Raw genomic sequence first — 72,089 nt, 5'->3', positions numbered from 1 at the left:
TTTTCTGAACATTTTTTTTGAAAAATATTATTTGCTGTAGCTTGGCGCTCATTGAGTGCTTGTACGTGGTGTCTTTTGTCTGCTGATTTATCTTTTATTATATTTTTTCGTCTAGAAGAAATTAATTTTTCACAATGTTTACGAAACCTTTCTTTTTCTTTTTATTTTATTTTCTTTTCTTATATTATCTTATCTGAGCTTTCATCTCTTTCACTGAACCAATGCGCTTCAAAATCTAACCGCTAGATAAGCCGCCATTGTCTGCGTGTCTATGACGTCATCTTCTTGTCGGCTACGAGTAAATGCGATGTGAATCCAGATCAACTCCTTTGACTCATTTTGAACTCACCACTAGGGCTAGGACAACAGCATATTCTTTTCATGTTTTTGACTCTCGAGTGTGTATCCGTTGATATATTATATACTTTTATATAGAGTGATGTGGTTCTCGGTTTATTAACTGTGTCGGATATATACTCGAGAGTCAAAACAATGAAAAGAATATGCTGTTGTCATAGCCCTACTCATCACTTAGGTCTCTTGTTTTTTGTTTGTTTGTTTTTTTTTGTCTTGTTTTTGTTTTTTGTTTTTGTTTTTTTGTTGCTTTTTTTGTTTTTTTCTTTTTTGCTAAGCAACGTCTTGTTCCTATTTGGGGGGTGCGCATATAAATATCAAAATCAGTCGATAATATTTCATTTAAAGGGATAACTTACGAGTAAATCTTTTCGATAAGATTTTTGAAATGTTGTGCTTAGTATTATCTAGCATCTGACTATACGGTGATGTGAACCAAATAATGTTTCACTTTCTTCTATTTTTATGTCTATTTTAATTTTTTTATTTCTACTACTATTTCTATTTTTTTCTATTATTATTATTACTACTACTGTCTATGGAAATTCCACAGCGGACTCTTTCATATATAATATATTGATGCTGGCATTCTGTTGATGGTCAGCATAAATGGAGACGCCCTATTATTATTGTAGCTTTTTGTTAAAACTGCAAAAGTATTTATCAAAGCTAGCAAGGACGCCCGGTGTAACCCGGTTGTAAAGTACGCTTAAATATGATATTTTATTTCGTATATATTATTATAGAGTTAATGTTCTATCGATTTTTTTAGTTCCTTCGGGTATAATATAAACCGAAACCAAAACTTATGAAGAATGCTTGGTAAAATTATTTATAAAAATAAATGACTTGAGTGACATCAGCTATAATCAAAACCGAAACCAAAACTTATGAAGAATGCTTGATAAAATTATTTATAAAAAAATAGATTACTTGGGTGTCATCAGCTATAATCGAAACCGAAACCAAAACTTAAGAAGAATGCTTGTTAAAATTATTTATTAGAAGAAATGGAAGTCGATAATAATTAAACGACAATCACTCAGATGTAAATAAATAACAAACACGCTATCCTATTAATATATAGACCATCATCATCATCATCATCATCATCATCATTATTGTTTTTGTTGTTGGCATTTTTTTGTTTATATTTCATTTATATATTATTATGCCCACTCTTTTTATGAATATGTTTTAAATATTATTTTAATTTCTAAATATTTTTGATTACTAGACCAAAACACGTAAATTTTATGTAAACGCACATCAAAATTGGCCTAAGTGGCCAGCGGAACGAATTACTTTTTTATTAGAAAGTTATTATGGTCAATAAAATAAGGGAAAATTGACGTTATGTCATTAGATGCATAAAAGGATGGTTATTTTAGAAAATGTCACATTTCCCCTTTAAAAAAATTTATTTTGGTGTAGATGGGTGCTCTTTGGGTGCTTTTTTCGTGATTTTTTTTCTGTTGTTTTAACTTTTTTTTTTTAGAATTGATAAATTTTTCGTAATGACTAGAAAACACTTCTTTTTTATTCTTTCCTTGTGGGGTTTTTATCTGTTTTTTATTCTTTCATTTTTCGTCTAGGAATCATATATTTTTTATGTCTACAAAACAGATCCTTTTTATTTTCTTGTCTCGTATTATTTTTATTCTCTTAACCAATATCCGATTTTTTCCGTTTTTATTGTGGTTTAGATATGAGTGCTTTTTCTTTGAGTTTTTCATCTGTTTTTTATCTCTTTTCTTTTCTTTATTTTTTAACCTAAAACCAATGTATTTTTTCACAATGTCTACAGAATCCTTCTTTTTCTTCTTTTTTTTTTCTTATATTATTTTATCTAAGCCTTCATCTCTTTCACTGAACCAATGCTCTTCGAAACCTAACCGCTAGATAAGACGCCATGGTCTACGTGTTTCTGTCATCATCTTCTAATCGGCTACGAGTGAAAACGATGTGAATCCAGATCAGCATCTTTGACTCATTTCAAACTCATCATCTAGGAGCCTTGTTTGTTGCTATGCAACATCTTTTTCTTATCTTTTGGGCATGCTGCACAACATAAAGATCTAAATCTTTTAAATGAGTTTAATAAACATGCTTTATCCACCAAGAATCTGCGACAACTCTAGCGTAGGCACGGAAGTAAACATTTAGGACGAGTTCTAAATAATAGCATCGTCTTTACCGTTAGAAATTCGTTAATAATTATTGTTTAATAGTACTCGTGCACAATCACGTTGACATACCAGTTCACCGAAGTTGAGCAACGATGAGCCTGGCCGGTACCAAATGGGTGACCATTTGGGAAGATTAGACGTTGTATGTACCACGCCAAGTTATAAGAAATTTCCAGGTTGGTATCTGGAGGCGCATTTAATTCACTGGGAAATATGCACCCCTAGTTTTAGTTAAGACATGCATTTAGGAAAAGGTAATTCTGATGACGTCGGCAGCAGGACATTGGATGACCATGGAGGAGGAGAATGAATCTCTAGCAGATCAACGGTTCAATGGTATTAAGAGTTACGTTATTCGACTGCAGCTATGCAGACAATCTAAGGACAACGGATAGGTGTGAACAGGCGAGTCAGATGCCACTGCACTCTAGAAGGTAATGACAACTTACCCCATGTATTCTGCCAAATTCAAATCATGTGATGCAAGGAATCGGACCAACAATGGACCGAAGCCCATGGAGAAGACTATGATTTCATCTACGGCATGAACACTGCCACGACACAAAAAGAATAGTTCTGGCAGATCACCCGGCGTTGTCAGGTAATAAAATATGCTTTAGTATGATATTTTAATTCATGCAGATGTCGTATTTATTATTATGACAGTCAACTCTCTATTGCTTATTATATTGTACCAAATATATAATAGCGGCCCCCGGCGTGACCCGGTCATAAAATACGCTTAAGTGATATCCATGCAAATTTCGTATTTATTATTATAGAACTAATACTATATTTATTATCATATTGTACCCAATATATCGTAGTACTTTCAAAAGTTTAAAAAATATATTATTGGAGTGCCATCAGCTTGAATCGAAACCAAAACACATACTTCTCCAGCTTTATTCGTTACCGTCTAACTAAAATCCATGCTCATACAAAAGCTGAAAAAAATGCTGTTACAGGTATGAATGTATATTTGTGCATGCATACTAATTATTTTACAATTTTATTTTACAATTTTGACCCCTTAGAAGCTATTTCCACCGACTAAAAACCAAATCGAATTTGTTTCACAGGTCCAAATCCCCTATATATCAAGTTTTAAGTCTGCAGACCACCATATGGATACAGGAGTTTGGGAGAGATCTTTCGTCAGATAGCCAGAGAGGCAGGCAGACAGGGTCATTTTTATATAGATCGGTAGATTAATTAGCCAAATACGATCTAAGATGGAGTAATGTTGACATATCTGGGTAGAAATAATATATATATAATTGATTATATATATATATATATATATATATATATATATATATATATATATATATATATATATATATATATAGTAATCAACATACATTACTGTTTCGCTGTATCACTGCTCATCAGTGTTGCTAGACTAGCAGGAACCTCAAACCAGGCTTGAAACTCGATCGCCTAGTCAGCGCTCCAAACCATTACGCTATTCGGCTGCTGCTAAGATGGGTATGTGAATTAACAATGTTCAAACACTGCCCAAACGCCTAAGCTCCATTTGTTTACACAAATATCACCGTTTAATATGCGAGTGGCAACATCGGGGAACGAAGAAGAATTAGAAGAATTCCTTAAATGGCGACTTATCGGGATAATAAAAAAAACTCAACAATTGAGGTGGAGTTTAGATACAAAAGAAAAAAGAAAAAAACAACAATATGTATATATATATATATATACTAATACATATAATTAGAAATACTTAGGTATAAAGAGCATCTATATTACTTATGCCTAATGATGTAACTTTTTTATTGAATGTACGATTAAATTTATATGCATTAGTATGCACTGTCGTTTTTTTTTCGTTTTACCTTCTGTGTGTGTGTATATATATATACACAGAGAAGGTATATATATATATATATATATATATATATATATATATATATATATATATATACAGAGAAGATATATATATATATATATATATATATATATATATATATATATATATATATATATATATATATATATATATATACAGAGAAGATATATATATATATATATATATATATATATATATATACACACACATATGTGTGGGGGTCTAGGTGTGTATATATATATATATATATATATATAGACGTGTGTGTGTATGCACACACACACACACACACACACACACACACACACGTATATATACATATACACACACCCACACACACGCGCACAGGTATATCTATAATATAAAGCTGAACGTCTGTGTGTGTGTCTGGTCACGAATAGGCTCCTATATGCTTGACTATTATAGAAAACTGAACACATATAATGATAGATGTATCGGGACACAGTTATGGATATGTTTGATCTGGCATAATGATGATTCATTAAAATTGTGGGGTCTGCGTACGCGCCTGGTCCACAAAGTATGGAAATAAAAAAATTAAAAATTAAAAAAAAGTGTTTTTGATATAGATGTACATAATAATAATTTGATAAGTATGTTTTAACTTAAAAATGACTGGTATAATAAAATTGTGGGACTGCGTTCACGCCTGGCCTCTAGAGAATGGAAATAGGCACAAACTTTAATAAAGACTTTTCATATCTATCTACGTAAGTATACTTTGATAATTATGTTTCAGTTTGAAGAAATATGGTATAATAAAATTATGGGGGTTTTTGTTCGCGCCGTACCTCCATAGAATGGAAATATGTCACAAAGTTCAACAAGGTTTTTTTAATATAGATCCACATAATATTGTGATAAGTGTTTCAGTGTGAACAGATATGGTATAATAGATTATGGGGGTTATCTATTTTATTTTTACTTTCATCATATTTTGCTTTGGTTTTTATAGCCCCAAATTCGAAGCTATCTCTTTACAACCGTTCCTTTTCATAACTTATAATACTTTCATAAATCAGAGTCCATTTTCTGTAGGCTGTTTTTGAACCCAGTCAACGACGGGTACTTTTGCTAGTATTTATATATATATATATATATATATATATATATATATATATATATATATATATATATATATATATATATATATATATACTTCCTTTCTCCTTTTCCCCGTGTATACTCATCTTCGGGACAAGATCAAAGTGTAGTATCTGTTCTTCAGATGCTGCACTTCTATTTTCTTGTTCTCTTTCGGTGGAGGAGAAATCCTTCACGGCTGAGACAATTTTTATTTTTGTACCTTTTCTCCACGTTAAAAAACGACCCTGGTGTCTAACTCTGTCCCGTGGGGAGGAATAGTAAATAGGTACTCATCACTTTCACTACACTTTTTTTATACATTTTCATATATATATATATATATATATATATATATATATATATATATATATATATATATATAGAGAGAGAGAGAGAGAGAGAGAGAGAGAGAGAGAGAGAGAGATGTTATTTTTGTGTATTTAATATTTTAGTTTTTTTTATATTTCAAGCGATCCTCCGCTCTTGGTAACAAAAATATACCGAAATGAGAATGAAAGACGTTGAAAAACTACACTAGAAAATTGTATTTTGGTCGGCGTTCATTCCTTGCAACAATGTTCGAAAGAGTTCATGTCAATTATTTTTGCCATTTGCGGAAGAAGAATGTTGTTTTTTAATTTTTGCAACGTATTAGCGTTTATGTCAAACGGCAAAAAAGAGATGCAATTTATATATATATATATACTTCCCAAGGAATATACATGGATACACTATATATATATATATATATTGTGTTGAGTGAATATATCTCGTGTTGAACAAATTCAACAGTTTTGTAATACATACCTGCGTATGTGGCTTGGAGTTCCTTCTTGTTTTTTAAAAATAGATATATATTAATTCTGGAAACCTACAGCACCCATTATCTTCACTGGTAAAAGAGTTTAAAATTAGGAAAATGATATTCTATATGCTGATGAGGGACTACGCCGATGAAATAATTAAAAAGGCATATCCAGGAATAAAATCAGGAACAAACTGGTCTGTCGTTAAAACCGCATAGAAGGCGAATGTAGCCTACAAAAATAGGCCATAATAGGCATCACTCAACCCAATAAGGTCAGCACAAGCAGCAAGATATTCTACAAAGAGGGTCCAAAAGGGAAAAAAGACATGCTGATCAAAGAGGTCAAGATGTTTGAGGAAGAGCAAAGAACAGCCATTGCTATCACTCAGGCCAAACAATGTGCATGATGAACAAATTGGAATGACATCGAACCAATTAAATTATTATGGAAATTCTTAATTGCAATGGAACCATTGCCAATACCATTTCTTCTTCGTTCTACATATGATATTCTATCATATGCGATATCCTGAGTCAGACCTGTGTTTTTTTCCGTAAACATGATCGCGGTACCTTCCACCATGTACTATGTAAATCACTTCAGATGTACACGTGCCGCAATGTGAAAGTTGCCTCTGATCGTTTACAGAACACAGCTACATTATGTTTCAAGCTGGATTTGGTCGACAGTGAAAAAATTTCAGCATGAACAGACATTATAATTCCTCCTTGTTGATCGGGGGGGTTAATACCCTGCCTGGTGGCAAAAGCTGCTTGGTAACATCAGGAGTGGCAGTATCGCCTTGAGTTACCGAAACTATCTTATCACCCTGATTGGCGGCTGATGAGGGCAGGGTATCGCACATGCTTTTACATATTGTATGATAAATATATATGTGTGTGTGTGTGTGTATATATATATATATATATATACTAGAAGAGTATATCTGATCTAGGTGAGGTAAAATTGATTCTTTGAACAAAGCAGCTTTGCACCACTTTTATATCCTCTTAAAATCAACATATAATAATAAATAAGCAAATAAATAAATACTAGCGATTCATATTGGAACGTATTGCACAGTCGATTTTTCGTCAGCCAGAACGCAAACTTATACATTTGTTTTTTTTTTTATAAAAATACAAAACTTTTATTTGCTGTTCATCATTACTGCATCATAAATGCGTCGTAGATGTGTCATGCGTCATAGATGCATGCGCCTAACCAGAGATAGAAAGAGAGAAATTGCGAGGTTGGTGGATTAGAGCCACACTTGTGCGGTGTTGATTTCTTGACTGATTGTCGCTTTTGTCTCTTTTTTCGGTTTTCTCTGGGTTATATATGTGGCCTGCTTTGTTTGTAAGCCTCACCTCCAACAGGTGTGTGCGTCAAGTAGTTGACCTTTCGTCCTGTCGATCTCGATCTGATAATTTGACCTCACTCTTCGGTGCGTGTCATATGCTTGCATGTATGCACCTCAACCGCTACAATAATGCTAACCCTTATGTTTAGAATGCTTATTCCGATTTTGACCAAAATCCAATTACATGATTTTTCACTTTAAAAAAAAAAGTCTAAAATTTAAGTTTTAAGTTGAAGGGGTTTTGATAAGAAAGATTAGTAAAAGATAAACATTCAGAGCGGTTAATTCCAAGTCCCTAAAATGGGGTGATAATGCACAAATAAGGGAAGAAATTATTCTATGTACTGGGTGGCAAACTCTCCAAAACTTAGAGGAGCTAATTAATACTAATAATATAGTTATTGCTGAAATAAATAACGAAAAAAACATTACATATGTGTGTGTGTAAAAGAAATAGATTAAAAAAGGGTAGAAAGTGTGTGAGAGAGGGGAAGGAGAGAGTGAAAATAGATACATGCAAACGTAGGTAAATAGAGAAATGGGTATATCTGTTAGCCTGACCTTCGGATTCTGTCACTGGGTGACTCATGAGGGGCGGGGTCAAAAGTGATGGATTTAACAGACAAGACACGAAAAGACTAAATGTTAAGAATGTGTGAAACTCTTGGAGGTTGTCATGTATCATAAAGGGAAAAACATATCAAGGTTACTCGTCCCTACGTTGTTGTTTTTTTGTTTTTGTTTCTTGTTTTTGTTTTTTGGGGGTGTTTTTTTTTTTTTGTTTTTTTTTTTTTGTTTTTTTACTTTTTTTAGAAAGCGTGTGAGTGCAGGGCTCAAGAGGCATGGGCTAATCAAAAATCTTTGCAGTATTAAAAAACAAACCAAATGTGCTTATAATCACTAAAACAAACAATTATCTATCTATACTCTACTATACTATATATATATATTATGCTATATATATATATATATATATATATATATATATATATATATATATATATATATATATATATATATATATAATACTAGCTAGACGCTCGGCGTTGCCCGGTCGTAAAATACGCTTTAACATAATATTTTAATTTATGCAGATTGCATATGAATTATTATAGAATCAATCCTCTATTGATTATATATGTATTACGATGAATGATTTGGCCAGTGAACTAATTCTAAAAAAAAAAAATAATAATAAAATAATAATAATTATAATGCAGTTGTTTATATCACGTCAGCTGATATTTGGGATTGATTAATTATGCCTTGGGAAAGTTACTTCTGATTAATGTTTAGTTTTAAAATATGCAAACGAAGAAATGATTTGCAGCGATTTTAAATGGTACCCCTTATTTTATCATAAATTGAACTAAAAAAAATAAAAGAAAAAATAAAAGAAACGAAAACATTCAAATAAAATTATATAAAAGAAAAAAATAAAATAAAATGGTGAGGTATACCCTGGCATGAACAGGGGGCCATTCGATCTGTAGTTAAATGCTCTACACCTGGACTATATCTCCAGATGACAATATCTCGGGAGAAGGGTGTAAGAAGAAATGATTTGCTGAGATTTTATTATTTTCCTTGACCAGTGTAACGTAAAATATTTCCCTGTAAAAATCCTTCTTTTTTATCTATAAAAGAGAAAAAAAACTATTTTTAAAATCAGATTTTTTTCGATTTTCGATACTTATCAGATTAATTTCTGTACAAAACATATCTAAGGACACTGCCAGACATATAAATTAACTTTGTGTGAAATTTGCAAAAGGTAGGCTCAGCCGTTTCGGGACCTATGAGGAAGGAACTTGCACACACAAAGTGACTTTTTATATGAGTGGAGATTTTTTCCACTCATTTTAACCTCAAACAAATTGTATTGCTACTTGGAAATAAGTGTAATGTCTCGGGGGGGGGGGGTCATATTTTGTATGCAATCCAGATCGAAGCCTTTCATATACTTCTTGAAGTTGATGGCGGCTAAATAGTTAACAACACGGATTAACAACCACGGTACGCCAAGATTGAATCCAGTTGGTGAATTTGCAACAGAAAATAGTTTACCAGTTTTATGTTTAAAACATTAAATTCAAATAAGATAATAGTATGAATTCAGAAGATGATATTGCCGAGACAGTTATTTTCAAACCGTTAAAATTAAACATAAAATATATTTGAAAATTGTATCCATTTTGTGCTTCCATACCTCAATTGAGAGACGAAAAAAAATTAATTGATAAAAAAAGAGCTTACGTATTTTTATATATTTTTATTATAAGGGGGTGAAAAAAAAATAAACATGAAATATATTTGAAAATTGTATCCATTTCGTGCTTCCATATATCAATTGAGAGACGCGGGTGCAAGCTTCCGGTGTGTTTTAAAGTTAGGATCTCACTTTATGCACAATTACCAAATTATTTATAAAAAGTTATCTCCCCTTCCGTTGTTTATTACGACGATAAATTAGCTTCCTTGATATCTCAAATATTACAATCTGATTGGCCATGGCAATTTTCCTTAACTAATAAAAAGGCGAGCTGGATGCAAACATTTTTTATCCGTCCCCGCTTTTTTTTTCTTTTTCTTTTCTTTTCTTTTTTCTTTTCTTTTTTCTTTTTTTTTTTTTTTTTTGTAAGCTATGGAAGACGTCGAGAAACGACGTTTCTTCCTATTGAATGCAAGGGCTTTCACTTCATTTGTATCTAACGTATTCAACAAAGCCCTTTATATGCAACTTTAAAAGATATAGTTTCATAGTTGGACTTTTCAAGCCATAAAATGCAATCGGCTTTGCAATACATGTTTTGTATTCATTCAATACATATTTTATCTGTTTATCCAAGTCTTTTGTGCCTTTTTCCATATGTTTTGTTTCAGTGTAATACCAACTTCAACAAGTGACAAGTTAATGGTTCCCTTAGGGACATACCCATTAACATATAAGTGTTAATTAATTATCGTTGGAGAATTACTGATACAAAATTATATTTTAAAATAAAAGGATTTTTTTTTTTAACAAGAAAAAGCAAAATCATAATCTGGTTTAAAAAAATGAAACCAATATCAGATTCGGTTCGGGAACAAAGTCTGCATTGCGAGTTTCAATCCTAGCTTGAGGTAGTTGCTAGTCTAGTCGCACTGATGAGCAGTGATACAGCGAAACAGTACTGTATGTGGATGACTATAAATGATCCTTATCTTGGGTTGAGCATATTGGAGAGCAAAATAACCAACTGCCACAAGCGTAAAAAGGCAATGTTCTTTGTAGTAAACAAATAAACTTTAGGTGTTTGGACAATCTTTAATGATTTTAATTGTGTATACGCATCTTAGCAGCATCCAAATAGCATAACAGTGAAAAGCGCTGACTGTTGCTTCAGAGGTCAAGTTTCAATCCTGGCCTAAGATATTAGTTGTTAGTCTAGCCGCACTGATGAGCTGTGATACATCGAAACAGTAATTCATGTGAATGACTATAAATGCTCCCTATCTTGGGTTGAGCAGATTGGGAAGCAAAATAACAAACAGCTGCTAGCCAATTTCGCATAACATTAGTTGCTAGTCTAGCCGCACTGATGAGCTGTGATACAGCGAAACAGTACTGTGTGTGTGTGTGTGTGTGTGTGTGTGTGTGTGTGTGTGTGTGTGTGTGTGTGTGTGTGTGTGTGTGTGTGTGTGTGTGTGTGTGTGTGTGTGTGTGTGTGTGTGTGTGTGTGTGTGTGTGTGTGTGTGTGTGTGTGTGTGTGTGTGTGTGTGTGTGTGTGTGTGTGTGTGTGTGTGTGTGTGTGTGTGTGTGTGTGTGTGTGTGTGTGTGTGTGTGTGTGTGTGTGTGTGTGTGTGTGTGTGTGTGTGTGTGTGTGTGTGTGTGTGTGTGTGTGTGTGTGTGTGTGTGTGTGTGTGTGTGTGTGTGTGTGTGTGTGTGTGTGTGTGTGTGTGTGTGTGTGTGTGTGTGTGTGTGTGTGTGTGTGTGTGTGTGTGTGTGTGTGTGTGTGTGTGTGTGTGTGTGTGTGTGTGTGTGTGTGTGTGTGTGTGTGTGTGTGTGTGTGTGTGTGTGTGTGTGTGTGTGTGTGTGTGTGTGTGTGTGTGTGTGTGTGTGTGTGTGTGTGTGTGTGTGTGTGTGTGTGTGTGTGTGTGTGTGTGTGTGTGTGTGTGTGTGTGTGTGTGTGTGTGTGTGTGTGTGTGTGTGTGTGTGTGTGTGTGTGTGTGTGTGTGTGTGAAACGCTCCTATTCTTTATCTCTCCAATTTTTTTTCTCTAACAGGACATCACCATCTCATCCAAAATCTCTTAAAACTCCTGATCTTCTTACATGGTAAGGTTTCATTGTTTTGTTTCACGGCATATCAACCCTTTTCAGATTATTCAATGCCGAATCCAGTTATTTTGTAGAAAGTTCTTATTTCTTCAAGCTTTTTGTATCTTCGATCGCTAGTTTGGTCGTGTTTGGTTTGGTTGTTTTATAGTGGATTTTATTGGGTTTTTTTTCCTTGCGCTGCAGAACATGAATGAGTTTTGCAATGGGAGAGGGAAAAGGGTTGCAATATTAATGCTTGGTACATTTTAAGTTAGGAAACCAGTCAGGAAGAGGGGGGGGATAGAAAGAGAAAGGGGAAATGGGAAGAAGGAAAAGGGGGAAAAGGTGGGTTGTTGTTTTTGTTTTTGATTTTGGTTTTGCAAAACATAATTAAGTTTTCCAAAAAAGAAACAGAAAAACAAAAAGCATCAATGTTAGTTGCATTTAATCTCAGGAAGCCAATATCTACATACAGCCTGATCTGGTAGCACTAGTTACATGTTAAGACCATATTATCTTTATCAATATGTCTGCCACAAATAATATAATAACCACGTGTAAGCGAAGACACAACATTGTTTTATTACATAAATGAAAATTTGGCTGGAAAATATTCCTGATGCCTGTAATATTCATTCTAGTTTGTGGAGTGCCAAAAAAACTGCAGCCAATTCTTTCTTTGCTGTTTTCAACTAATTTTCAAATGTCTGGATACCTGCCTGGCACCAAGTTCATGGCATCACGGTGTGGTTTCTAAATACTTTAAGTGTCATTTCTTTCTCACTTACTTTTTTTTTTCTATCTTTTATTTTTTAATTTTGTCATTGTTTTATTCAGTTCCTCTGTTTGTTCTTTGTTTCTTTCTTTTTCTTTGTGTCTTTTTTGTATTTTTTCTTTGTGTCTTTTTTGTATTTTTTCTTTGTGTCTTTTTTGTATTTTTTCTTTGTGTCTTTTTTGTATTTTTCTTTGTGTCTTTTTGTATTTTTTCTTTGTGTCTTTTTTGTATTTTTCTTTGTGTCTTTTTGTATTTTTCTTTGTGTCTTTTTTGTATTTTTTCTTTGTGTCTTTTTGTATTTTTTCTTTGTGTCTTTTTTGTATTTTTTCTTTGTGTCTTTTTTGTATTTTTCTTTGTGTCTTTTTGTATTTTTCTTTGTGTCTTTTTGTATTTTTTCTTTGCGTCTTTTTTCTTTGTGTTTTTTTATATTTTTTCTTTGTGTCTTTTTTGTATTTTTCTTTGTGTCTTTTTGTATTTTTTCTTTGTGTCTTTTTGTATTTTTTCTTTGTGTCTTTTTTGTATTTTTTCTTTGTGTCTTTTTTGTATTTTTTCTTTGTGTCTTTTTTGTATTTTTTTCTTTGTGTTTTTTTGTATTTTTCTTTGTGTCTTTTTTGTATTTTTTTTGTGTCGTTTTTGTATTTTTTCTTTGTGTCTTTTTTTGTATTTTTTTCTATATTTTGTTCTCTGTATCTTTTTTATTATTATTGAATTCTAAGAGTTTTTTTTCTTATTTTCTCGCTTTTTTTCTCCTATTGTTTCCTTCACTGTTTGCTCCTTTCTCTTTCTTTCTTTTTCAATACTAAGTGCTCGACTGAGTTCCCACATCTGATCGCTCCTTATAAGACTTTTCTAAAAAGAATCTATCTTTACCATAACTAAAAAAAAATACTTTTCTTTCTCTGGGTGTCAAGCACCAGGCGGAATTTCCATGAGCAGAGTTTATTTCCAAGAACTTTCTGCTTGTGGAACACATTATCCATGAACTCCTTCCCTGCAAATTATCACATGATCCTCTTCAAATCAAATATCTTCATAAGTAATCAAAAAAATACATTCATTTTATTCATCCTCCTTTTCAATCCTCTCATGATATTATTCACCATTCAACTGACAATTAATCAATCTACCTAACTAATATCTTCGAGTGGTTTCTGGCCTTGATAAGTGATGTATCATTAGTAAAAGTAGCAATTTTTTAGGCGTTTTTTCATTTTTTTTTTCATTTGGAATTTTACTTTTTATTATTCTTCGTTGACTCCTTTTTTTTTTTTTTTTTGCTCATTCCGATTTTTAATTTTTTTTTTATTTTCTTAAATTTATTTTCCTTTCTTTTTTTCTCATTTCTTTTTTACTTTCGTCTCTTAATGACTTTGTTTTGTTTTGTTTTTTTCTGACGGTCTGTTAACTCTAAACGAGTGGGGGGGGGTCGTCTGGCTTTTCCTGCCTTATAGCCCCACTATGATTTCACGTCACATATACCATATTGTAAAAAAATAAAACGAACTCTGAAAAATCTTATTTATAAAAATAAAAAAAAATTATAAAAAATTTAAAAAATCGGTTTATCAAACCAGTCTTTTTAATCTTTGGTTAATAGTCGAAAGAAAAGGATGATTACTTCGTGGACTCTAGAAATTTTAAAGTAATTTGGGGGTATTTAAAATGTCGAAGAGAAAGTTATTTCTGACTTTAAAATTCTTAACAACCACATCAAAGATTTAATGTTTTAGGAGATACTTGGCTACTTGCATCCAACAATTGTTATAAATTCAGATTAAAACATTACCTCAAGAGAATTGGACTTGGGTGTTTTTTTTTTTGTTTTTTTTTTTTTTTTTTGTTTTTTGTTTTTTTTAATTTGTTATTTAATTTGTTATTTAATTTGTTATTACACAGTACAAATGAAACGAAAGCTAAATGGAGTGATGTCCCTTAGATTATACAAAAGCGCCCAAAATTAGTCATAGTTTTATAATAATTTTGTTTAATATTTTTTTACCAAACGATAAAATAATTATTAGATTTTACTTTTAAAATATTATATATACGTATAATTTGGTAAACAAAAAAATACATAGTTAAAAAATGGTCGAAACAAGAATGAAGGTCTGGGGGAGATAACTCGGTTTGTTTAATAATTATTAGATGATTTTAAATTTATGATTTGGGGAGGACGGGCAATTCTACAGTATAGATATCGAAACGAAAACGCAGTCAAAAAACAAATAAATATTTACGAAGTGGCAATCATGAAGAAAGAACGATTTACGTAAGAGACGTAACTCTACTTTTGTTAAGAGACTAGCAGTTCAGCCCGGATTTACTCGGGTCTTATGTACTGTTCATAACTTTATGTGCATATATATATATATATATATATATATATATATATATATATATATAATTTAAAGGAGATTAGAATAATAGTCTAAAGAGCTAAGTGTATTTTAATGTAACAGTGAAATTACTAGTTTAATTAAAATACAGGAAATGCTCGTTGTAATTTAGATATATAATAAGCTCGATAGTTAAATGTACTAGAGCTAATTCAATATTAAGTAAAGTGATTTTCAATTTAAAAATTTTAAAAAAATTTTTTAAATTTAAAAATCAAATTTTAATTAAATTAAAAATCAGTTTCATAAGAAGGAACAACAACAAAGTCAATTATCTGTACGATCGTTTCGGAAATCCGTGCTTTTTATTTGTGGTATACATGAAGTTATGTAGAACAATTATATATAGTTTTTTTGGTAAGCACGGTCTCCTCATCAGCAAATTTAGGAGGATTTTTATTGAATTCAATAAAATAAAAAGCTATAGAAAACATCTAAATGACTACTTTAAACACAGTTCCTGATTTCAAAAAAAGAAAAACTAAAAGATTCATCTGCCTTACTTTTAATGCTAGGTTTATTTTTGGTGTCTTTTAAATTCAATAAAAATCCTCCTACATTTGCTGATGAGGAGACCGTGCTTACCAAAAAAACTATGTATAATTGTTCTACATAACTTCATGTATACCACAAATAAAAAGCACGGATTTCCGAAACGATCGTACAGATAATTGACTTTGTTGTTGTTCCTTCTTATGAAACTGATTTTTAATTTAATTAAAATTTGATTTTTAAATTTAAAAATTTTTTTTTTAATTTTTAAATTGAAAATCACTTTACTTTATATATATATATATATATATATATATATATATATATGTGTGTGTGTATATGTGTGTGTGTGTGTGTGTTTGTGTGTGTGTGTGTGTGTGTGTGTGTGTGTGTGTGTGTGTGTGTGTGTGTGTGTGTGTGTGCCCACTCAACATCAGACGTATAGCGTAATGGTGAAGAAGTCTTGATTGTCATTTGGGCGGTCGTGTTTCAATCCTGGTTTGAGGCTGTTGCCTGTCTAGCCGCACTGATAAGCTGTGAAGCAGCAAAACAGTACTATGTGGATGACTCTCTCTCTCTCTCTCTCTCTCTCTCTATATATATATATATATATATATATATATATATATATATATATATATATTAAAAAGGTTGACTCATGTCCAGGTAACCTACATCTAAAATTCCAAGTGTTTAGACCCAACATTGGTGGAGGAGTTTGGTAGAGTCTGCAAAGGTCAACTCTTTCAACTTTGACCTCTTGGCAGTCAAATTTTCGCCCAAATACTTTTAGTTAAAAATGAAGACAATGAAAGGAAGTCTCATTTTAATATTTAATAAACAAGTTTATTTGTCATTTTTGTTAGTAGCGTGTACAAGGAGGAACAGGTTAGGAAGTGTTCTTGTGTATAGATAGAATTAATATATTGCTGGCTTGTCGAGGAGAGAACAGTTCAGTCCATATGTGTTTATAGCTAGTAGTCGCAAGGCCAAAGTTAAAAGAAAAGAAAGGCCAAAGTCTTCAGTGCGTTTGCGTGTTGTCGTGAGTGAATGTGAGTTGTATGGACGAGAGTAGTCTTGTAGAATGATAAATAAAGTTCGTGTGGGGACAGGGATAAGTCAGAAGGAAATGGATTTCAAATCTCGAGTTGAGAGAATTAGCTTCTGCCTGTGATGTGGCGAGTGTCGGCTTCTACAAACTGATTAAAAAGCTTGCTGCATGTCTGAATATCTTTTATAAAAAATTTCCAATCTTTAGACCCAAAATTGGCTAAATAGTTTGCTAGAGACCGCAAAGGTCAAATCTTTTTAACTTTGACCTCTTGGAAGCTAAATTTTCAGCCAAAAACCGATTAAAAAGCTTGCCCTATGTCTGAATACACTTTATGTAAAATTTCAAATGTTTAGACCAAAAATTGACTGAGAGGTTAATTTTTTTAACAACTTTGACCCTAATTTTGACCCCTTAGCATTTATTGTTTTGAGCTCAAATCAAGTTAAAACGTTTGATCCATATCAAAGTAACTAACATCTAAAATCTCAAGTGTTTAGACCCAAAATTAGCGGAGGAGTTTATGTAGAGTTCTCAGAGGTCAAATCGTTGAACTTTGACCCCTTGACAACTAAATTTCTGGCCGAAAACCAATTAAAAAGATTCCCCAAATGTCGATACCTCTTATGTAAAATCTCTGGTCTGTAGATGAAATTTGACAGAGTAATTTGGTAGGGAAATGTACACACACAGTCAGACACACACAGAAAATTTCACTTTTATAAATATATAGATAAGTTTGTTTTGCTTTTTTTTGTTTTTTTCATACGATGATTTGGGATGTTAATTATAAAGAAAAGAATGATGCAATATTTTTTTGTTTCAAACAAAAAATGTTTTTTTCAACTACTTTATTTAATATAACAAAAATGAAAAAAAAAAAACTAAATATAATTCTATTGTCCCTTGTTTGCTTTTTTTTATATTTTTCTTACATTTACTCAAATGTTTAAGAAATTTTTTTTATTTTTCAACTACTTTATTCAACGTAATAAAAAATTAAAAAATAAGAAACAAAAAAGTAAATATAATTGATATAATCTTAGTATTAATCTTATACAGACGGCTTATGGTTGGGTGTATTTTCCAGTTTAAATTTAACACTGCCCGGACTATTTTAGTATAAGTACCATCTAACTTACGTTCAATTGTTTTTTGTTTTTTTTTTACTGAGAGTTCATGTTGGTGAACCATAAAGCAGCACCGTCTCTACTACGGCTTTAAAAAAAAGAGTTCTCTTTGACCTGTTGCGAGAGGGCAGATTTCTATATAACTTTCAACCAATTAAATGCACTCCAAGCCTTGACTATTCTGACATGGATGCCTTTTTCGATGGATGCGATGTGGCTGCCGAGATAGTCAAAGTGATCTATTTGTTTGAGTGGTGTTCTGTCTAGTGTTTCAATTGGGCAGGTTTCGTGGAATGACATATGTCCAGAGGAATTGTTATACAAAAAAAAAGTTATTTTTGTAATATTAATGCTTATATTTTTCGTTATTAATGTTATAAAATTTTAGTCAGTGTGCACTGGTTGTCCAACCTGCAAAGGGTGTTTATTCCGAAAGCCGTTCTTAACATGGAGAGGCTGGAGGGTGTTTATTCCGAAAGCCGTTCTTTATATGGTGAGGTTGGGAGGTGTTTATTCTGAAAGGCATTTTCTTATTTTCAACCTTACCATGTTAAGAACGACTTTCGGAATAAACACCTTTTGCAGATTGACCAAAATTTTTAACTTTGTTCCATCAAATAATGTAGGTGAAAAAAAAACTTTTGTCGGAAAAATAAAATTGTCGCATTTTTCTTTTTTATGATTAGCGTCCCAAACTATCGTATGAAAATAAAACTACTCTTAATAAAAGTAGAGTTACCTCCCATGGAGGAATCGGTCTTTCTTCGTGATTGCTACCGAAGTCAAGATAAGTTACTTTTCTACCTACCTGGATAACTAGTTTTAGTTTTACTTATTTTAAAGCGTTTATTTACTTTGAAACATGAGTAGTGCAAAGTTTAAGTTAGAACAAGAAAAATGTTCGATAGTATTTTCATCTGGAGACTTTCGATAATCTCTTAAAAATCGAAAAGTAAACAAAATACTGGTAGAAACCACACCCAATTAATGTCACCATTCATGTGAAAATGTAATGCTCTGCAAGTATATTGTTTAATTTTCGATTTTTTAACAATTATCTCGATTCCCCAGATGACCGTCTAATATCGGCCATTTATTTTGTGTTCTTACTTAAGATTCAGCACTACTTGTGTTTCAAAGTAAATAAACGCTTTAAAATAAGTTGACACATGCAAAAAAAAAAAAAAACTTATTCGCGTAGGAAGAAAACATTATCTTGCCTTTGGTAATATATTTTTGTTATATATATATATATATATATATATATATATATATATATATATATTTACCACTTTTTCATTTTGTTGTCGACACTATAAAATGTCCCTTTACACCCGGTTGTCTGTTTTCTGGATTGGAATCTTTCCATCTAGCACTTATCGTTGGTTTGTGTTTGACCTTAAAGTCGGGTTTTTTTTGGGTTTTTTTTTAATCCTTATATCAAGGGGCATGAAGGGAAAACGTATGTGCACATATCCAAGGCAATAGTGGAAACCCTAAAGGAAGGCCTCCGGTCTACAGTGGAATGGGGTCAAAAATGAATGGTCACATTCAATGCTGCCAAGACTAAGCTCGTTTCCTTTAATAATTACAAGAAAACTTCTTAACCACCAATAGCTATGGCTAAAGATACATTACCTGAAAGTACTTCGTTCAAACTTCTCGACTTACCATTCACAGAGAACATGCTTTGGAACAGCTACATTGAGGACACTGGTAGGGCTGCTGCGAGAAAGATGGGCTCTCTCTTCCATGCTAGAAAGTTACTTACACCTGAGAGTATCCTGTACCTCTACAAGGCCACCATTCACCCACGTATGGAGTATAGTTGCGATATTTGGCCTGATACATCTGCTACTAGTCTCTCACTCCTGGGTGGGGTTCAAAAGAGAGTCGCAACCAAATAGGTCCCAAACTGTCAGTTAGGCTTCAACCTCCATCCTATCGATGAAATGTTGCATCTTTCTGCCTGTTTTACAAGTATTTTAATCGTAGGTGCTCCAAACTACAAGCCCTTGTACCCCCCCCCTCAACGTAAGTACTCCCAACGAACCTGACAAGCAGAAAAATCACAGTAGAGATCTCCAAATGCCAGAAAGCTTTCTACTCTAATAGTTTATTCCCTAGGGTTGTTAGATTTAATAATTCCCTTCCGGGTTCCTGCTTCCCTGGCCGTACTGACATGCAGAAGTTCAAATGTAATGTAAACCGACATCTTGCTGCTGAACTGCCTACATAGTATCCCGGCAAATTATGTCCCAGATAGTAATCCCCTACATTAAAGTAGTTCTGTGCCTTGTTTAGGGTGAAAATGCAATAAAAAAAAAAATTTTTAAAAGACTGTTTCATGCCTTGTCTGGAACGATTTCTGTAAAAAAAAAAAATAAATAAATAAAGAGTAAATAATATTTATTCTTTTGACCTTGTGCAGTCGGGAAAATAATCAAAGGGCGATAAATCTACATTTATCAATTTAGTATTTAATTATCTCCCTTGTTTGGTTTACTCAGGGAGATAATAAATCTATATGTAGCCTAGTTATCTCCCTTGAATGACAAACAACATGGCTGATAGCAGAAGCAGCACGTGTCCCGTTTGAGGTTTTTTGTTTACAAATAATTCTATTTGATTCTGCTTTTATGATTAGTATTTTTTTATAAAGGAATTTTGTTTAAAGCTTATTGCCTCATTCGAAATTATTTTCTGAAAGTTTCGAATGAAGCTGTTGTTTTTTTTTGGTTTGTTTTCATAGTCCCTCCTATTTTATTATATGTGTGCGTGCTTTTTTTTTTGTTGTTGCAGACATTAAAAAACAATAATTAAAACAAAATTCTTAATTTAAAAATCATCCATTGAACATTAAATTTAAAGTATGTATTTTTAGAATGTATTGTTTTAATTTTATTAATAAATGGCCCAAACAGAGTTTCTTTCGACTCTCTTGGTGTTATTTAATCGAAAATGTCAGTTTCCAGCAAAAACAATACTGTTCATTTGTGGGAAGAAATCAACATTTTAAGAAGAAACATCATTGCAATATTTACAACAACAACAACAACAGTCTATCATGTCGACAAGCTATTCTTGAAAGACACCAACATTTTAGGACATTTTCAAATGAATCAACAATAAATTCCGATGAAATCTCTGCAGGTAAAATATTTTTTTGTCAAACTTATTGAAAGTTTTTGAGAGTTTGTTTTACTATACACATAGATTCGAAAAAGTTGTCAAAAATTAAAAAAACAAATTATAACAAATAAATGTTATCAAAGGCAAAATAAGTTATTTTTCTATCTAACTGAATAATTTTTTGCGTTTTTATTTTTATTGTATTATTGGCGTGTGTATGTAAAAGATGTCTGTTTATGAGAAAAATGTCTGGTGTTTAGGATTTTTGTTTATTTATTTTTTTACACGGTGGTCACCACGCACACCACTTATCAAGGCCCGGAAGCCACTCAGGGATAAGAGTTATTGCAAGTACAGTATGTTAGTGTGGAGATTTAATGAAGTGTTTACTTAAGGGGGCGGTTCATTAGGAATTTGTTAACGTTGGACTTGAAGACATCCAGGTTGCAGTCAGGTGGGAAGCAGGCAGACGGAACAGAGTTCCACAGGCGTGCAGTTCTAAGAAAGAAGCTTTGTTCATGGAGTCTACGTTTTGATTTAGGCACAGATAAAGAGTGGGGAAATTTTTTCACAGTGGATTCAGCTATTCTTTGCATTTAATATAAAATGTGTGGGATATTTTGAAAAGTTTTCAAAGTATTTTTGAGGTATTTGAAATCTTTGTCCATATATTTTGGACTGCAAATTCTGAATGCACATAGGAATAAACCAATTATCATACCTGTTTTTATTTTGTTATTATGGTGTGGGTGGAAATGTATGTAAAATCATTCTTGTGTGTAATTTTGTGGTGAACTTTGAAGGATAGTTGTTTGTTGGATTTTATAATGAGTATTTCTACAAAAGGTAATGAGTGATTGTTTTCTGTTTCATAGATGATATATTTTAAATGAAATACGAAAATGCTGAAGGATTACAAATTATATAATAATGTAAACAGTTCAAATAAATCTTAGTATCAATATTTATAAGACAATCCCAAGCCGATAAAGAAAGCTCAATATGTGAGATAGAGCAATAATATAAACGGACATTTTGTATTAAATTATGAAAAATTATAAGATTTAACAAAGGAGTATAAATAATTATTAAAGTTTTTCCTTAATCCATGGATTTTCAATGAATGGCTCATCTCATCCAAGGAAATATTATTAGCAAAATAGATGTGGGTAATTATGACTTTTGCTTAGTAGCACATAGATGAACCATTCATTAAAAATCCATGAATTAAGGAAATAAGTTTTATAATTATTTGTACTCTTTTATCAAACAATAAATTTTGCTGTAATTCTACATAATTTAACTCAGAATTTCTATTATATATATATATATATATATATATATATATATATAAAAATTACAATTAAATTTACCAAAATGATCCAAGATGGTAAAATTAAAGTATATTATAAATATTAAAGAAATAATATTTATAAAATTATCTCAGCCAGATATAAAAGCTCGATAAAACCAAATAGGAAAAAGAGCTTATAATATGAGCAAATAGTTAATAAAACATGTTAAAAAACACTTTGAAATGAGTTAAAAACATATTTAATCTGAAAAGGAAACACTAGATAAATGGATAGTCCTTAATCCGCGGAGTTTCGAAGAAATACTTTCCTTCTCATCAGAGGGTAGGAATTAGCAAAATTTGGGATCGGACTTTGCATGCAGAAGTATTTGATGAAACAACAAGTAAGTCAAAGATCTTACTTGAAAACAAAAAAAGTGAAGCAGAGGGAATATTGTGAAGAAAAAGGTGATTACATACGAATGTATAGTCTGGTGAAAGATAAAAACATCCAGTGACGGTGAAATCCAAATGTAAAACTTCAAGAAAGTTACTTTCTTGTTTTTAACTCATTTCAAAGTGTTTTTAAACATATTTTATTAACTGTTTGTTCATATATATATATATATATATATATATATATATATATATATATGTCTAACTGATGAGCCCAAATAAGGGCAAAACTCGAGTTTTGGACTTCTGGTTTGTTGGCTGCCATGGCTCTTGTGAGCTGTGATGTTGTCTGGCTGTGGAAATAATTATATATTCTTTCACATTCTGAAGACTCTATTGCTTATTGCTAGTTAGGTTAGCGCGTCATGATGGCATCGTCCTTAAAATTCCTGCTTGTGAGACATCAGCTTGGGTTATAGCAGGTTGCAATGACCACGTTCTTTGTTCGGTATGAGGTAGGTTTATTCCACTGTCGGATTTCGCCGCGGTCTGCTTGATCTATGTCAGCTGATAAGCTTTCTTGTGTGTATATTCGCTTAGTTGGTAGAGTGCTCGCCTTGCATGCAAGAGGCTCAAGTTTCAAATCCCAAGTTCGGTTGTGTCTAACTGATGAGCCCAAATGAGGGCGAAACTCATGTCTTGGACTTCCGGTTTGTTAGCTGTCATGGCTCTTGTGAGCTGTGACGTTGTCTGGCTGTCGAAATAATTATATATTCTCTCACATTCTGAAGATATATAGTGAGAGGGGGGGGAAGGGGAGAGAGGTAGAGATTTCGTTCTGTCAGCTGCTACAATGTTGTCATTAAGGTGTCAAACAAACAAATAAGCAACAAATAAATGTTACCAAAGGCAAGATAAGTTACTCTTCTACATACCTGGATAAGTTTTTTGTGTCTTTACTTATTTAAAAAACTTTTTATATGTAAGTAAAAATAAGTGGTACTGAAGCTGCCACATTAATGAAAAAAAGATCCAAGTTAATGATTAGTATCCATTTGTAATCTCGATAATCACTCATCGAAAATTAAACCGATATACAGTTAATAACTTGCACAAGTGAAAATTTTATGTTTAACCAAATATTTTATTATCTGTATTGCTGTTTAACTTTTGATTTTGAAACCCATCAATTTACTTCTCAAAGTAAAATGGTTGTTCATTTTTTTTTTTCATATAGATTTTGACATATCCATTTCCACTTTTTCTACAATTCTATAATTCCTGTGGCCCTGTCGGTGGGGCATTAGAATACTCCGACTGCCCCCCCCCCATGCAGAGGGTAAAAGTCCCTCAATGGGGGTCCTGGATATGACCTTAAACTATATGCAGTGGTGAGGCCCCAGCTTGTGGGCTTTGGGGAGTGTGAAGCCACCCTTTAATTACCATTGCTCCCAGGTCCACTCTGACCCGGAGTGGTCGTACATGTTAGGGTCCCAACTATGGGTTAAATAGAAACCGACGTGAAAACAACAAATATATTCTATTAAAAAAATTTTTTTCTTCAAAATCTTTGGATTCGGCATTAAATAACCCGAAAAGGGTTGATATGCCGTAAAACAAAAACAACCAACCCGCCAACTATAATTCCTGGTAAGGTTTTTCATTTGTTTTCTGTCATTCATTAATTAAATTCCATTTTGATTGTAGAAAAATTGGAGGAATTGTTGCTGTCAGATGCGAAATATCAAGAATGCATCTTGGAATATTACAACATTCCGAACACAGGCCAACGAGTTTTTCTTATTCAACCAGGTAAGTTTTTCTTCTCTTCATCTCTTGTAGTAAAACAACGTAGTCCTTTTAGCGTGATTATATTATGTTGATAGATTGTGTGTTGCAGAACCGACCCAATTGATGATAAAAGGCCAAGTACATCCAAGGATGGAATACTGCTGCCATATCTGGGCAGGAGCTGCTAAAAACAGCCTATCCTGCCTTGACAGAGTACAAAATAGACTTCGTGGCTTAGTGGGGAATGCCCTTTTCTCTACCCTGCAACCTCTCTCCCACAGAAGAGATGTTGCAAGCCTATCCTTGTTTTATCATTATTTCCATGGCAGGTGCTCGTCTGAACTCCAATCTCTGGTCCCCCCCCTCGCCAATCTTTCACGAAAAACACCCGTCTAGCTGAATCCACTGTGAAAAAATTTCCCCCACTCTTTATCTGTGCCTAAATCAAAACGTGAATTCCATGAACAAAGCTTCTTTCTTAGAACTGCACGCCTGTGGAACTCTGTTCCCTCTGCCTGCTTCCCACCTGACTACAACTTGGATGTTTTCAAGTCCAACGTTAACAAATTCCTAATGAATCGCCCCCTTAAGTAAACACTTCATCAAATCTCCATACTGTACTTGCAATAACCCTTATCCCTGAGTGGCCTCCGGACCTTGATAAGTGGTGACCACTGTGTAAAAAAAAAAGAAAAAATATACGGCATAATAACATTGACACCCGTTCTCGCTAGATCACCAAAGTTAAGCGATATTGAGTCTGGTCAGTGGGAATACCAGCTGCTGTATGTAGGAGGACGTTGACACCTTCCTGCAAGAACTGTAAAAACTTAACATCATCATTTCCCCTGATCAGGAAATATGTGCACTTGGGGAGCATTTGTGAAATTCCCTTGAAACTTCCTCCTTCAGGGGAAGATAGTTAACCCGTCTAGGGTGAATGCTGCGGGCATAATCGACACATTGAATGCTGACAGTGGTTGTGAATGTGCTATCAGTGCTAGTGTTTGTACGAGATGCGTTCAATAAGTTTACAGACTTTACTCGTATAGGCACTTTTATTAATAGTACATGAAACTCATCCCTTTCAAAGTAATCTCCTCTGGTTACAACGCACTTGTTGTATTGTTCCAACAATTTCTGGAAAGCCCCATGAAAGTTCTCTTGTGTGAGGGTCTCAGCGAACCTCATCACAGCCTCTTTCATCTTTTCAATTGTCTCATAACACGAGCCTCTAAGGTTTTCTTTGAGTTTAGGGAATAACCAAAAGTTACAGGGAGCAAGGTCTGGACTATGAGGAAGGTGAGGGACTGTTTTGATGCCCATCTTGATCAAATAGTCTGTGACAAGGATGAAGCATTCTTGGAACAATCTTCTGCATCTTCAGTTCCTCATGAATAATTATGTGTACAGTTCTCACATTGACATCAAACTGTGCACTTTTTTTTTTTTTTTTTTTTTTTTTACACAGTGATCACCACTTATCAAGGCCCGGAAGCCACTCAGGGATAAGGGTTATTGTAAGTACATCACGTTAGTGAGGAGATTTTATGAAGTGTTTAATTAGGGGGGGCGGTTCATTAGGAATTTGTTAACATTAGACTTGAAGACATCCAAGTTGTAGTCCGGAGGGAAGCAGGCAGACGGAACAGAGTTCCACAGGCGTGCAGTTCTAAGAAAGAAGCTTTGCTCATGAAATCCGCGTTTTGATTTAGGCACAGATATAGAGTGGGGGAAATTTTTCACAGTGGATTCAGCTAGACGGGTGTTTTTCGTGAAAGATTGGCGAGGGGGGACCAGGGATTGGAGTTCAGACGAGCACCTGCCATGAAAATAACGATAAAACAAGGATAGGCTCGCAACGTCTCTTCTGTGGGAGAGGGGTTGCAGGGTAGAGAAAAGGGCATCCCCCACTAAACCACGAAGTCTAAAAAAAAAAAAAAAAAAGTGCACAGTTTGATGTCAATGTGAGAACTGTACACATAATTATTCATGAGGAACTGAAGATGCAGAAGATTGTTCCAAGAATGCTTCATCCTTGTCACAGACTACTTATTGTCTCTATAAACACACAAAAGTCCTTATCCATGAAATTCTTTATTTGGCCAATCGATTCTGATGTTCTGACTTCCTTACTCCTCCCACACTTCTCACCATCCCTCACACACTCTCTGCTTTTCTTGAATCTCTTATGTCACTCAAAAACTGATGCTTGATTCATGCAAGATGGTCCAAAAGCACTCTGAGCATTGCATACATTTCTGTAGCATTTTTTCCTAAGTTTAAAACAGAATTTTATTGCATAGCGTTCTTCTAAAGTGTCCTCCAGATTGTATTTTTGAAATTCACCAGCTGTGACAATCAGGCTTTAGTAGGGTGTATTTAAATTCCTACTGTAGCTGTTCATTTGAACCTGAAATCATTAAAAATTTGGCCGTCATCTCATAAGATGTATAGCAATAACATGAATTTTCAAGAATCTACGACAATTTTAAATGCCTGTGCAAAAATGTCTGGAAATCTATTGAACGTACCTCGTACATTTGAAATTCCATACAGAATTCTGAGTATGACGTAAAGATTATCGAGTTTGATAAGATGTATTTGGAGAAGGTCGGAGGTTACATCAGCCGAAACATTGTGAAAATAATATCCAAGATGAGAACAATGACCCGAATAATCCAAGTAATACAAACCTTGTTGTAAAAAGATAAATTTCTTAATTGAATTTTCCTGCAATCAAACTTGATCACAATGTAGCCATGGATCACAGATTAGTACGAATCGTTGTGGACAAGTGTGTCTCCATGTACCTTAAATGAAAAAATCGTCGATGAAGATGCTTTCTATTTTATCTTGTTTATTTTAGATATCAAATGGGGCCCGCAGAAATCCCTGAGTTCTATCAAGAACCAACTTGAAGAATCGATTGCTCTAGTGAAGACGCTACGAAACTGGAAAGTTGTTGGCCATGTGAGTTGAAACATCTTCTCTACAATTTTTTGGTTGTTAATGATATTTCTTTTCTTTAGTTCTTGCTGTTGTGTTAATGCATCGTAACATTTAATGTGAGTAAAATCGTTAGAAAATGACCTCCAGACGATAGTGGAATGGGACCGCAAATAGATGGTAACATTTAATGCTAGTAAAACTAAGCTGCTCTCCTTTAACAATTACAAGACGCCTCTCCAACCCCCTATATCCATGACAAATCGCACCCTACCTGAGAATTCTACCTTCAAACTCCTCGGCCTAACATTTTCGGGCATTATGAACTGGAACAAATACATAGAGGACATTGCAAAGGCTGCTGCAAAGAAGGTGGGTTCCCTCTATCGAGCTAGAAAACTACTCACACCTGAGAGTATCTTGTACCTTTACAAGGTCACCATTCGCCCATGTATGGATTATTGTGGCCACATGTGGGCTAGCGCGCATCTACCACTAGTCTCTCCCTCTTAGATAAAATCCAAAAAAGAGTTGTCAATCTAATCAGTCCCACTTTATCAACTAAGCTCCAGCCCCTGTCCCATCACCGCAATGTTGCATCACTGTGCCTGTTTTACAAATATTTTAATGGAATGTGTTCTGATGAACTTGTTTCACTTGTACTCCCTCGACGTACATATCCCCGACAAACCCGCTTACCAATAAGATCTCACCCCTCCACTGTTGATGTCCCTAAATGCCAGAAAGCTTTCTATTCTAATAGTTTCTTCCCTTGAGCAGCTAGGCTTTGGAATTCCTATCCTGTTGACTGCTACCCTGGCTGTACTGGTATGCAGAAGTTTAAATGCAACATAAACAAATATCTTGTTAATCTTTCCTAGACATGGTCCCAAGTAATAGCCCCTTACGTCCAAGCGGCGATATGCTTTGTAAGGTCTGAACATGAGTAAAAAAAAAAAAATATGTTTATATCTTGATTTTACTCTTTGGAAGTGGACATAGAAATCGTACAAAACTATTCAGTCCGACGCATTGATTTTACCTGTCCTGGGACAGGTATTCTTCTTGTTTAATGCAACGCATAACTAACGGCATGTATAGGTGCCAGTTAGAAATGGTCGTTGTTTTTTAGTTTTTTTGTTTTTATAGGCAATGGTAGTTTGCATATTATCTAAAAAATGAGGAACAAATTTTATGAATTGAAAGTTTTGATGTTTTTCATTGTTTTTACAGAAAGTTGTCAGCTGCAAGAAGCCACAAAAAATGCAGATTTTTGGGAAAGGAAATTTTGAAGAACTAACGGAGCAGATAAGAAAATGTCCTGCAGTTTCTGCAATCTTTTTAAGCATAGATATGCTAAATGGTCAACAATGGTCTTATTTACAGAATATATGGAATATCCCAGTCTATGACAGGTAAAACTAAAACTAATTCAGAAAAAATTACATTCCATACACGTACTAGCATGTTGCCCGGCATTGCCTAGTCGTAAAATACACTTAAATATGATATTTTAAAATAATGAATTAATGAAAGTTCGTTTTTCAAAGGAATATGCAAGTTAGTTAACCTTTATGAAGTTGGTTGCAAATCTATGACTGAGTATGTTAAGAAGTTTGTTTCAATAATTTTTAAAAAGAAAAAAAGTAGGCTTTTAATATCAATGTTAGAGGAAGAAAAAATAATTTTATAGGCATATGTGTATATATGTTATATAAGTCATTATATATCTTATAAATTATAATATTATAATTTTTTTTCCTTCTTAGACTGATGTTTCTGCTGTAGTAAAATTGATCTCAATATTTGTACATGCATATAAGTGTATCTCCCTGTGGATATCACTATATTAATATGATAGCGTGTTATTTTGTGTGTAATGCTTACATCTTTTTTCTTCTGAATGACTGTTATTTAATTGTTATGACCTTCCATTTCTTGTAATAAATAATTTTACCAAGAATTCTTCATAAGTTTTGGCTTCGGTTTCGATTATAGCTGAAGAAATTTTAGTTATATATATATATATATATATATATATATATATATATATATATATATATTCTCTTTTTTTCTTCATAAGTTTTAATTTCGGTTTCAATTCAAGCTGATTCACCCAAGTCATATGGATATATTTTTTTTAATTTTTGAAATCGTAACTTTATGATATATAAGAATCGATAGAACATTAACTCTATAATAATATATACGAAATCTGCAAGAATTAAAATATATTTAAGCATATTTTACAACCAAGCTATGCCGGGCGTCCCTGCTAGTTTAGATAAATACTTTTGCAGTTTTAACAAAAGAGCTACAATAATATCAGGGCGTCTCCATTTACACTGAATATCCACAGAATGCCAACATCAATATATTACATATTAGCGGGGGTACCCGGCGTTGCCCAAGTTTTTAGAGGCGTGGGGGTGGGGGTAAAATAACCTTGTTTAAATATTATAAAAACAAACAATGTTAAAAGTTCTTAAAAAAAAAAAAAAATAAACGGTCCGACGGTGCCCGGGTGTTTGAAAAACCAAAAAAAATTGGGGGGGGGGGGGTGACCTCGAATCCTTGAGGTGAAAGCGAAAAAAAAAAAGCGTGCTGAATTAAGTTACAAGTGAATTAGGTCGAATATCAATCCCGCAGTCAAGTTTGTTTTGGTTTAGTTTCCCCAAGATGTCGGGTCGAAAACCAGTTCCCCATAAAAAAAATAGGCGTGTCCATATGAAAGTACTGCATTGATCAAAAGCTGATTGCTTTCTGGACATTCTGGCGCGATGCACATGCAACATTCGAATTTACTCTCACTTTATTTATACTAAAAAGCAGGACAAACAGGTGACACGGCGAAATAGCGCGAATCTCATAAAAGTCGACGTAAATAAATCTAGACGCGACGCACGTTCCCAAATCATAGATATTATTATCTAGGGAGTATATAAACAGTTCTAAGTGATAGTAACCCCCCCCCCCGCCTCGGGACCGTCGGCGAAAAAAGCCTTTGCGAGACATACATAAAATGATCACACACATTTTGCCTTTTATATATATAGACTAGTGGCGTTGCCCGGGTGTTTGGGGTGTGTATGTAGGAGAGGATGACCCTGTTTTAATATTTTAAAAAAAAAAAACGATGTTAAAAAAAATTGGAAAACCAATACAAAGCAAAATAGCGAACAAACGTAGAAAAAAAAAAAAAAAAAAAAAGGTGTAAAAGAGGAAAAAAAGTTTAGGTAGAAAGACAGGCTTGAACCCAAAGCATCGAGGCTAAGGCGGAAAAAAAAATGCCCGACACGTTACCGCTATGCCAAAGAGACATGCATTTAATAGCGGATAAAATTAAACCTTTAAAAACACTTGCAGGTGGTTTTAAACTAACGTCAACGTTTTCTAGGTCATTGTCGTAGCAGGAGCAGAGAAAATGAAGGAACAATTTTTCGACACCCCTCCCTGTACAAAACTGATGATTTTAGGGTGAAGGAATTAATGTTTTTGGCCAATTTTTTTATATTTGTCGGGCAAAGGTTGGAACTTTAAAATGATACCTATCTGGCGAAAATCCGTAACCTGTGTCAAAAGTTTTTGCGAGACATACAAACACGCATACATACATATATATACACACATTTTTGCTTTTATATATATAGATAGATGTAAGAGTCCACTGTGAAATTTGCACAGGTCCCGCCAGTCAAACATAATTAAGGAAGCAAGATTTTTGTAGGCTGGATTCCGTTCCTGTTACTAAACAAGTGAGGTGACGAGGATTAGTTGTTTATTTCAAGACACCATCATTATGTGATTGCCTACCAAGGTTAAAAAACACTTAATTTGCCCCTCTTCCTTTTTACAAAATTTTTATTTGAGATTTTTTCTTTATAAAGTAATAGAATCAGATCCTTGTGCAGAATTCCCCCTATATTAAAAACAAAAATAAAGAAAAATCTGTATGATGAATGTACTCATGATAAAAGAATAATATCATATTCCAAAAATCACGTAAATTGATCAAGTAGTTTTGTAATATAGTGCGTTGGAAAATAGCAGCAGCAGTGAAGGATGGTTGGCTTGCAAAGAGATAACAGCAGCAGCAGCACTAGCCGAAAAAAAAGCAGATACGCAAATTAGAAAGTGTGCGTGAGAAGAAGGAAAAAATAGGAGAGAAAAATACACCACGTGCTTGGGGCAGAAACAAAGTGGACTTCGAAAAAAGTGGATATGTAAAGTCGATGATGAGAATGGGCCAGCTGTGACCAGCGTTGGATCAGAGAAGGAGAAACGCCAACCAGGCAAAATGAACATGTGGCAACAAGAAACTTTAAGTGATTTCAAAAGTAATGGCAATAAATGCTTTTTTTAAAAAAGAAAAAAAATGCTGACCTGGATTTTTTTTTATTTCTTTATTTTTGTAACGACAACGTTACAATTTTATTTTTATAAAGAAAATCATTTTTAAGCGATTAATAGGAATTCATAGGCATTAGAACATAAATCTAGTAAGTATGAATTATTGTTAAATTATCTCCCTTTGTTGAGATATTTTTTCAAAATGTAAGCGAGACAGTTTCTTCTTGGATACTTGTAAAATTTGATTTTCTTATTTAAAAATAAAACTGTGTGGCCAATTTACATAATTTTTGGAGTATGATATTTTCTTTCTGTCATGGGTATGTATATCAGACAGATTTTTCTTTATTTTTGTTTTATGATAAAGGGGGAATTCTAGCAAAAACCTAGAATTATTCACTGGTTCTGTGCTCTGTCACCCATCACAGAGTTCAGCTTCTTTAGATATCAAGGGTGATTTTATTTGCTTTGGTTGAAATGAAGTCACACAAACAGTGTACTTACACAGAGTATCATTTTGAGTGTTTTTTGTTTGTTTGTTTTTTTAATAAAAATCGCTCCAGACAAGGCATGAAACCACTTAGTCTAAAGAGCTAACAAGAATAAAAGATGAGTATCAAAAACACAGGAGATGTTTATTGGCCTTAGTTTTGAAGAGATCATGGCTTTAGGTAGGAGGAAAACAGTCAGCAGGAAAAGAGTTCCACAAGTCTGTGGTTTTGGAAAGAAACTACTGGAATAGGAAGCTGTATTACAATGAGGTATCAAAACAGCAAATTGATGGAGACCAATAGACGAACAAATCAAATGTGCTGGGACAAAAAAAAAAAAAACAGGGCCTAGATCAGATAATTCTGAAGAACACGTCATAATAGTATTTATAAAAAAGACTGAGACTAGCAGCATCACATCTGGGAGAGGGAGGTTGCAGAGAAGAAGAAAGGGAGAGGGCAATTAAATTACAGATATATTTCTGACCCTTATCAAGAACTCTCAAATGAGACACAGATTCACTAAAGATTAATTTAAGATTTCGTAGACAAAATCTAAATAATAACATGAAGAATCGGTGATCAAATTTTTTGTTTCCTCGGCACAATTGACTCTCAGCTGCTATCTCATTTGATAATTATTTCCTTTGCAGTTCAATTTCTTACAAAACCAATCTTTACTTAAATGTTGTTTTTTTTTTCAATTATGTTGAACAGGTACACGATCATAATGCAGATTTTTAAGGAACATGCCAAGACAAAGGAATCCAAATTACAAGTGGCACTTGCTGAAGTACCTTACATCAGGTAACGTTAAATCATTTCTCCTTTCTCATCTCTCAATTAGAGTACATTTTTTAAAGATTTCCTCGAGTTAATGATTTTTATAGCGGTTACATAATTATAAATTATTTCTTTTGCGTTAGTTTATCCACACTCACAGAGTGATTTATACGTTGTCTGGTAAGAACACTTTTTTTGTGTGAAGGGCCCTTCCACTGAACTTTTCCATTTTTGAACACTTGTCGAACAAGGTGACATATTAGTGAGAATGAAATACCAAGACTCGATCACATGTCGATATGATGTGCACATCTACTGATTCAAAATTCTTATCACATCAGAGATCCCTCATCGAGTAATACAAACGTGCCTTCAATAAGTTAATAGACTTTTCTCATATAGGCACTTTAATTATATTACAAACATGAAACTCTAGTCCCCTTCGAAGTAATCTCCTCCGGCTGCAATGTTCCAACAACTTTTGGAAGGCCCCAGTTAAGTCCTCTCGTGTGAGAATGTCAGTGACTCTCGTTGCAGTCATCTCCTCAATTGTCTCATAATGACAACCTCTAAGGCTTTCCTTGAACTAAGGGAATAACCAAAAGTCACAGGAAACAAGGTCTGGGCTATAGGAAGGGTGAGGAAATGTCTTGATGCTCATCTTGGTCAAATAGTCTGTGACAAGAATGGAGTTGTGGATTAGTGTATTCGCACAAATCTTTCACATCTTCAATTCCTCACAAATAACTGTGTTCAAAGTTCCCACACTGACATCAAAATGCACACTTATTGTGTCTATAGACACACGACAGTCCTTATCCATGAAATTCTTTATTTGGCACATCAACTCTGATGTTCTGACTTCCTTACTCCTCTCACATCTCTCATCATCCCTCACAGACACCCTGCCTTCCTTGAATCTCTTATACCACTCAAAAACTGATGCTCGATTCATGCAAGATGATCGCAAAGCAGTCCAAAGCATTGCATACGTTTCCATGGTATTTTTTCCAAGTTTAAAACAGAATTTTATTGCATATCATTCTTCTAAAGTATCCTCACATCCAGATTGCATTTTTGAAATTCACCAGCTGCGACAATTAGGCTTTAGTAGGGTGTATTCCAATTCCTGCTTCAGTTGATCATTTGAACTTGAAATCATAAAAACTGGTTAGTCATCTCATTACATGTACAGCAATAATATACTGAATTTCAAGTGTCTATGACAATTTTAAATGCATGTACAAAAAATACTACTGATGGACCCGTAGATCTTCCCAGGTCATCCATCTAGGAGAAGGAAAACTCTGAAGCTAACCCTAAGGGGAGGAAGGCCTCTCCAGTCTTGGATGACAACCTTCCTAGAGCTGATGACTCAAACAAATTACTGGTCTGCAAACCAAAACTGCTTAAGAAGTAGATAGGCACTGTCTATCGCTCGGCTTCCATACTCCTTCTTTGTCTATTAGCCAGGCGTAGAGGTCGAACCACTGGGAGTCGACAGAAACACTCGGTGGTCGATCTTGTTTCCTGACTAGGGCAATGAATGCCGTTTTTCCCCATTCCTGACACATCTCCACCCTTAAACTGGGCACCTAGGAGCGCTTGAATACCGTAATGCCAGTGGAAGCAGATTGGGTTGACCATCATCTGATGGGTTGAGGATACCGGATAGACAGTTCCTGGCTGCTGTTCCCGACTGGTAGTACATGAGCCCTAACTCTTTGGTAGTGCTTAGAGCGGTTGTTTCATCAACAGTTGTATAATACGGGATGTTTGTAGTGCCATGTTGCGCATGGAAAGGGACCCTGCACTCATCCCCGGTGGGCTATCCTGAGGCCACAACCCTAGTAGATGGACGGACAGATGATGATCTGCCTGTGTTGCATGTCTGGTATTCTGCATAACCACTTGCTCAGCACCCCTTACCTAAACTGAAACTCTTAAAAATAAAAATGACAGTACATTCAAAAATTACGCTAAAACCAGCCCAAAACTCAAACAAAAACAACCTGCCTTCTCCCTTGAGGCTCGCATTTATGAACATCCGTGGGCTTAGAACAAATTTAAATGATGTTGAAGCATTTCTCCTAACAAACACACCGGATATCTTAGCACTAAATGAGACTAACCTACACTCCTCCTTCCCCTCTAACTACTTTAACATGCTTGGATACCTCCCACTCTGCCGTAAGGACTCTGACAGACATATGCATGGGCTTGGAGTCTACATTCGAAATATCCTCTCCTTGACTAGAGAAACTAAACTAGAATCGGATGATCAAGCCTTTATGTGCTTTAGACTTAACATGCAAGATAACATTAGCTACTTTTATTTTCTCTACCGCTCTCCCTTGACCCAGGACTGTACCCTAATAAACAAAGTCTCTGACAGCATAGATACAGCACTTTCCCTCGACACTAGCACACAAATACATGTGTTTGGTGACCTCAGTGTCCACCACAGCAACTGGCTTGGATTTTCTACTTACACAAATGCAGCTGATATGACTACATATAACTTCTCTATATCTCATTCCCTATCACAGATGGTTACGTTTCCAACCTGTTTCCCAGACCAGCAAGAACAACATGCATCACTTGTAGATCTGTTTCTGACCACAGTTCCCGATGACTGTGTAACGAATTCCCACAGCCTTCTTGGGAATGCCGATCATGCAGTGGTAATGGCTGAAATCACTCTAAACTCTAGAGCCAAAACTGAAGAGCCACTGCTCAAAACAACGAGATATTATAAAAAGGCTGACTGGGAAGTCATCAGGGACCTCATCAGGGACGCTCCATAGCAAAATATCTTTTCATTTCCTGCTGAACATTGCACAAATGAGACCACTGAATGGTTCAAAGCGGCAATTGAAGCACATGTTCCCACACGCAAATTCTATAGCAAATCCCACTCTCCCCAATGGTTCACTTCAACTTGTGCAGCTGCCATAGCACAAAGGCAGCATGCGTACCACAAATTTAACCGACATAAGTCCAGTTCAAACAGACAGAAGTACATAGAAGCCAGAAATAACTGTAAGAAAGAAATAGCAACAGCTAAGAGAGAATTTACTGAAACCGGCCAAAAATGCATCGAAGCACAGAAATTAGGAACCCGATACTTTTGGAAAATCTACAACAGTGTAGTAAATAATGGGCAATCAACAATTCCCCCACCATCCAACAATCATGAGGTTGTTTGCTCAGCAACTGAGAAGGCTAACATGCTTGCCAGACGGTTTGCCTCCAACTCTACACTGGACTCTGCTAATCACCCCCTCCCTGACTTTCCTTTGCAGATAGACGCCACACTAGACAATCTGAAAATCACCCCTGTTCAGGTGCATACTATCATAAGAAAGCTTGACACTGCAAAAGCATGTGGACCTGATCTCATCCCGGCTGTGCTATTAAAAAAGTGCGCCGCCAAAGTAGCTCTAGTTCTCTCCAAACTTTACAACAAATGCCTTAATGAATCTTGCTTTCCTGCCTGCTGGAAAACTGCTTCTGTAGTGCCAGTTTTCAAGAATTCTGGCGAAAAAATTGACCCAGTAAATTATCACCCCATTAGCCTCCTCCCACTTTTCACCAAAATATTTGAGACCATAATTAACCAAGCTCTAGTCCATCACCTTACAGATGCTAAACTTCTGACTGACCAACAATATGGATTTAGGCAAGCCTGTTCCACAGCAGACATCCTAACTGTAATCTCTGAACGTATATACCAGTCACTGGACAAAGCAGAGGAGGGTAGAGCTTTTGACAGGGTATGGCATAAAGGTTTTCTCAGGAAAATCAGATCATAGGGCATCACTGGAAGAATACATAACTAATTAGATCCTTCTTAGAGAAGAGAAAAATCCAGGTTGTCCTTGACGGTCATACATCTAAACAATATGATATAAATACCTATGGGTATGTATGCTGACGACACCACACTCTATAACAGACACGACAGGAAAACAAATGAACACATATCTAAAGAAATGGCAGAAAAAGGAAGAGGAAGACCTCCAAACCAGAGTGGAATGGGGACAAAAATGGATGGCCACCGTCAATGCTGCCAAGACTAAACTTGTTTCCTTCAACAATTACAAGAAACGTTCCCTACCGCCAATAGCAATGGCCAAAGATTCTTTATCTGAAAGTACATCTTTTAAACTCCTTGGTCTAACGTTCACAGGAAACATGAGTTGGAACAATTACATTGAGAACATTGTCAGGACCGCTGCGAAGAAGGTAGGTTCTCTCTACCGTGCTAGAAAGCTATTAACACCCGAAAGTATCCTATACCTCTATAAGGCCACTATTCACCCATGTATGGAGTATTGTTGTCATATTTGGGCTGATGCATCTGCCACTAGTCTCTTGCTCCTAGACAAGGTTCAAAAGAGAGTCGCCAATATGATAGGTCCTGAACTGTCATCTAAAGTTCAGCCACTGTCACATCGACGAAATGTTGCATCCCTCTGCCTGTTCTACAAGTACTTTAACGGTGAATGCTCTGACGAACTGCAAGCACTTGTACCCCCTCGACGTAAATACCCCTGACAAACCCGACAAGCAGCTAAGTCCCACCTCTTCACAGTAGAGATCCCTAGATGCAAGAGAGCCTTCTACTCCAGTAGTTTCTTCCCCAGAACAGCTAGACTTTGGAATTCCCTTCCGAGTCCCTGCTTCCTCGACTGTACTGACATGCAGAAGTTCAAGTGCAACGTGAACCGACATCTTGCTGACCAACTCCCTACACAGTACCCCTGATGCTTATGTCCCTGATAGTAGCCCCCTACAACAAAGTGGCAATGTACCTTGTTTGGGGTGAAAATGTAATAAAAAAAAAAGTCTGGAAACTTATTGCAGGCACCTCATATTTTTTCTCTTTCTGCTGAACAGTTCAAAGCAGCAATTGAAGCACAGTTCTTTCGTAAAACCTTACTCTCCCCAATGGTTCACTTCAGCATGTGCAGCTGCCAATGTGCATCCTGTAGATTTGTCATAAGTCAAGTACCAATAAGCAAAGATTTATAGATGCTAAAAATAGTTGTAAGAGTGAAATAGCCACAGATGAGAGAAGGTATACTAAAATCATGCATTGAGTCACAGAAATTAGAAATTTGGTAAATAATAAGTATTAAGACTATGACAACAGTATATTCTTTTCAGTGTTTTAACTCAACAAATCCGACAAAGTTAGACACCGTTAATCAACCGAGAACCACATCACTCTATATAAAAGCATATAAGATATCAACGGATACACACTCGAGAGTCAAAACAATGAAAAGAATATGCTGTTGTCCTAGCCCTAATAATAAGCAATCCACAATTCCCCACACTATCCAACAACTATAAGATTGTTTGCACAGTAACCAAGAAGGCTAAATCGTTTGCCTAACAATTTGCCTTTAACTCCACCTTAGACTTAACAAACCACTCCCTCCTGAATTTCTCTTTGTGGACAGACGTCAAACTTGATGATTTGAAAATTCCCTCTTCTCATGTTTGTAATGTTATGAAGACCCTAGACACCTCCAAGGCATGATGAGGTAGCTCTTGTTCTCTCAAAACTCTACAACAAATGCCTTACCAAATCTTACTTCTCTCATAATTGGAAAATTGCTTCTATGATACCAGTTTTCAAAAATTCTGGTTAAAGAACTAACCCACTCAATTATCACCTCATTAGTCTTCTCTTTCTTTGCAAAATTCTTTGAATCATTACTTAATCAAACATTAGTTCACCACCTCATACATACTAATCTACTTTCTGACTGACAGTATGGAATTAAGCAAGCTTGTTCTACTGCAGATATTTTAACGGTCATCTCTGAATGCATGTACCATGCACTGGATAAGGTAGGGGAAGCTAGAACAGATGATCAAGAACCTTGGTTCACGGCAGCAACACTGATGTATAAAAGATTTTATACATCCATCTATAAATGAGACTCTAACAAAATATTAGTGTCAGGACGATTAATCAAAATCAGTAATTATATCAGAATCGGGAATGATATTGGAATCATCTCATCACTACAAAATATTCTTAATAAAAAAACTCATTCCTTTTAATTTTTCAATTATCTTTATTTTCTAAGGTCTCGGTTAGTATCTATCCATAAAGATACCCAGAGTTATTCCCAAGGTGCAGCGCTAAAGATCAACTACCCAGGAGAGATGTATCTGGAGCAAAGATATAAATTTCTACAGGTAAAAAGAACCATTGCAATTCTTCACGGTGTTTTAAAATAAAAAATCATTTCAGATCAAAACACTATTATGTACTTATGTGTCATGTTGAAATTAGTATCAATTCCAAAAATAATGAAAACTAATTAAATAGACAATATGCTAGATCCGTTTTTCAGAAAAAATCGTATAGACTATACTGGTTAGACGTTTTCTTTGTTTTCTCAATGTCAGATTTCAAGGAAAGCAAGGGAAATAAGTCTGCTATACAGAATTGGTCGCACAACTTTTCCACATTCAAATGTAGGATAAAACTCGATAACTTGATAAATTTTATTGTTTTTCTACTCCATCATTTTTTTGTAATGTTTGAAATTTTTTACTTATTTCGACACGGCACATAAGTATATAATAGTGTTTTTACTTGAAATGCATTTCGTATTGGATTCTTGAAACTACTGTTCTTATCTTGAGTGTTATTCACGCAACATTTTGGTCGATGTAATCTCCAAGGTTGTTGTGCAAATAAAACTCAAGATGAGAACAGTAGTCTGAAGAATCGAAATAATACCAATAATCAATCCTCATCTCAAAAATTCTTCATTCTACAACTGTCTTCAAAATTGAGTGAACTTTGGTAGCAAATTATATTCTAACGACTGAGAAACGTCACAACCGTTGGTGTATAACGGGGGATTTTAATCTTCCCAACTCAGACTCTAGAAATTCTGTTCTGTCCCCATAAAGTGACATTATCTGTCATATCATTCAACATTTGTATTTCTAACACATTTTAAAACCGCCTCTGCTTCAATTACATCACCTGCAGATGGTATATTTCCATTTACCACCAGGTTATCGTTACATGTACTTAATGTAACCCTTGTCAAAATTCATACTAGTTAACCTAATCTCTACTTACTGACATGGGGCTCCAATATATAACAAAAGACCTTGTTGAAGCTTTTTTTAAATATTAAGCTTATATATTTATATTAAGGATTGAAACCGCTATCTTCAAACAATGCTCACCTGGTTCTAGGTGAGCATTGTTTGAAGATAGCGGTTTCAATCCTACTTAATGCAGGCCAGAGGATTAGTTGGCCAAAAATGTGGTGAGACAACAACAACTATGGAAGGCAGTAATTACTGGGAATACAATTACAAGAGTCAGCATTCCTATCCTGTCGCAGTTAATCACCTGAAGAAGGCCAGAGGATGAGTTGGCCGAAACGTGGTGAAACAATAACAACTGTGAAGATGAGGATAACGATCCGCAAATAAATAAATATATAAATATACAAATTTACAAATAAATTAATAAATAAATATACAAATAAATAAATATACAAATTTACAAATAAATTAATAAATAAATATACAAATAAATAAATATACAAATTTACAAATAAATTAATAAATACGCAAATAAATAAATAAATAAATTTATAAATAAATTAATAAATAAATATGCAAATAAATAAATATACAAATTTACAAATAAATTAATAAATAAATGCGCAAATAAATAAATATACAAATTTATAAATAAATTAATAAATAAATGTGCAAATAAATAAATATACAAATTTACAAATAAATTAATAAATAAATGTGCAAATAAATAAATAAATAAATATACAAATTTACAAATAAACTAATAAATAAATACGAAAATAAATAAATAAATATACAAATTTACAAATAAATTAATAAATAAATACACAAATAAATAAATAATATACAAATTTACAAATAAATTAATAAATAAATATACAAATAAATAAATAAATATGCACATTTACAAATAAATTAATAAATAAATACGCAAATAAATAAATAAATAAATATGCACATTTACAAATAAATTAATAAATAAATATGCAAATAAATAAATATACAAATTTACAAATAAATTAATAAATAAATACGCAAATAAATTAATAAATAAATATACAAATTTACAAATAAATTAATAAATAAATACGCAAATAAATAAATAAATATACAAATTTACAAATAAATTAATAAATAAATACGCAAATAAATAAATAAATATACAAATTTACAAATAAATTAATAAATAAATTAATAAATAAATACGCAAATAAATAAATATACAAATTTACGAATAAATAAATACACAAATAAATAAAAAAATATACAAATTTACAAATTACTCATCTCAAAGAATTCCAATAAAAAACTAATATATCGTACCATGCAATATGAACCCAACGATGGAAGGCTATATAAGAATGAAAACTTGGATTTATAAGATAAAAAAATCACCCCCTGGCGCAGTGGATAGTGACACTGAGTCGCTATGGTTCCAGGTGAGCATTGTTTGAAGATAACGGTTTCAATCCTACCTAATGCAGGCCAGAGGATTAGCTGGCCAAAACGTGGTGAGACGACAACAACTATGGAAGGCAGTAACCAACATCTTGCTGCCCAAATCCCTACATAGTACCACAGTAGATGTTTCCCCTGATAGTAGCCCCCTACACCAACTTGGCAATGTGCCTTGTTTGGGGTGAAAATGTAATAAAAAAATAAAAAATAAAAAAAATTAGTGAGGATACAGTTAAGAGGCTCAGCATTCCTATCCCGTTGCGGTTAATTACCTGAAGAAGGCCAGAGGAAAACATTTTCTTTTTGTATTGCAGGAACAAGAAATGAAGTTAAAACTTGCTCTGCAAAAAGTAAAAAGACAGCGAGCACTTTTACGTAAGAATCGGTTGAAACGACAAATCCCCATCATTGCAGTCGTCGGATATACAAATTCAGGTACGTAGACGTTTCTGCTTGATCAGCATCAAAATATTTTCCCTATTTCACATCTAGTACGCGTAAGGGGGTGGGGGAGCAGGTAATGAGCAGTACAATGGATACCAACGTGGACTGTGCAATCAGTTAATCAAGTTCAAATACAATTGGATGTGTTGCATGTTTGTTCATAGAGTAATATCATTGGATAAGGTATGAACACCTCTTCCCCAGATTTCAACCCCCCCCCCCCGAAGAATTCTATTTATTTTCTGTTTTAAAATTAAACTGATTCATTAAGCCAAAAAATAAAAATTAAAATGTTGGTTCTTGTCCCGAATTCCCCTTATATTAAAAAACAAAATTAAACAACTCTGTATAATGTATATACCTGTGACAAAACAGCAATTATCATAGTCCAAAAATCATATAAATTAAGTACATTTTTAAATAAGAAAATCAAATTTCATGAGTATCTGATTTGTTGTAATGCTTATGAATTCCCATTAATTGTTTAAAAATTATTTTCTTTATAAAAATAAAACTAATTAATCAATTTACGGGACTTTTAGAATATGATATTTTCATTTCGTCACAGGAATGTACATGATACAGATTTTTCTTTTATTTTGTTTTTTAATGTAGGGGGAATTCTAAACAAGAACTTGTTTGTATTATTTTGGATTATTTATGAACCTTCTCCAGGTGCATCTTTTCAAACTCGAGAGCATTTCTGTCGTATTTGGTAAACTAAGCTTGTATAGATATCCAGGTTCAAGATGAAGATAAAAGGATAAAGTAGTTTGCTTGAAGCATTCTTTCACCTGACGAACATAAGAACATATTACATGTAGAATGTTATATATATATATACAGTGCCACCAAAAAGAAAGCCCGCACTTGTAATTTTGTCAAAAATCGTAAATTTAAGCTAAATTGAATGTAACTGCTTAAACAACCTATACCTCATTTGATTCGCCTTTTATTCCTCTGTAATTTTACCTGTTCATATTTGATGTATCCTCGTGTTAACATCAATTTGAAAAATTGAAGGTAAAAAGAAACTCCAAAAAATAATTTTACCTGTCATATTTGATTTTTAATCGGAATATTTTAGTGTTCAATCCAATTAAAAAAAATAACTTCAAATTCAGGAGGCAAAAAGAAAGTCCGCACAATGGAAAATTATTATTTAAATGTAACTTTAGAACATTAATGCAACACAAATACAACAGGAACACAATGAACTAGTTAATATTTAGTAGCATAGCTCTTCTGCAATTTGACAGCATGCAAATTTCGAGGCATCCTCTTGAATTAGTCTGCAGCAATACTCTGCTGAAAGAGCATCCCACTTCTCTTTAATTTTTATCCAAAGTATTTTCACATTTGAAATTTTATCATTGTGTACTGTTGCTTGATGTAATGTCATATGTTTTTGATAGGATTGAGGTCTGGAGATTGTGCAGGCCAATCCAAATACGGAATATCATGATATTGCCAAAGTAGGGTAGAAAATGCTCAGTCAACATATTAATGTGCTTGGTCGAATTAATTTAACCTTGCAAGCAACCTATAGGCTCTGGACCATTGGCACTAATAATGCCCCACACCAAAACTGAACCTCCACGACCTCACAGCATTGAAACTGTACACCTAAAATTAAATTCTTCATTCTACGGACATACTACTTACGATCACTGCCTAGCCTATTGAACTTGCTTTCATCGCTAAAAATCACTTTCGATCAATATGAAGAGTAATGGCCGATTTCTTGATGAGATAAACCAGCAAGGTGGAGATTAATGAGCTCCTGACAATCACTAAGAGAGACTCGAAGTATATGGACTAAATGTTACATTGTATAACCTAGGAACAACAAGAATTACGATTGCAGATGCTAAATGGTGGATATTTTAAGCTGGTTTTAAGCTCATCTGTTGCTGCGGAGTTTCTTTTTACCTTCTCAATTTGAAGCTAATTTTTTAAATTGACATGAACACTAGGATACTTCAAGTAAAAGTCAAATATGAACAGGTAAAATTATAGAGGAATAAAAGGCGAATCAAATGAGGCATAGATTGTTTAAACAGTTACATTCAATTTAGCTTAAGTGCAGACTTTCTTTTTGGTGGCACTGTATATATAAATGCCAAAAGGTCTATATTCCAAATTTCACGATGTTGTTCATCTTATTGTTTATTTCTGTAAGCATGTTAAAATGTTCAATTCTCGACAGCACCTGTTTCGTAACATAGAATCATTCATATAATTATTATGTTAATTTTTTTTTTCAATTTATTCCGCCCTTACTCATCAGAAAAATAGGAACTCATCAACTTTAAAAGAAAATAAAGGAATATATGTATCTTCTCTGTAGTTACATCGAGCTTCATAAATTAAAGGAATGATATAAATAAAAGGTGAAATATAATTGAATAAGAATATTTTCCCATAAACAGACACACACACATATATATCAACGCTCTGTTTTGTTATTTTTTATGATCCGAGGCAACACAGAGTAGGCTTGCTAGCTTAGGTTCTATCTGTCAGTTTCTACTTAATTTTGAAAGAGAATATTCTTTGCTAAAAGTGCAGATAAAATGGATGTGTTTTTTGTTTTCTTTATCTCTTCATCAGGCAAGACAAGTCTAATAAAGGCTTTGACTGATGATGCCGGTCTTGAACCTGTTGACCAACTTTTTGCAACTTTGGATGTCACTGCCCATGCTGGAATTTTAGCGAATCGCATGAAAGTCATCTACATGGATACCGTTGGCTTCATCTCAGATATTCCTACCAAACTTATCGATGCATTTGCAGCCACGCTTGAAGATGCCATGATTGCCGTGAGTTAGATATTTTACTTGTTTTTAAAAATCATCCATTTGACTTCATGTTAAGAGTGTTCAATAACAGACTGAGAGACTGGGATTCAATCGGTGGTCAAGTCATACCAAAGGCTTAATAAGAAATGGTACTTCATGCTCCCTTGCTAAACACTCAGCATTATAAGAGGAGGATCAAGGGTAAGTGGAGTAATATTGGAAATTAAATGGCATCCTCTGCTACATCTTGGTGTAGCAACTAATGAAAAGGGAGCCTTTTGGTTGCCCTTGACTATAGTCTGCTATTTAACAAAGCTTGTAATTGTGGCTATTGATTACAAAGAAAGATTATGAAGTAAGGTTATTTGGTAATGGACTGGGAGATGGGGTTTTAATCTTCAGTCAAGTCAAAGACTTAGAAAAAAATGATACTTGATGACTCTTTGCTAAACACTATGCATTATAAGGGAGAAGATCAAGGGCAAGTGGAATGATCCTGAAAATGGAGCGGAACTCTCCCCTACACCTCAGTATAATAGCTAATGAAAATGAAACCTTCAGGTCAGCCTTAACTATAGTCGCCCAAAAAGAATTTTTAAAAATAAAGGATAAACATAAAAAAATATGGTTAAGTGAAACAAAAATAGAATTTTTTGGCGATTTTTTTTTAATTTTACTTTATTTTTTACGTATATTCTTTATTTTTTTATTCTTTCACATACTTTTTTATTTTATTTTTACCATTTATTCTTTATTTTAATTTTATAGATCAGCACATGTAACTTCCATTAGACCGTAATCGATTAATTAATTAGTCAATGAAATCCCATAACATATGGTAACTACTCCTTAAAGTGAACTCCTTCCTCTATCACCTTAAAACTTCTCTCTAATATATTTAAAGTGCCATAATTATCTAATGATCCCTTAGACAACTCCCCCCCCTCCAATGCATACCTGCTATATAAAATCCCCTAACACGCTTATTGCTAGACATTGCGTCCTTATCTTATTACCTAGCATTTCTCTTCCTCTTCTGATGAGAAGCATTAGGCTTCGAAATGCCTGGCATAAAGAGGTTCCATAACCCCCACACACTGTATTGCATTTCCTTGTTTCAAATTGATCAATAAATTTATGTAGATCAGTATATATTTTTCTATTGTCAATATATTTTCGTCTTGTATCTAAGCTTTTTATTATATCGAAAAGTTTCTATTTAAATATATACTTCTTTGATCCCTATCACGCACACACACACACACATAAATATATATATATATATATATATATATATATATATATATATATATATATATTTTTTTTATTTTTTTATTTATTACATTTTCACCCCAAACAAGGCACATTGCCACTTTGTTTTAGGGGGCTACTATCAGGGACATAATCTACAGGGGTACTATGTAGGGAGTTGGGCAGCAAGATGTCAGTTCACGTTACACTTGAACTTCCGCATGTCAGTACAGTTGGGGAAGCAGGAACCTGGAAGGGAATTCCAAAGTCTAGCGGTTCTGGAGAAGAAACTACTGAAGTAGAAGGCTCTTTTACATCTAGGGATCTCTAATGTGAAGAGGTGGGATTTAGCTGCTTGTCGGGTTTGTCGGGGGTATTTACGTCGAGGGGGTGCAAGTGCTTGCAGTTCGTCAGAGCATTCACCGTTAAAGTACTTGTAGAACAGGCAGAGGGATGCTACATTTCGTCGATGTGACAGAGGCTGAAGTTTAGATGACAGTTCAGGACCTATCAGATTGGCAACTCTCTTTTGAACCTTGTCTAGGAGCAAGAAACTAGTGGCAGATGCACTTGCCCAAATATGACAACAATACTCCATACATCGGCGAATGATGGCCTTATAGAGGTACAGGATACTTTCGGGCGTTAGTAGCTTTCTAGCATGGTAGAGAGAACCTACCTTTCTCGCAGCGGTCCTGGCAATGCTCTCAATGTAATTATTCCAACTCATATTTCCTGTGAACGTTAGGCTAAGGAGTTTAAAAGATGTACTTTCAGATAAAGAGTCTTTGGCCATTGCTATTGGTGGTAGGGAAGGTTTCTTGTAATTATTGAAGGAAACAAGTTTAGTCTTAGCAGCATTGAATGTGACCATCCATTTTTGTCCCCATTCCACTACAGATCGGCGGTCTTCCTCTAGTGTTTTTGCAATTTCTTTTGATATGTGTTCATTTGTTTTCCTGTCGTGTCTGTTATAAAGCATGGTGTCATCAGCATATATACCAATCTCACAGACAATTTTGTCAGGGGAATCATTTATGAATATTAGGAAAATAGAAGTCCAACGATAGACCCTTGAGGCACTCCCGCATTTATATCATATTATTTAGATGTACGACCGTTGAGGACAACCTGGATTTTTCTCTTATCTCAGAAGGATTTAACTATGTTAAGTATTCTTTCAGTGATACCGTATGATCTGATTTTCCTGAGAAGACTCTCATGCCATACCCTGTCAAAAGTCCACGACACAAATTTCATTTGAATTTTTTAAGAAACCGTTTTAATCCTCAAATTCGTCATTTTTTCTTAGTTTTCTTGCTGTTAATAATTTGCATAACAAAATTAGGATTCCAACTAAAGTTGTATTGAAAATAAACAAGTATTTTTTGTTAAGATTTTCAAATTCGAATAAACCTCAAGAATCAAGTCATCTCCTATTATTTTTTCTAAAGAAATGACAAAAATTTTGAATAATTGTAAACTGGCAGCTTAATTGTTATTTTAATCACGGAAATTATTTAGAGTGGCATGGATTTCATCAGTTTCTACTAATTTTTACTTACACTACGCTTTAGCTAACTAAACATTCATTTCGATTAAATGTAAAACGCTGTATAAAAAATTTGATTTTTTTAAAATAAAAAATGACTTGAGTGTCATCAGCTGGTATTGAAAGAAAAGCAAAATTTAAAACGTTACTGACTGCGACATTACTGAATGAGCTATCATTAGTTGGTGAGTAAAAAACTGGACATAAACTTACGTTAATGTACAAAACTCATTTAACGTATAAATGTTTGCATAAACATAGAAGATATTTGAAGTTGACTTAATGATTTACAAGTTCTAATTTCCTTCAGTTTCGACCCCCTTTTTTTTTTATCCCTTAGCAACTATTTTAACTGAATAAACATAAATATAAAAAATGGCCCACTAAAACTAGAATCATTTGATCCGTTTCGCACCATTCTGTTTTGAAAGAGGAGACAGACAGACATAGTGAGCTTTATAAATGAAATTAATTTAGAGGTCAAATAATACGCTGTAATATGAGAGGAAATGATGACAATATTTAGACCAGTCAAATCTTAGGTCCAATACGGTAAAAGGCAAAGGATCCTTCAGTGTTGACAGACTATGGATACCAATCATAAGGTTGACAAACTATGGATACCCACCATAAGGGTGACTGCATTTGGAATTTTTGAGGCAAGAGATGCGCAATCTCCAAACACACCTGTCCTGAGTCAAAATTGTTAAATACCAGTGGCAAGTGAAGAATATATATATATATATATATATATATATATATATATATATATATATATATATATATATATATATATAGTGAGATAAACCACAGATTAAAGATCAGATATTACATTGAGGTAATACTTTCAGGATGATCCTAGCCAAAAAGGTAAAGCTCAATATTTAAAAAATAGAGCGATTTAATCATTAAACATATATATATATTAATTATTATAGTAAAAAAATAATTATATATATATATATATATATATATATATTAGTAATTTATAAAATATATATGGCGATTAAGCTACACTGAATATTCTGCGTTTCATCCACTATAGGATTCGTCAGGCTTATGCGCGAATTTTGTGGTTGCTTCTTGTTTTTATATATGTTGGGGATTTCTAGTTAGTTATATATATATATATATATATATATAGTAAGTTATAAAATATATATGGCGATTAAGCTACACTGAATATTCAGCGTTTCATCCACTCTAGGACTCTTCAGGCTTATGCGCATAAGTCTGAAGAGTCCTAGAGTGGATGAAACGTGGAATATTCAGTGTAGCGGAATATTCAGTGTAGCTTAATCACCATATATATTTTATAACTTACTAACTAGCTCTACCTACGTATTGAGCACTTTTGAAGTAAATACTTAAAGTTTACGCATAAATTTATACTTTCGTATACTAATTTTATGTGAGTAAATGAAGTAGTTATATATATATATATAAGTTATAAAAAAAATCATTGAAAATTTTATATCTATATCATTAATTGCTAGATGACAGATAATGTTTTTAAATTGCAACAAAATGTACATTACATAAAATAAATCCAAGGTAATTTTTTAATTCAATTTAAATTAAATTTTTATACCTTACTTTGTAAAATTTATAAAAGTGCACTTTGAAGATAAAAAAACTTCAAATTGAATCTTGTATCTTTATTTTTAAAGCCTATAGTAAAAACATTTTGTTTAACAATTTTCATGCCTTGGATGAAATGCTTTTCTAACTTGTATCTTATCTTTTTAAGATTATATTTTAAAACTCTCCTTCTCTCTATTTCAGTTTGTATTTCTCCTCACACCACAACTCATTTTTGCAACCCCCTCTTTGTAGTATTACAGGTCTGAATATTCTCTCTGTTTCAGTTTGTATTTCTCCTCATACCACAACTCATTTTTTGCAACTATCTCTTTGTAATACAGGTCTGAATAATGAGAAAATCTGAATTTTTTTTTAACAAAAACTTTAAAATAACTTTTTTAAATTAAATTTCTTTTTGAACTTTTTTCAGAATAGAAAATCTTTAAAATTTAATAAGGAACATATTTCATATAGGTTTCATGAACAAATATTCAGTACATAACGAGAAAAATAGAGATGAAAATTTCAAAAGGACTGTATAACTGGTTACGGTCAATAGTCGTCCTCGCCAGAGAAAGTCTTTGTTATTCTATTATTATTTAAAAAATTTTGTGTCCTGCTCTTTCGCACGAGGACTAATATATATATATATATATATATATATATATATATATAAATATATATATAGAATTTACAAAATACAAAATATATATATAGAATTTACAAAATACGAAACTTTGAGTTAATATCATAAACCTCGTAATTTGTAAATTTATCGTTTAATTTGGACATTAACATTTTAAACATCACATGGATACAACTCCATGCATGTACATGCACACACACATACACACACACATACACACACACACACACACACACACATATATATATACATATTGTGTACATGTCAGTGATGGGACGATTACTATATTTTTCCTGATTCCGATACAATTACTGATTCCTTACTAAATTCTCTATCCCGATACAATTATGGTTACGGTCAATAGTCGTCCTCGCCAGAGAAAGTCTTTGTTATTCTATTATTATTTAAAAAATTTTGTGTCCTGCTCTTTCGCACGAGGACTAATATATATATATATATATATATATATATATAAATATATATATATATATATATGGAAATATATTTTATTTCCTTATAACATGTACCAATCCTTATTTAAGAAGCTCAATGTAATTACAGAGCAATATAGTGAATAAATGACAAAAGACTATATTCCAAAATTTATGATGTTGACTATCTTATAATTTATTCCTTTAATTCAGTTGACATTTCCAATTGTTAAGAATTGTAAATTATTTAGAGTGACATGGATTCCATCATTAGTTTCTACAAACTAATTTGAGAATATTTAGACCAGTCAAATGTTAAGTCTAGTAAAAGATAAAGGATCCTTCAGTGTTTCCCATGGTGAAAATGATCAATGTCCTTAGTATAGCAGGTGTGTTCCAAACGGAACTTCATGTCGACCCAGGCAACGCCGGGTACACATGCTAGTGTAAGTATTACATGTGAGTCCATGGAATTGCATGTGTGTTGATTTTTATCATTTTAAGTTTGTGTGTAGCAATACGTTCCTGTTTCCTGGCATCTTGCGTGTGGAAAAAAGATTCCTCTCTCAGACAAGAGTTCTTTATTTAGTAGTTCAAATATATAGCGTTGTAACAATGGTTATGTTTTGACCCCTCGCTGCAGGAAATAGATTACCTCCAAAGGTCTCATAATGGTAACAGAAGAATAGTGATCGGTTTCGTCGAGGATGTGGAATTTTTGAGGCAAGAGGTGTGCAATCTCCAAACATACCTCTCCTGAGTCAACATTGTTAAATATCAGTGGGTGGCAAGTGAAGAGTGTATATATATATATATATATATATATATTCCTGTGGAAATATATTTTATTTCCTTATAACATGTATCAATCCTTATTTAAGAAGCTCAGTGTAATTACAGAGCAATATAGTGCATAAATGACAAAAGACTATATTTCAAAGTTCATGATGTTGACCATCTTATAATTTATTCCTTTAATTCAGTTGATATTTACAATTTTCAAGAATTGTAAATATCAACTGAATTAAAGGAATAAATTATAAGATGGTCAATGTCATGACTTTAAAATATAGTCTTTTGTCATTTATTCACTATATATATATATATATATATATATATATATACTCGCAAAAGTACTCGTCGTTGACTGGGTTCAAAAACTGCCTACAGAAAATGGACTCTGATTTATGAAAGTATTTCTAATGAGTGATGTTTCTGACAAAGGGTGAAGAAAAAGCTGCTTCCTAGGTTGGTAGTACTTCGTGAACAGTAGTCTGAGATGTCGGAAATTTTCTGTCTCTATGTCTATCCTTGCAGCCATGTCATTAGTAAGGGTGCTGGAGGTAAACGTTTTCATCTGGGCTGATGTTAACCGCCTGATAGTCAGGGACCCGAACCTTGGAATAACCACTAAAAAGGCTGTCCTATCAGCAGGTGCAAAGTACTGGGGCTGCTGTATTGTCATTTGGTGAATGGATTCTGGACCATGTAGTAGTCTCTGGTGGGGCCTCTCGATGCCATACTAGTGGGTAATTGTTACAGCTTTACCTTATCATGTGCCACAAAAAAAAAAAAAAAAATTTCCTCTCTTTCCTCTCTTACTTTCCCTCTCTGCTCTGCTCTAACCAAGTATACTGACCTGTTCCACAAACCCCAAAATCCTCAACATGAAATATCTCAAAAAAGAAAACACGAATAAACCTAGAACCCATCCTCCTACGTAGACCCCTACTACCACGTCTCCTTCTCCAACATCAGGGGTCTACGTTCTAACCTTCCAGAGGTTGAAACCCAATTACAGGAGACAAAACCTGACATATTCTTCCTAAGCGAAACTGGAATAGGGCGGACCACCTCCCTAGATGAGTTCATAATTAAAGGATACTCTAATCTTACATCTAAATCTGACCCCCAAGATCGCCACGGGCATGGAATATGTGCCTATATTAAAGATGGCTTCCCATGTGGCAGGGATATCTCCAGAGAAGACCCTAATCTACCTTATATGTGCTTCCGGGTTGCACTTGCTTACACCACCGCATTTATATTTGCCCTCTATCGCCCCCACAATAGTGGAGTTACTGTCTTTAAGAGTATATCAGAAAAAATTGACCATATCCTGTCTGCTCATCCCTCAGCTAACATTCACATTTGCGGTGACTTCAATGTCCATAATATGGAATGGCTGACCCACTCAAATAAGACTAATGATGAGGGGAGGTTCTGTCATGATTTTGCCATTGCCTATGACCTCACTCAGATTGTCCGTGAGCCCACCCGTTTGCCCGATAGTACCGGTCAGTTCGCAAGCCTTCTAGACCTTTTTCTATCCACTTCCCCTGAGCTATGCTCGTGTTCCGTTCTATCTCCTCTTGGATCCTCCGACCACTGCGTCGTATCAGTTAAGATAAAAATGAAATATAATAAATCTACAGACGTACCTCTCCACCGTACTGTATACCGATACTCTATGGCGAACTGGGATAGCTTCCATACATTCATATCTGATCTCCCTCTCCATTCCATGTTTAAAAAGGATGTGTCCTCTATAGTATCAGACCTGACCGAATGGTTACTTGTAGGCATATACCAATTCATACCATCCAAAAAATTCAAACAAAAACCTAACAGCCAGCCATGGTTCTCCCCCGAATGTGCTGCTGCCATCGCACACAGAAATCACTTTTTCCATAGCTACCAATGTAATAGAAGCACTGAAACTAAAGCTGCTTTCAGAACCGCCAGCAACCACTGTAAAAGAGTAATAAAAAATGCAAGAGAACTATATGCCCAATCTGTTAAATCCAAAGTAGCTGAGCAGTGGCTTGGTTCCCACCAGTTCTGGCAAATAGCAAATAGGATCCTGAACAGAAATGTGCATTCTATCCCAACCATTATCAATGGACCAGAGGTAATCTCGACAGCATCCGACAAGGCCAAACTATTTGCCAAAAACTTTGCGGCAAATTCTACCCTGTGTGACGAAGGCCATCAACTCCCCATATTCCCTCCTATAACAGACAGCACGCTATGCAACATACAAATATCTGTGCGTGAGGTCGCCAAGCTAATCAAGAACCTTGACTCCAGTAAAGCAACTGGTCCTGACGGTATTCCAATTATAGTGTTAAAAAAATTACAACCAGAACTTGCCCCCATACTTTCCAAACTGTTTAAGCGTTGCGTTAAGGAGAAGTGCTTCCCAACACCCTGGAAAACCTCATCAGTATGCCTTGTATTTAAGAATTCAGGAGATAAGTCATCCCCCTCTCAGTACAGACCAATAAGTCTCCTGTGTGTCATGAGTAAGTTGCTGGAATCCACAATAAATAGAGAAGTAGTCAACCACCTCAGCAGAAATAACCTTCTTAGCGACACGCAATATGGTTTCCGCTCTGCTAGATCTACAGCAGATGTGCTAACGGTTATATTTCATAGGATTAGTGAATCTCTCAACAAAGGCTTAATTTCTAGGGCAATTGCTCTCGACATATCAAAGGCCTGCGATAAGGTTTGGCATAAAGGCCTACTACACAAGATTTCCAGCCACGGTATAACTGGAAATGTTTTCTCTATCATTAAGTCATTTCTCTCAGATAGGCTCATAAGAGTAGTGGTTGATGGGCAGAAATCAGAGGCCTACAGTATTAATGCTGGAGTCCCTCAGGGGTCCATACTGGGCCCAACTCTCTTCCTGATCTACATCAATGATCTCCCAAAACACATACTAAAATCTTTCGTTGACATCTATGCTGATGACACGACCATCTATGGCAACACATCAAAGGCTGTAAATGATGATGTTCTCTCTGATTCACTCTCCTCTGATCTTGAGCGCGTGGTACAGTGGGGGAAGACATGGCTGGTTACCTTTAATGCATCTAAGACCAAGCTCCTATCTCTACATCATAAATGCTCTGATCCCCATCTGGCATCAATTGAAATGGATGGCTCTCGTCTAAGGGAGGCCCCAGGCTTTGATAAGCTCCTGGGTTTGACCTTTACACCTGATCTTAAATGGAACACATACATCAAGTCTGTGGCCAAGGTCGCTGGGAAAATGGTGGGATCCTTCTACCGCTCCAGGAGATATCTCACTAATGATGCAATTCTCTATCTATATAAAAGCTAAGTATGTCCAAAGATGGAGTACTGCTGCCGCTGCCACATCTGGGCGGGGGCTGCTAAAATAGCCTATCCTGCCTTGACAGAGTACAAAATAGACTCCGTGGCTTGGTGGGGGATGCCCTTTTCTCTACCCTGCAACCTCTTTCCCACAGAAGAGACATTGCGAGCCTGTCATTGTTCTATCGTTATTTCCATGGCAGGTGCTCGTCTGAGCTCCATTCTCTGGTCCCCCCTCGCCAATCTTTTTCAAAAAACACCCAACTAGCTGAAACCACCGTCAATAATTTTCGTCACTCCCTATCTGTGCCTAAATCAAAACGTAGATACCATGAACAAAGCTTCTTTCTTAGAACTGCACGCCTGTGGAACTCTGTTCCGCTTGCCTGTTTCCCTCCCGACTTCAACCTGGATGTCTTCAAGTCCAACACAAACAAATTCCTAATGTCCCCCCCCCAAGTAATGACACCTTACCAATTCTCCAATACTACTGCTACACTATCCCTTTGATTACTGTACACACAATAACCCTTATCCCTGAGTGGCCATTGGGCCTTGATAAGTGGTGAACTCCATGTAAAAAAAAAAAGTTTATGAAAAGGAAGGATTGTAATGAGATAGCTTCGAATTTGGGGGTATCCAAACCAAAACAAAATATGATGAAAGTAAAAATAAAATAGATAAACACCATAATTTATTATACCATAACTGTTCACACTGAAACACTTATCACAATATTCTGTTGATCTATATTTAAAAACCTCGTTAAACTTTGTGACATATTTCCATTCTATGGAGGTCAGGTGCGAACAAACACCCCATAATTTTATTATACCATATTTCTTCAAACTGAAACATAATTATCAAAGTATACTTACGCAGATAGATATGAAAAGTCTTTATTAAAGTTTGTGCCTATTTCCATTCTATGGAGGCCAGACGCGAACGCAGACCCCATAATTTTATTATACCATCCCTATTTAAGTTAACACATACTTATTAAAGTATTATTATGTACATCTGTATCAAAAACACTTGTAAACGTTTTTTTTTTTTTTGATTTTTAAATTTTTTATTTCCATACTTTGTGGACCAGGCTGAACACAGACCCCACAATTTTAATGAACCACCGTTCTCCCAGATCAAACATACCTATTCCTGTGTCTCGATACATCTATCATTATATGTAATCAGTTTTTTTAAATAGTCAACCATATTCGTTACCAGACACACACACACACACACAGACATTCAGCTTTATATTATAGATATGGATATATAATGTGTGTGTTCAGAATGACTGGAAACAATGCCGAGATAAGCTGAGAGCACATACAGCGCCTAGAATTCCCAAATGGTCACCCATCTGGTACTAACCAGGCTCAATGTTGCTTAACTTGGGTGATCTGACCAGAACTGGTGTATCGACATAATTATGCTGTATCCTTAGGTCCAATAGTAATACTAGATCTCATTAAATACATATTAACTATTTTTCTTTTTTTCTTTTTTTACTCATGTTCACCCTTACAAGGCATATCGCCACTTAGACGTAAGGGGCTACTATTTGGGACCATGGTTAGAAAAGATTAACAAGATGTTGGTTTACATTACATTTAAACTTCTGCATATCAGTATAGTCAAGAAAGCAGGTAGCAGGAAGGGAACTCCAAAGTCTAGCTGTTTGAGGGAAGACACTATTAAAGTAGGAAGATTTCTTACATTTAGGAACCTCAACAGTGAATGAAGGGGTGTGATTTTGTTGCTAAGTGGGTTTCTCAGGGATATGTATGTCGAGAGGACACAAGTGCAACAAGTTCAATCTAGAGATCAAATAATATTCTAAGGAGATAAAATCCTATTTAAAAAGAATTCCCCTTCTTTTTTTTTTTTTTTTTACACCCACAGGACTTATTGATCCATGTACGAGACATTAGCCATGATGATACGGAGGCTCAAAATAAAAATGTCCACCAAACACTGCGTACAATGGTGTCATCAAATCAACTTAAAAACATGATTGAAGTCAACAATAAAGTAGATTTGTTACCTACCGGGTAAGTATATTGAAATTCAAAAATTATATATTTTTTCATTGATCATTCTTATATTACGATCAAAATGAGTTACGATTATTGAAATCAATAATACAACATAAAATTTAGAAATACTATATACACTAAAGACAAACGATCTATTAACAGTCATTTGAATGTTTTGCATAAACATTTTTTGGTAAATGTTTACTTTAACTACAACAGAACACTGACCAATAAAATTTGTTTTTTTGTTTTTTCAGGTTTTCGAGGTCACTGACAACAAATCTGATATTCAAACCCATCGCAATTTTATTGTTTGCATGGTATTAACCCCTGAACCCTTGCACTATTTTGTGCCAACTCACCGCCATCGTTTATGCTATTCTTACATGATGCGTTCGCGCATGGACGCGCATAGTAAGGTGACTTGTCACATCGCGGAAGAATTTTTTAGCAGACATTTGAAATAACAAGTTTTCAAAAACAAAATGTGGTTCATTTTTTTGTGTTACATAGTTTTTGATGCTTTTTAATTGATCTAAAAAAATTAAGTTTTCACAAGCGGTCTACAAAAGCATTTTTATTTTTTTATTTTTTTTGGAGGGCGGGTTTCAATTATAAAACTTGTACAACATTTAATAGGTGCTTCTGCAGTTTAATTTACCGTTTTTCTGTAAATAATGCGCCGACATATACCGAGCAGAAAAACTGTTTAATTTTTCACAAAAATTCTGTTTTGATTGGGGGGGGGGTAGAGGAGCGGGGGGGGGGGCGAACACATCGTGGAAGAATAGCATAAACGATGGCAGTGAGTTGGCACAAAATAATGCGAGGGTTCAGGGGTTAATACCATGCAAACGGTAAATTTGCGACGGGTTTGAATATCAGATTCGTTGTAAGCAACCCCGAAAACCTAAAAAAAAAAAAATTTTATTGGTCGGTGATTTGTTATAGTTAAAGTAAACATTTACCCATTTTTTTAATAGTTCATAGTAAATTAATGTTTGGTGTTATTCATTTACAATTTTATTGTCTTATTTTCTCTAGAGAAAATCATTTGAATACTTTATTTGAATAAACATTTTTTAAATAGTTTATAGTAAATTTGGATGGGAGTAAGCACATCCTTGAAAGCATTTCATAAGGTCAAAATAAAAAAAAATATTAGAAAACAGATTAATGCTGTCATTTTTTTTATTAAATGAAAAATGAAAATCATTTTTATTTAATTTTCTCTGAAACTGTTGATGGAACCCACCTTAATCAGGGAAGACTTTGTAATATTTTTTTTTTCCTCATTTTTTTTTAATGGTGAGCAATTGCTCCACAAAAGAACATTGAATGTTCATAATGAATTAATGTTTGGTGTTATTTATTTCTCACTCAAAGCACTCTTTCTTGCTTTGACAGAAATCTCAAAAACAGTAATCCAAATAATTAATCTTGATCTACAAAATTTCCTATAAATTCAAATTCTTTTAAAAATTGTTGCTTAACGATGAATTTTAAAAGCATTTAAAAAATTCTGTCCTTGCAATCCATTTTGAATACAATACTCTCCAAATTGATCAATATTATTTTTAAAACTTTATTTCCATTCTTGACATAAAAAATATTCCCATATGAAAGAAACTTTATTCAAATCAAATGACATTTCACTAACATTTCTGACGTCTTTATTTTGAAGAACACAATTTTCTTCTGAATTGCATATTTTCAGACACGTGTTAACATCTACCAAAGATGGTGCCATCTTTACTAATGCTGTTAATGGTCAAGGCATTGCTAATCTCAAAATGTGCGTTCAAAAAGCTCTCCTGTCATTTACTGTGTGGAAAGAGAAGAAATTCCGTATCTTCCAAGGAAGTCCATTATTACAGTAAGTCTGGCAATTACAAATTCTGCACCGATCTAGTTTACAATCCAATCTCCGGCAACTTCGTATTGGCATCTGTCGGCAGCTTACATAAGCAGCCAAAAAATGTCAAAGTGAAGATGATTAATTCAAAACGGGGTATTTTCTTCGCCATGTTAAGAATGGATTTCTAATTCCAAAGCCATTCTTAATATGAGATAAAAGGAGGGGATTTTGTCACGTGTTTAAAGATAAGAGAGGAGGGGGTCACATTAGCATCGCATGTTCAGTCGTTTTTGGTTTAACAATTTTTCTTGATTTATTAAATATCATGCTTTTATTGAAACTTGTTGATTACCTTATCGCTTTGGCATCTTCTGGCTACTTATATAACCTACAGAAGTTGGTGGGCCATGAACTGGGTAAGTATCCCAAAATTCTATTTTAATAGTTTGCTTTTGATTATTTATCTAAGATTTCTAACATGTTGGGGGTGCTGTAACAGAGCTGCTGATGCGGTGTTAGCAGCAGTCATATGCAAATGACCAAGCCAGCTGTGCGATATGACAGCAGAGATAGAAAAGGCCACACGTGTTCAGAGAAGCAGGTATTACAAAACGTGTTTGAGACACGAAAGAGCAGAAATAGATGTGTCACACACATGGCCGGACAAAGACAGAGTATCACGTGTTCAACACGGCAGAGTTTGGTTAAGCACATTGGCATGCAAGAAAACTTTTGAACAGGAAACAAGGCGTTATTCTGGAAGTACCTGTAAATAAATGTCTGTTAAAAAAAAAAAAAAGAATGGGTTAAATTCTTTCCTTGTCTTTGTTTCCTTGCGTCTGTCTGCATACAACGTGTGGGTCCCATGTGTTGACACATACAAACTATGTTATGATCACTCGATCTCAAAGATCTTTACTCTCTTCACAATAATAATAATTATTACAAAATGGAGTATTGGTGTCACATAATAATAATAATAATAATAGTTATTACTGGGGAAGTACCATTCAGAACACTTTTTCTTGCCTTGACAGAAATTTCAAAATCAGTAATTTGAATAATCCAAATTATGAATCCTCATCTAAAAAAATTCCAAAACTGTATTTATCTGCACCCGATAATCGTTTAAGGTTGCGTCAAGAGCAGTATTGCAATATTTTTTATATAAAGAAGATGGTATGATCACCAAAAGTGGGAAGGTTCTATTTATAAATATTGAATCCGCACATAATGTTTTTGTGTCAACATGAGAAAAATTTTTTGCTCTTTCCTGTAAAATTATAAAGTCCAAGACTTGTACAGAACAGCTACTCACTGAAAATTCTTAATTTCCAGGACTTCCACAGAATAGCTATCAATCAGAAACTCTTGTGAAATTAAACATGGCCTTCGATTCAAGTAAATACAAGAAATAAATTCTTTATAAGTATTAAAAATGGTTTTATGTTGTTTTTATAAAATATTATTAAACAAGGAATCATTTAGAGTTAAAATACATTTAATATTATACATGTGAACCTGAGAAAAGCACTTGAAATGTGTCAACATTATGTGAATCAGCAAAATCAAAACAAGATGATGACTGAATTTGACCTGATGTTATGTTGATTTCGCTTACAATTCTAGTCTTAAAACAATTAACAAAAGTTTTATTTTGAAGAGTGTTACAATGATGTTCGTTTTCTTCTAAACGCACGATCTGCAAATCAAAATTCATAAGCCAACTGAATCAAAGTATAAATCCAACTTAAACGCAATCTTTTAGCTGAGAGCCTGTAGGCCTATCTGGTTCTGAGTAGCACACAAACCCAACTGAATTGTCACACCCCTCTGCTGGAATCTATATAGATAGCAGTGTCCTTTGTAGACCACCCAACCATCAACTTGAAAAATGATGGCCCCGATTTAATGAGGCATTAACTTTTCTAAATGCAGATATCAAATTCTGGGTGGTCAACTCCAAAGAAGATATACTTCCCATTTCTTTGGTGGTTTATCTTCTCTTAGTTAAATATTTCTGTCTCTTCAACCTATTGTGCATGTTTACAGGTGCGTTCAAAATGAGCTATATGTGTTAGATAAACACCCAGCAATGCCGGGTAGAAACATTTGTCTGTTATCTGTAAATAGACATTAAAGGATGAGGACAATAATCCGTTAAGTAATACAGCTAGATAAAACAAACACATTAAAATATAACAGATGCGCAGCTGATCAAATGTGATATTGTTGTATAGTTGGGTTTGTGTGTGTGTATGTCTCTTTATGTCAGGTCATATTATATGTTACTGGTACCATGTAACCCAGTACTACCTGCCTCATGGTCGGGTCACCGGCGACTAAACTGGTTCCCCTACCAGACTTGTTTGGTGAGGAGGGTGGCTAGTCTCCCTGAAGGATTAAAAACAAGACCTTCCAAAGGCTGAATGAACCGTTTTTCGGAGTCAACGGCCAACTAGCACCGTGTGTGTTTGTGTGTATGTATGTGTGTGTGTTGGGGTGGATAGGGCTCCCATAAGCCGTGGTGAAGGCAACCTTTCTAGGAGAAGCAAATCTCTGATTTAAAAAAACCATAAAGCGGGAGACCAGTACCCGCATGAAACTGGTTTGCAGTTTAACTTGTTGCTGGCTATCTTGCTCTTGCTTGTTGCTGGATCTCAACATTTTGAACTGAGAGAGAGACTTAGCTGTCATACAAAGCTCAGACTCTGTAACATCATCTGTGTATAGATACTCCCTCAACCATTTGTCTATAAAAATGGTCCTGTGGCGATGGAAAAGTTGTGACGTGTGGAGGCTTGAAATGCTGGAAGCATGTAATAATTGATCTCAACGACCGTCTTCAGTGTAATGCCTGCTTGAGCGTGTGAATTCACCGGTAGGACTAAAAAAAAAAAAAAATGTCATTTTTGGGCTCATGGATTTTAATGTTTGAGGGAGTGGCACTCGTCTGACAAGATGTTGCAATCATCATCATCATCATCATGTCTCTTTATGGTCATACTGTATATGTATGTGACAAAATGTCTATGGTGGTTTTTCACTTTATGAACCCTAGCTTATCGTGTTACAGTCTAGGTTTGTGTTCTTAACATTTTCTTGATGTATAATTAACTCTTTTCTTTAACTCTTTTAATCCTGCTATGATTGTTAGCTGTGTCTCTTTTAGTGTGTGTGTGTATGTGTGTGCGCGCGTATGTGTGCGTGTTGACATATAACACGAATACATAAACGTGGCAAACCTGGTTCTGCTGTTCAGCCTCTTTCCGACGGGTTCTTCTATCATCTCGAGCGAGTTGATTCTCTTGACAAGAAGACACATGCGATTAACTGAAGATGACAGGTTGGTTTCTATAGTTGTGTATTCGCTCCCAGGCATTACGTGTAGCAGAGGCGCAATCGACGATATTTACTTGGGTGGCTAGTTCTTACACGTCCCACGTCTGAGACGCTCCCCGCCCACATTTGAGAGGAGACCCCTTTCAGATCATATTCTTATGTTGACACCCTCAATCCAACTCTGACTATTTTCTCAGCTAACATGATCACATACATCAGACATAGGGTCAGCTATCAGACTCTTCCAGTGCAAGTGATCGGTCACCAAGTTTGATGTAATTTTGATATGTTTAACAATATATCAAAACACAGCTCACCCCCCCTTAACCGTTCACCACACCATTCAGATAGATAGATCGATCGAAAATAAAATGCTAGATAAGTAGATCGATAGATATATAGATAGATCAACAGACAAATAACAAATAATTTTTTGTGTTCCCAATTACATAACAGAAAAGGTTCTCACTATGTCTATCTTGTCATTCTCATTCAACTGTGATTCACTTTCTTTTTAGCAACTGCAGTCTTTTGGAGCATTCCTCTCTGCATATGTAATTTCTGACTGTATTTCTATTTTTTAGCACATAATTGTAGATTCCTGTTATTTTGATTATTAAACATTTTTTTAACAGGATTTCTTTACTTTCGTTATATTTTAAACATTGTGCATTTTTAAGATTTTTAATTTTTTTAGATGAGGATTGATAATTTGGATTATTTGGATTATTAACACTACTGTTCTCATCTTAGATGTTAATCAAAGAACGTTTCAGCCAATCTAACCCACAATCTGTGCAACTGATCTAATGAAGAGAAGAGCTTCTCATTATGTATAGCTTCTCATTCAACCATGTCTCACATTTTTCTAGCAGCTGCAGTGTTTTACATAACTCTCATACAAGAATGTGACACAGGGTTTTCAGCTTGGAGCATTCTTCTCTGCATATTCTCTACGTAATTCCTTCCTATTTTTTCAAAGAAAATATTTTTTCAATAAAATTTAAATGAAAAATTTGAAAAACCTTTGAGTATCAAATGTAATGATAAAATCATTTATTTATTTTTTTTTTTTTTTTTTTCCGATATTTCGCTAATGTATAGCCTCATCAGGGTAGGTAGTCTGATCTGAGAGTTTTTTTTTCTTTTTTCTTTTCTTTATCCTGGTGTTATGTTTAACCCTAATCCCTCAAAGCAGAAGGGAATAGAAAAGTTTTGTTTTGTTTCGGTAAAACCATGTGGGCAAGTTTCTTTAAAAAGTGTGTGACCAAAAATATTTTTTTCTTTTTTATCTTAAAATTAAAAAACAAATAAAATGTTTTTATTATTTGGATTCTTCAGATTACTCTTCTCATCTTGAGTTTTATTCGCACAGCATTTCGGTCGATGTGTTGAAGCTGTGCACACACACACGACAGTCAGTAGCCAAAACGCACTGAATGATTTGGGATGAAGTTGTCAAAACTAATGTCGCCGATGGTGAAAAGTCACAGCATTTCGGTCAATGTAACCTCCAACCTTCTTCAGATGTATCTTGTTGAACTCAGGGAGTCTACACAAAATTTATTTCCAATGGAACCCTTCATTTAATCCACGGGGGTAATACTCAGTCCGTTAGCCATGACTGGGTAGAATCGTGGCCTTCGTTATAAAGATGGCCGGCCAGCTGAAAAAATGACGTCATCGCCGAGGTCCCAACAAGCAAGATATGTGGAACTCTTAGACTGTCAATAATGAACAGTAATTTTTACAGACAGCGTTACAAAACTTCAAAATTGGATTAAAATAAAGAAATAAAGAAAGAACACGATTTATACTGAAACTCATCTAATATTAATAATAAAAAAATAATTAAAAAAAAACAAGTTATTTGTTTAAGTATATTATAAGCAATTGAATATTTCGTTGTATTATAGATTTTAAAGATTAGAATGCGTTCTTTAATTACTTATAAATTACATTTTAAAAAAGTGAAGGAACACGATTTGATTTGAAATAAACTTGAAGTTTATTTAATATAATTAAATGAAAATTATGCATGTAAGATTATGAATATTTGAAGCAGAACACAAGCAAAACATTTGATATGAGTTAAGACAATAAACAAATATTAAAATTAAACTTTTTTTTAAAGCAAAATGAATATTTTTTTTAAATCAAAATGAATATTTTTTAATCAAAATGAATATTTTTAAATCAAAATGAACCACAATATTTTTTTCAAAATCAAAAACAATATTTTTAATAAATTCATGAAATATTGCACAGTAAAAAAATTAACCTAAAGAAAAAAATCATGTTTCTTATTTAAGATTATTTCACCACATAACAAAAATAACATGCAAAATCATTTTTTTATATCCATATTTTCAGTTTGTTAAAATACGTGGGTTTGTATTACTGTACACATAGATTCGAAAAAGTTGTCAAAAAACAAATATATAACAAATAAATGTTATCAAAGGCAAGATAAATTACTTTTCTACCAAACTGGATATATTTTTCGTGTTTTTATTCAATGTAACATGTTTATTCAGCTCGAAAAACATAGTGTTTACCGATGTATTCGAAAATTCCAGATGGCGTCTGATTCTCTCTTTAACACGGTAAGTTTGGGATAAGGTGTTATAAATACAAAACCGGATAAAATACTGTTAAAAACTCGCTCAATATATGTTACCGTGACATAGGTTGACATATATTCGGCGGGTTTTTAATAGTATGTTGTATAGTTTTTTATTTATAACACCTTATCCCAAACTTACCGTGTTAAAGAGAGAATCAGACGCCATCTTGAATTTTCGAATACATCGGTAAACACTATGTTTTTCGAGCTGAATAAACATGTTACATTGAATAAAAACACGAAAAATATTTGGTAGAAAAGTAACTTATCTTGCCTTTGATAACATTTATTTGTTATATATTTGTTTTTGACAACTTTTTCGAATCTATGTGTACAGTAATACAAACCCAATTACGTTAATGAAATGAATTGTACTTATTTACTATGCCTCCCCACGGGACAGAGTTAGACACCAGGGTCGTTTTTTAACGTGGAGAAAAGGTACAAAAATAAAAATTGTCTCAGTCGTGAAGGATTTCTCCTCCACCGAAAGAGAACAAGAAATAGAATGCAGCATCTGGAGAACAGATACTACACTTTGATCTGGTCCCGAAGGCCAAGACTGTTTAAGACCACGAGTGAACGCGCGTTTTTTTTTTTTTTTTAGTTTAGTTTCATATATATATATATATATATATATATATATATATATATATATATATATATATAAAATAAGTATTTTTAAATTTTATCTTTCTAGCTTTAAAAAAAAGTTTAAAAATTTTATCAGCCGGCATAATTTATTTTTAAATATTGAAAAATTTCAGGAAAATTAATTTTTGTTAGATTTTTAAACGTGTGTCAACAGCTTAAAAAAATCGTGTTTTAAAGAGTCGATGTTGTCTCGCATTTTCGTTAGTTTTGTATGCTGTAAAAAATTTTTTTTTAATATTAGCAATTTATTTGAAGCTTCTTTTGAATGGTAGAACATTTAGGATGATAATATTGAATTAAATTATAGTTACATCGTGTTAAATACAGGGGGAGGGGAGCACGTTAAAACTTACTTTGCTGAATGGAGATGGTGTAAAATCTTTTTTTTTTTTTACTGCATTATAATTCTTTATCTTTCGGAAATGAAAATACTGTCACTTTTTGGTCCTTTACGATAATTTCCTCAGCAAGTTGGAACGATGCACCGTGAAGGCATTTTAATAAAAAAAGAAATATTACACTGACTTCAAGACGTTATGAATGCCTACCGGTGACTACCGGTGTCACCGGTATGGACTATCCGTGATGACGTCAGCAGATTAAATTATTTTTGCTCACCGGCCATCTTGTCTTTTAAGACGGTCTTGGTAGAATACCTAAGTAATTCACAGTTCTATTTTGAGTGTTGCCCTCACTAACGATTGAACCTTCATCCTGCGAATTACTTAAGACTTCTACCCAGTCTTTCCTGACTGAATGAGAACATGCTAGCTCTGTAGATTTTATAAAGGGTTCCATTTGAAAATGTTAGAGGTCACATTGACTGAAACGTTGTGAAAATAACACTCAAGATGAGGACAGTAAACAGAATAATCCAAATAATATGAATTATCAGTCCTTATGTAAAAGTAATTTTTTTCCGTTTTTTTATTCTGATTTTTAGATGGTTAGAAAAAGAAGCCACCATTTTATCTGCTGTTCCAGATGAAAACCAGGAAAACCTCATTGTCACTGTGTTAATAACGGACATTGTTTATGCAAAGCTTAAAGCTAACTTTAAAAAATCAAAACAAAAGAAATATCCAAGTTGAAAATGATAAACTCATTAAAAATCTTCTGAGACTTGTTATTTCATGGATGAAAAGTTTGAATTTTTTTTTTTCATGTTAGTAATTATCTTATTTATAATAAATAGCAATGTGTATTTATTTGCATGATCATTTACTGATCCAAATAACTTCCGGTTTAGAAACTAGTCGGAAGTTAAATGTTACTTAATTTGAAGACTCTGTTATATTAAATTTTTTTATTTAATCTGAAAACCGATTTTAATTTTTTTAATTATATTGTATTTACTAAGACGCTATAAGGCTGCCTAAGGATGGATCAGTGACGAGTGAGAAACATATGGATAGATTAGACTCAACAATTTCCTTTGGAGGCTGGGTGAGCTAAGGGGATGAATGTGACCCAACTACCTGTAATGGTCGAAATTTACATGAATAACAGTTAAAATACAGCTGAGTTTTTATTATGTGAGCAATCCGGGCAATTCCCAGTTGCCTTGCTGGTTCCATTTCTTTGATTGGTGACTGAAACCAAAATAAGGAAAAATGACTTCAACTGAGTGGATATGGGTGTTGATAATAATATTTAATAATAATATTGTTTTGTGAAGGAACCCATTGCATACCATATGGTAGTATTCACGATTGTTTTGTCTAAACTTAAGAATCAGTTTGACCTGAGGTCAATTCCAAGGTTTCTCCGTGTTAGAAACTTTTGATAGAAAATTACTTAATTAATATGCACAAGTGATTTTACCAAACTAGCCAATCAGGGTGAATTCAATTTTGAGGCTGTGAAGGTTGATTGGCTGAATGAAACCTCAGACTCATACCTTCCTATAAGAAGGCGTGCCGAAAGCAACTTTTGTCAGTTGAATTGAGTTGAGAGCAGTTGTTGTAAGGAGTTGAGTTTGAACCGCCCCTTTACTCATGCCATACCCACCATGCTCACTAACCGAAAAAGAGAGAAGAAGGAGACAGTTGTGCTTCGCAAATTTTTTTTTTCTGAGTGAACTGTTCGTGTGACTTTAAATCTGAGCATTGTCAAAAAAGAAAATTGCATATATATTTTTTTTTTCATTTAATTTTACTGTATAATAGCAAACATACTAGTCAGGAGTTTATTTAATAATTAATCTTCATAAAAACAAGAATTTACGACTGGAGTTTTATTTTATTCGTCGCCTATGGAATTCATGACTCAAATACCACACGAACACTGTCTATTTGAGTTAATTTCTTCCAGGAGCCAGCAAGAAGAAAAAGAACAGCAAATCTGACGTCAGTTCTAGACTGTGGCCCATGGCACTCTTATTTCCCTGGAGACTTTGAGTTGTCTCATTTTTTTTTTCCTCCTATTTAAAAAAACTTCTTTTTTATTTTATTCTTTTGCCTATGTACCACTGGTAAAGCAAAGAATAATAGGAATTGCACATCAAACCCCATCATCGTATAGGCGATCAAGTCCATGCTACTGAAATTTGGGGGGGGGCCGAAATCGGAACCACCTAGAACTACACTTATGTACCGGTGAACACTTCGGAGTCTTCACTTGTTACATTTGCTGCTGTTTGACCAAGATATGACTCCGAGGTCTTCATCGTGTTACACTGTCATCCTGCACTCATCTCTGGTGGTGATTCCCGAGGTCACAGTCCTGTGGACAAGAAGTCAGCTAATGGTCTACTTGTGTTGCATGATGGTGACAATGCACATCTACTTTGCCTAGCGCTCCTCACCCTAAACTTAAACTAGACAGCTCAATCCAAAATAATGATCAAACCAGACGCACACTTGAGCAATGCTTCACCTCCTCCCTGGAGGCTCGCATTTACAAATATCCATAGACTTAGAACTAATTTAAACTAGAATCATTTCTCCTAGCAAACTCCCTGGATATCTTAGTGCTAAGTGAAACTAACTCGCACGCCTCCAACCCCTCTAACCACGTTAACATGTTTGATCATCTTCCACATGATCGTAACGACTCTGACAGACACACGCACGTACTTGGAGTCAATATTCGTAACATCCTCCCCATGACTGGTATGAAAATATGATGAATGTTAGGTACGGGCAATAATGACAAAAAAATAATAGGAGGACATAGTTTTGAAAGCCGATTTATCATAATTTTTTTATAGGTTTCCGACTACTTTTTGATTGTATTTGAAAGATTAAAGATTCGAGTTAATTTTTAAAAGGAAAAAAAATATTTGTACGCATGAAAAAAAAGATATAATGAAAAATGTTTTGACAGCGACATTCAGAAGCTGACAAATTCAGCTAAATTTTCAAGTTAAATAAATTCATTGTAAAAATCCCTTGAAAGATAAATTTTAGTTTTCTGGGTCTATTTCAAAGATAATTAGTAAAGTAAAGTTCTAAAATATTAAATTAAATAAAAAAAAAACCTTATTTGTACAAAGAAGAGCTTAATTAGTCCCCTGAAAGCCAGCGATTCTGACTTCACACAAACCAAAACAAACTAAGTCATCTAAGAATGGCTTCTATGGAGGCCCAAAATGTCAGAAAGTCAAAAGGCTGTCTAAAAATGATGTCAGGTAGTTAGAGGGAGGTAGGGAGTGCTGGTTTTCTTTTTCTCCTCCAGCCGTATATCCATGCATTCCTATTGTGAACGTTTGTATAATTTTTACCATATTTTTATTTATTTTTTTCTGTGTTCCTGCTTTAAAATTTAAAAAAGTCTTTTTTTTATATTTTAAGATAATATAAAAATTATGTTACGCTGAAAGTTACATGTTCATTTGAGCAAGGAAAATATTAGAATCTTACGTATAAAAATTATACAAAAAATATAATATAAAATAAAAAGAAGAAATATTTTTCAATTATAATTTTTTGTGTGAAAATAAATAAACAATGCTTAATTTAATGATGATATCGGTAGTTCGAGAAATTAATTTTTCTTAGAGTTCATTAATCAAATTCATTAATACGGACTTTAGGGGCTTCTTTTTTTTTGTAATGTTCCTGTAAATATTTTTTTTTTTTTTTTTACAATTTACAATGCTTTATTTTCATAAAAAAAGCAAAAATAAATCCATTCATTTTTTCTTTTTTTACTACAAAAAAAACCATGCCTTTAGTAAAGGTATTTTTTATTTAAACAAAATAATACATTTCCACTAAGATTAAATAAAAATAATAGTTCATTATATTCTGTGATCATTAGTTGATATATACTGAAAATTTCCTTAAAGTTTCTTAATTTCCTGATTTTGTTTGGTGAATTTTTAAGTAAAACGAGGGGTCAAAATGTTTATACATTTTGAGAATCGGCATTCATTTTGCACGTACCTAATGAATGTGTAATGCAAATCCTAAAGATAGACTTAGATCTGATGAGATCCATAGAAAATTAAATCTGAACAGTATAGGAAGATGTGTGCAGAAGCGGAGACTTTGATTGTATCATCACATTGAAAAATGAGTGAGAGTTCTTTGGTTAGTAGATGTTGAACAGTTAAGGTAGCAGGTTCAGTTCACAGGGGGAGGTGAAGAAAAACACGTTTAGAAGTGATAAAAATGGATATGAGATAAAGAGAGATAAATAAAGACCTGGCCAGAGATAGGTGAGTTTGGGAAGTTAATTTCTAAAAGATATACTACAGATGTTAGCAGAAAAGGAACGTTAAACTGATGATAATAATGGTGATGTTGGAGTAGGAGTAGTAGTGTTAGTAGAAGGGAAACAAATTTAATGATTTTGTTTGAAAGTACAATAATTAAGTTTCATAAAAAATATCGAAAGAAATTTCACCTTCTATAATATAAATCTCACCTGTCTGTTTAAATGAGTGTATGTATGTTTGTTTGTATGTTTGCCCAAAACTTTCAACAGAGGCGACAGATATCATTTTGAAGCTCAACCCTTCGGACGACAAATTGAAAAATTAGCAAAAACATTCATTCCTTCACCCTCAACTGGGCAGTTTTCTACAGGGAGGGTCAGTTTTTTCACTGACATTTTTTGCAAGTCATTCAACCCTCGTGTCCACGACATTGTATACAAGGCGTTATTTTAACCGCCCATGACATCACAACCATGGTAGGCACATCAGTAAGACAGTTTGTTTTGTTTTTTCACCTCTTTTTTCTCTGGCACGTTGTGGCTTCAAGCCTGCTTACTACTCTTATCTTTTTTTTTTTTTGCTCAGCACACACCTCCAAACACCCGGGCAACGCCAGGCACCTAGGCTAGTGTGTTTGTGTGTGTGTGTGTGCATTTTTTCTGTATGTCTGGCAAAGGCTTTTGGAGAGGTAGTTCTCGGGTTGGTCACTCATTTTTATAACTTTTTATATGCTACCAATATCTAAGATTTACGAAACGACTCGGTGTGTATCTTTAATTTGGGCAACTTTTATGCGCGATTTTTGCCATATGTATTGACCCGCACGTGTGTCTTTTCAGTACAAAAAGCGAAACTGTGAAAACGAATTTGCGTTCTCAGCCCTATGTGCGAGAAAGCAAATAAGGTTTGATCAATGCTGGGGAAAAAAAAACGTCATATCAGACAATTGCTATTTATTTACGGGGGGAAACAAACAAATATGCAGAAACTGGCTTGCAGCACCAAACTTTAGTCGTCTGATGTTTGACCTTATTGAATTCTCGCACATGTCAATTTCACTGTATAAACGTTAAATTAAGACAATTGTCACTTCCTCTTCCCTTGTGGCTGAGCGGGTTAGATGTCAGGGTTATTTCCCCCTCTTTCTTTTCCACCTTCGCGTCAAGGCTTCAGGTTCGAGCCTACCTTCCTACCAAAACTTTTTTTTTCTTTTACACCTCCAAACACCCGGGAAACGTTTTTTTTTAAAACAGGGTTATTACTTCGCCCATTTTGTTTTGATCTACCCCCTCCCCCAGCACACACACTTCCAAACACCCGGGCAACGCCAGGTACCCCTGCTAGTCTATAATATAAATTTCACCTGTCTGTTTAAATGTATGTTTGTATGTCTGCCTAAAACTATCGACAGACGCGACAAATTTTCACATGATCAGTATCATTTTGAAGCTCGACGTCTTGGACGACAAATATATAAAAATTGGCAAAAAACATTAATTCCTTCACCCTCAACTGGGCAGTTATCTACAAAGAGGGGTAGATTTTTTGCGAGCCAGTTTTGCAAGTTATTATATCGATTGGATTTACTTTGTCTAATTTTAATGTTCCAAACTTCTGGTCGCATCATGGAGTAGGGATAAAACGTTAGATTTTCTTTCACTTTCTTTTCCTCCTTCGCGTCACGGGTTCAAGCCTACCTGTCTACTACTATTTTATTTTTTTTTTTTTTTGCTCAAAACACACCTCCAAACCTCTAAACACCCGGGCAATGCCGGGACCTGGGCTAGTCTTTTATAAAAATGTCAGCAAGAGAAATAGAAAAAAAATGTCTTCCCAACTGAGAACTCTATTAAATATTAAGCATATTGAAATGTCATTCGTCGCAATAATTTGATATAATTCGATAAATCCCATTATTTTGATGATAATCAATATCTGATCTGATGAATATTTATAAACTCATTAAATATCAACTCAACACAACAGAAATACGGATGGTGGACTAGTGATTAAGTTTCGTTTGTTTGTTGTTTTTACGGCATATCAACCCTTTTCAGGTTATTTAATGCAGAATCCTATCATTTTGGCAAACGTTTTTATGTTTCAAATTCTTTATATCTTCAAATATTTGTTCATGGTGTTTAGTTTGGTTGTTTTGTAGAGGAAAATTGTTTTTTTTTTTTTTTGGGCTTTACAGAACATGATTGAGTTTTTCAAAGGGAAAAGAGAAAAAAAATGAAATTGATTCGTTTTATTTGGATTCTTTGGACTACTATTCTCATCTTGAGTGTCATTTTCACAAGATGAGAACAGCAGTCTGAAGGATCCAAATTATACGAATAATCAATCCTTTATGTAAAATATTCAGAAACGTAAAAATAACATCAATATTTGATGCATTTTAGGTCAAGAAGCCAATATCTTCAGACAGCCTGATTTGGTAGCAGCAAGCAATGATTAGGAAACCGGGAATAACTAATATAGAAACTTTTTTTT

The 72,089-nt window shown here is 34.1% G+C and overlaps 1 protein-coding gene across 1 annotated transcript; it reads left to right on the top strand.

Moving 5' to 3' along the window:
* The first annotated feature begins 20,384 nt into the window (after positions 1-20,384).
* Positions 20,385-66,134, top strand: LOC145249492 (putative GTP-binding protein 6). Its single transcript, XM_080111101.1, has 11 exons — positions 20,385-20,988; positions 24,365-24,469; positions 27,318-27,421; positions 28,631-28,812; positions 32,956-33,045; positions 39,129-39,240; positions 41,889-42,009; positions 44,632-44,840; positions 56,317-56,465; positions 58,168-58,326; positions 65,874-66,134. The coding sequence occupies exons 1-11, from the start codon at positions 20,721-20,723 to the stop codon at positions 66,019-66,021; spliced, it is 1,647 nt and encodes a 548-aa protein (XP_079967227.1). The 5' UTR covers positions 20,385-20,720; the 3' UTR covers positions 66,022-66,134.
* Positions 66,135-72,089: the final 5,955 nt, after the last annotated feature.

The sequence above is a fragment of the Euprymna scolopes genome, chromosome 28 (genome assembly GCF_053919585.1).
Source record: "Euprymna scolopes isolate OS-2025 chromosome 28, ASM5391958v1, whole genome shotgun sequence".
Classification (NCBI taxonomy): Eukaryota; Metazoa; Mollusca; class Cephalopoda; order Sepiida; family Sepiolidae; genus Euprymna; species Euprymna scolopes.
Note: the sequence above shows the minus strand (reverse complement) of the source record. Positions and strands in the feature narration are given on the sequence as shown.

Coding starts and splice junctions, on each gene's coding strand:
- LOC145249492 (XM_080111101.1), top strand. CDS start 20,721: ATGTATTGTTTTAATTTTATTAATAAATGGCCCAAACAGAGTTTCTTT. Junction 28,813..32,955: donor AATATCCCAGTCTATGACAG/GTAAAACTAAAA, acceptor TATGTTGAACAG/GTACACGATCATAATGCAGA. Junction 39,241..41,888: donor AAAGATATAAATTTCTACAG/GTAAAAAGAACC, acceptor TTTGTATTGCAG/GAACAAGAAATGAAGTTAAA.